We start from the raw sequence: 72089 nt of genomic DNA, 5'->3' as shown, positions 1-72089 counted from the left end.
CTTTTCCCACACCATTCCATCCTTTTAACTTTTTAAAGTTATCAAGCAACCCTTTAAAAACTATTTACATTTTACCTGTATTCTCAATAACAAAGCAATTCTGGAAACCGAGCCAGCACGTAAGAGCATTTCTCACTTTTCTTCCACTTCTCCAGAACCTGTAACTCTATATAAGAAGCCCAGAGCTCTGACTGGCAAAAGCAGAACTCTCCTCAAAGATGAAGTAGTGAAGAGAGCAAGCAGGTGAGAGCAACATGCTCTTTAGTAGAGGCATTATGGGTCGGGGGCAAAGGGGAACGTTGTGTAGCAAGAAGTCTAGGAAATTCTACCCAGTAGTATTTTGTCCCAAACATATTTCTAATTAACCATTTCTTTGCCAATATCATATAGGCTATGTATTATATTCAAAAGATACCATGTACTCTCTGAGGATGGAAATTATGAGAGTGTCTGTGGCAGCCTATGCCAATCTTGGACTGCTCTATGATAAATTTCCTCCTATTGCATCATGATCTTTTGCTCTGAAACTTTATTTACCCCCTTATATCTGCCCTCCAGCAACAATGAGTCTAATTTGATTCTCTGCTATAGCTTTGCAAATACACAAATACTGTCAGAGCTCCTAAATCTCATTTTTTCCCCTGGTTTCAAGCCTTTAGTTCCCTCAGTCAAAATTTATACGATATGATTTTCAGAGTCTTCTCTGTCTCAGTCGCCCTTTTGATGTTTGCTAGTTTTTAAATGTTGAGTTGCTTAAACTGGCTTAACATTCTAACCGAAGATTCCATGGCTTGTACCTACTCAAGTGGAATTGTTACCATTTTGTTCTATGATTTGTGCTTTTTAACATGACCACCATATTTGCATTTGCTTTTTAAACTATCACATTACAATGGTTTGCTTATATTGAGGTTACAAACTGCAATCTCCTGGTCATTTTCATTACAAGTATTGCCAAACAGATTCCTCCATCCTGTATTTATTTAATCTTTTAACCTAAGTGCATTACTTTTCCAGTTTCATTGTTAAATGTCATCTGGTCAATCTATTGTTCGGCCTTTTTATAATCCAGCTGCCTGAGAATAACATTAAAAACTCAAGGACTGAGGAACAGACAAGCTCTAATGTAAAAGGACTACTAGTGACTGTGAGTAACAAAACAACACAAACATATTTAAATTAAAATAAGTGGTGTTACATTCATACAAAGCTGAATACATACATATAATAAATAAATTCTTTGAAAATTACTGTAAAATTACTCTAAAAGTTATAAATAGAAAAGTAATAATTTAGTAGTAATGATGTAGATTGAAATTCCAGATGATATTGATGAAGACAAGAACTCAAATGCAGGAAAGGATAGGGGAGTAAAACACACCAAATTCTTAATCTTATATCATGAAAATCAAAGGTTTTGTTTCGTTCATGAATTTGATATTTTACAAAATATAGGGTCACATACAATTTGAAAAACTTAGCAGCAACCACCAACAAAATAAAATATTTTTAAAAATGTATATGTTCCAAATCACCATGGAAGATAAAAGCAATCAAAACACCAAACAGAGAAAAACAGGCACACACAAAATAGCAAGACATTACCCAAAAGCAAAAGGAAAAAAAACAAAATGCTGGTGGTAAGGTCAAATATCAGATATAAAAATTGAAGTAAATTTTGTAACCTTTCCAAGGAAAAGGCATATACTCCTTAGGATAAGTTTTTAATAAAAGATAAATAAGAGGGCAGACAGAATTAAAACAATGTAAATGTTTAATTTTTAAAAGCACAAAAATTGCCACAAATAAGGCAGAAATGGTTAATATCTTTGCTCTTATGATATAACAATGGATAAGGAATATGAATAAAAGGCAAGAACAGACAATTCACAGAAAAAACAAGCAATGTTCATGTAAAAATATTGAATATTAAATACATACTTAATGAAATTCAGACCAAATTAAAATTAGATTTTCTTTCGCCCTGCTAAATCAGCAAATAATTTGAGAAGAAAAGAACATTTTGAGTGTCGTTAAGATGGATCCTCTTTCAAACACGTGCTGGTGGCAATGTGAACTGGTAATGTACTTTCTGAGAAGTACTTTGGTACTTTGTATATCAAGAATCTTTAAACCATGGTATATTGTTTCATTCAATAATTCAACTTCTGGAAATGTACCCCAAGGAAATAATCAGAAATGCAGATAAATATTTCTAAAAATTAAATTGCAATTTTATAAGAAAAACAGTAAAAAAAACTTCAGAATAAAGTAGTAATTAAATTAATTACAATATGTAACTGATTCACTAGAAATTATGTTTACAGAATTTTTCATGACATGGGGATCAAGAACTACAATAAAATGCCAAGTGAATAAAATGTATGATATCAACTGGGTAAATGTGTTTGTGTATATGTATCTGTATTTTCTCAATTCTAAGATACACTTTTTATATTTCAGTGATTCTAAAATTAGGATAAATTACACACAATATAAATCTTTTTTGTAACTGAAAAATCTTTATTTAAATTAATGGATTATCTCACAATAAAATTTTTACATCTTAAAGTCAAGGAAATCCTGTGTCCTCGTACTTAAAAAATATTTACCTTACTAAAAAGATAATGTTTATCTTAGTAAAAGCCCATTTGGAATGGATTTTCATTATGAATACTCACTAGATCCTACTAATCAGCATTTTGTTTTGTGAGGGCCACAAGCCGCCTGTTTTATTGTCCTCTCTGGAATTTTACAAGATAATAACATCATGTGTACTTATTTATTTATCGTTTCTAGAATTTGCTTCCACACCCTCTATCTCCTACCTTCTGGAAATCCAAAGCAAATCTATTTTGTCTCTTGAGATAATTCTGTTTGTCCTCGATTCAATGGTTACGTCACGATTATGCCTAGGAATTCCTATAAAATTCTCTGAAGATTAGGGAGGATTCATTTAAGCAGCCCTCTATTTTCTAGAAATTTGTGTCCCCTTTTAACCCATGATTGACTTTTAAGTTTTGAAGATAATTTTCCTCGATGGAACTGTTTCTCTCATCTGTTAGCATTGTACTGTCATCTCCAGTGGTGTACATTTTACTTTCTTGTTCACATCAGTGATCTAAACAGAACTGAAATGATTGGTTTTATTGCTTTTGTCACTTTTGTAAGCTTTGGCTTATGAGCACATTAACGATTCTGACAATTTTCTTAGACATTTCACAATTTGCGTCCTTGGTTATATAACCTTCCTTGCTTTATATATGTATTCTTTCAAAATCTAAACTCATCAGATGATTTTTGGGCAATCTTACTGGTTTCCTTATTTCCACATTTATTTGTCATAACATGGTCAGAATTTCATTTTTAGAGCCCACCATCTCTCTTAGACAATGTTCTCTCTTTTATAAAGCTCTATTTTCGACTTCCTTTAAATTACTTTTCAAATCTTTTTAGTCTTAAGGCTTTGGATATGTGCTGGACTCTGACCAAAAGTCAACATCTTAAATATTAGTAATTCCTATGTGGCATGATCACTTTTTTCTATAGTCTCTGTTGTTTTTATGGTCTCAGAAAATGAAAGATTTAAATGAATAGTATACTTTGTCAAGATAATTAGGGTAAGTAATTGATATCAGAGAATAGCGGTGTGGCAGGGGTCTGCCTAGTCCGGATTGCTTGGTTTTATTCTGTAACACAAAGTGAAAGCTGTCAATTTTAGGTTTTGGCCTTAGGGAAATGCAACATGACTAATCCAGCTATAGCTTCATTTGAAAAGCTTTCAAGTCTACATACATGTTATATAGAAGCACACATAGTACACACATAGCACATTGAAATCAAGACTCCATAGTACCTCAACACACTTCTCCAGGGCCCTATAACTCATGACCACAATGAGCAGAGCAGCGGTGTTCCTTGTTTATTCCATCTGTGTAACCCAATAGTAGTAAAATTAAAGCTTCATAAACAAGAAGATATTGAACTCTTTAGCAAAGTCAAGTATGTTGTGAAAAAAAACCCAAATGGGTTTTTCAATGCAGACGTTTTGTCGAGACGCTTAATTTGTTTGTTGGACCCAAAATGTGGGGGTTGCAACAATCATTATTTCTTTTCCATGTGGGACATAACAGTATAACGACTTACATTGCTAGCATTTTGTTCTAGCCTTCTTTGTTAGGTTTTGGTTGAATTCTTAATTGAAATAATGATACATGTGATCACTGAAGAACATAAGTCAGGATATCCACCAACTGTTAGATCAACGTTTGCTTAAGAACATCAACTGGTGTGAAGGAAGAAAATATTCAAACTTGGACAGATTATTTCTTATCTCATCCATTTTAATTTTTGTGCATGTTTTATTATAGATATATAATGTTAATATAGTGGTACATTTTATAAGGCTTATTGACAGATAAGTGTAAATATATTGGGGAATTAAAATGTATTAATTGTGGTTCATGATCAAAAAAGTTGGAGGCCATGATGTTTTATATAAAAATGGCCCCCAACGTTCTTGACTATATGTAATATCTATGTATGTAATTATGATATGTAATCTCTATATAATATCTATTATATGTAATCTCCCAGAGCTTGGAACTTATATTTTGCTTCATTAAAAAGTGGAATTGCCAGGCATGGTGGCTTACGCCTGTAATCCAGAACCTTGGGAGGCTGAGGCAGGCGGATCACCTCAGGTCAGGAGTTCGAGACCAGCCTGACCAACATGGAGAAACCCCGTCTCTACTAAAAATACAAAATTAGCCAGGCATGGTGGCACATGACTGTAATCCTGGCTACTTGGGAGGCTGAGGAGGAGAAGCACTTGAACCCAGGAGGCGGAGGTTATGGTGAGCTGAGATCATGCCATTGCATTCCAACCTGGGGCAACAAGAGTGAAACTCCATCTCAAAAAAGTAAAAATAGATAAAAAGGTGGAATCTATTGATGTTTAATGAGAACTCAATAAGAACAAATATGCTAGAGTATGAAAAACCAATTTACATGAAAATGAAAATTGGCTGACCAGCAACGTTTGACAAACATTAGAATGGGCCCCAGAAAGGGAGACTTCTGGTTGTCTCTCAATATTTGTTCTCTCTTCCTCCTTAGTAACAGAACCCATGATTTTTAAACCATGCACATTCCTCAGTATCTATTACTATTGAATGCTATATGTGACTGAGTTATGGCTAAGGGGATATAATCAGATGTATGTAACTTCTGAGATGTGTCCTTAAAAAGAAAGGAAGCCACTTGTGGTGGCTTATGCCTGTAGTCCCAGCACTTTGGGATGCTAAGGCAGGAGGATCACTTGAGCTTATTAGCTGGAGACCAGCCTGGGCAACATGGTGACACCCCGTCTCTACAAAAAATTTAAAAATTAGCTGGGCTTTGTGGTGAGTGCCTGTAGACCCAGCTACTTGGGAGGCTAAGATGGGAGGATCCCTCAAGCCCAGGAAGTTGAGGCTGCAGTGAACTATGATCACTATACTCCAGCATGGACAATAAAGTGAGACCCTGTCTCAAAAAAGGAGATTGGGGGAGGGTATGCCATTTTTCCTATCCGTTTTCCTGCTGGCAGGAATAAGGCTAATGATCAAATATCTATCTTGAATCATGAAGAAGCCGCTCACTGAGGATGATAGAGCCATCATCAGAAGGACCAAGACAGAAGGACCATGGAGTCACTATACCAGCTTTGGACAGCTAAGCTCCAGATTGCCTTTATGAGAAAAAAAATCAGTTTCTATCTTGTTAAACCACTGTAATGTTGAGTTTTCAGTTATTCGCTACTGAATCTAATATGACTAATGTAGTTATCGTAATTAATTAAATGTATTAATTTTGTGAAAAATTTTAAAGTACAATATATTGAATATTGCATCATAAAATATCTTACATGCTGTGATTTAATTATGTACACTTATTATTCCAACCTTTATTGAACACTAGTGGATATACAGAGAGGAAAAGACGGTGATTACTTACAGTTAAAATAGGAGATACAGACACAAACTCCAAAAATTAAAAGCAGGAGTGGAACAATAAAGTAGCTGTAGTTTAGAAGAGAAGAAAACATTATCGGGAGGAGGGAACGAGGAAGGAACTGGTAGATAGGGATGATCACAGACACAAAGCACATTCTGACGACGTTGAGAAAGCACGAATGTCCATAAAAAGGGGTCACTAGATGAAGACTTGTTCCGAATTTGGTCTGGGATAAAACTTTTTGTGTGTGAGACAGTTCACAACCAACTTTCTTCTGCAATGAAATTAGCATTCCTGATACACACTTAAGCAATTTTCCGAGAAACTTTAATGCAATTAAAAGCTTTTCTGGGAAGTCAGCTCTTTACCTCCTCTACTGATGTTCTTTAACCAGATTATTTTCCTGAATTTTGTCTAAAATACTTATCTAAACAGTCTCCTTTCCATAATACATCCCTACTGCAAGTGAATCTTTGAATTAGCCTCACTGGAATTCTTCCCTGGCAGCATAAGAAATAAAAACTTAGACATGTCCTTATAAATAAATTTGTTGAAAAGGGTTTTTTATTGGTCTAATTACATTTTGGCAAAATAAAGTGTGCATGTGAGGACATAGTTGCTAAGACAGGCTAAATGATATTGGAAAGTGATGCATACTGGGCAAAGGAATTTAATCTCTGGTGAGGAGTATGGAGCCACTGAAAGAGGCCAAAAACACAGAAAATGCTCAAATACATAGCTGTTATATTGCATGGAAGAGTGATGCAATCCAGATAATATTGTAGAACTACTTATTTGGAAATAGTGTGCTGGGTAATCCAGGAGCTGCTTCACTATTATTCAACAGAAACTGCTATGTGAAGATCACCAATGACCACCTTGTGCTACCTGTGATTTCTGTAGCACTGATCTCAGCCTTCATTTTTCTTGATCTACATAGCTCATTCATGGGGTTGTCTCCTCTCTCCTTATGAAAAGTCTTCTCTCTTGTTGAGCTGTCATGGCATTGTACTGTCTTGATTCTTCTTTTCCTCTTTACTTACCCAATTCCCTGATGACCATTATTTTGTCTCTTCAGTGATGTTCTTCCTTCTTCCAGGCTCAGAATGCAGATTTCCCCCAGTGCTTCCCTGTCACCTCCTCCTCTGACAACTTCTCCTAATGGTACATTGGGACCTCCTGCAGCATAGTGAATATCTTTTGCCATATAAAATGTAAGACCTATTTCTATTAGCATTATCTTGAAAATAGCAGATAGATTTCCATAGATTTGGGCTAGGCTGAGAAACCTACCTGGATGCATGGGGGTGAACCAAATGACATCTCAATAATTTATTTCTAGACTGGGATCCTAAGCTTATTTTTTTGTGTTTTAACTTGGAAAATCTTTGTCTGACTTTAACCCTGAAGGACTATATTCAGGAATACTTTCCATATTAATATTAACAATATGGTTTATGGCATATTTAAAGTAGATATAACTGAAAGTCTCATTTTGCAAGTCTGAAAAAAGAATGACACTCTGACATGATTTTATCAGGTTGTTTTTCTTTCTCATATCTATTTCATCTCTATGTCTTGTTTATGCGTCTAATGTTGCAGTTGTCCCATGGAATTATAAATTCAACTGTGAATTTCCTGTGAATGAATGGACTGTATGAATTTGCTTCTGTATTCCTATTGTTTTAGTATATGCCTAGCATATAGTAAGTGTAAAAATGAAATTTGCCAATTAAATTAAAACAAAAATGATGCTATTGAGAAAAAATATAAAGTATTTAGCAAAAAGTAGAAACTACACAAGAGTAGAAATCATATTGAGAATATTTGGAAGGTCTGAATTTGATTCATGAAAAATTTTAAGGAAATGTCAATGGAAATTATGATTATCTTTTGTTCTTTGTGTCTTTCTTTTGCTGTTGTTGCTTCTGTTGTTGAGATGGAGTCTTGCTCTGTCAACCAAGCTGGAGTACAGTGGAGGGATCTCAGCTCACTGTAACCTCCACCTTCCAGATCTAAGTAATTCTCCTGCCTCAGGCTTTCAAGTAGCTGGGTTTACAGATACGTGCCACCATACCTAGCTAATTTTTGTATTTTTGTTAGAGGCGGAGTTTTACCATGTTGACCAGGCTAGTCTCCAACTCCTAAGCTCAAGTGATCCACCCACCTCGGCCTCCCAAAGTGTTGGGATTACAGGCGTGAGCTACTGTGCCCAGCCAATTTTGTGACTTTCATTTGCAGTTGATGCTCACCTCTTTCTTTCTCTGTGATTGTCTAAAAAGAATCTGCAAATCCTTCAATACTCCTGAAATAAAAGGTGGAATCTAATTACCCTTCCTTTGAACATGGGTCAGGCTTAGTGACTCAATTCTACCAAACGGAATAAAGGGAAGGCAACCTTGTAACACTTCTGAGGCTGGGTTAGGAGCAAAGATACAGCTTCTGGCTGACTATATCTCTTAGGAGATGTGCCTTTTGGGGTCCAGGCTGCTATGTTAGAAGTTCAGATATCCTAAAGCTGCCCTGATGTAGAGAACAAGAAGATCACTTAGAAAAGCCCCAGTTATTCCAGTTGCCAGCTGTCTGAGTCTTTCCAGAGGACCAGGTATCAGCTGTGTGAGTGAAGAAGACTTCAAGATGACCCCAATCCCAGCCACTGTCTTCCTGTAACCTCATTAGATCCCAAACCACCCAACTATCCCACTCTCAAATTCCTGAGCCACAGAAACCTGAAAGATAATAAATGATTTTTATTATTTTACACTACTAAGTTTGGGGTAATTTTCTATACAGCCATAGATACATACTCTCACTAAATTATCATCTCTAAAACCAGCCAAATTCATCTATTTAAGTGCATCATGATTTTCAAAACATGTTAAGACTTACATGTAGTAAATCTATTTATATGCTTCTAAATTTTATTCCCACTTTTTGTGTATATCCCTGATTAGCTAAAGCAAAGACCCTCTCATGTCAGTTTAAGAGTTATGAATATGGAACTTCAGAACTTGCAGCCTTTCAGAGCTACAAGAATGTAACTCATTCACACCTGGCTGGAAGGAAGAGGGATAGTGAAGGAGAGAGGGTACAAGGTAGTTATGGAAGTCAGTCAGCAGGTGATGGCAGCACACTGGTATCCCTGGTACAAACAGAGTGCAGTCTTTTAGAGCAAAAACATGTAACTTTTTTAGGAAGATAGCATATCAGCTTTTCTGTGACCCAGAACATGGGAGAGTCTGAATCTGGGCAATAGCATTGTAAATCCACCTGATGTTAAGATCTGAGGTTCTGAAGCAGGAACAATCATAAACAAATATGATAAAACTTAAAAAGAAGGAATTTCTTAGTTTCAGAGCTTTCAGGTTTGTTACAAGAACTGTGTTCTTTGACCTGACAGGAAGAGAATTCTATATTCCTCTTTACATGTATGTGGCGCTCAGGTCTTTGGGTACTCTGGGTGAGCCAGAGACAATCTCTGGCCAAAAGATTGTCAGGAAAGCCCACTGGCAGGACAGCTGGGCTAATATTGTCCCAGCTCAATCAATCTGGAAGAGGACATTGACCACTCAGCTAGAAGGGGACAGTACACATTTGAGAGTCAGTGCCTGATTTTAGGAGCTCCTAAAAGAATCTTCAGTTTTGAAAAGGACCTGGCATTTGTTCGTTGTCTGGAATTTTGAAAAACTTTCATATATAGTCAAACTTAAGGTTCTTACGACTTGACTCTTCCAGGATATGTAAGACAGTTTGGAAGTTTCTTTTCTTTTGAACTTTCTTTGGCTTGTTTGCAATTAGGGCTCTTGCCTACATATGGTTCCCCCTGCCTGGAATGCCCATCTCTCAACCCGCACTCACTAGGCTGCCCTCCTATTATAAGCATATACTTCTTGGGGTGCCTTCCAAGAACTTTCCCTCTTGCCACCAGAGTCGATCACCACCTCATTTGTGGTATCACTGATGGTGCTTAGACCTCTACAAGACCCTTTTCCATGTTGCATGGTCATTATTTATTTTCTGACTTCATTCACTAGGGTGTGAGCTCCTAGAAGTCTAGCTGATTTGGTTTTGTTTTTTGTCATGGATCTAATACAGATATTCTGCCTTTCCTGGTTTCCTCTTCCCACTTCCTGGGCAAGCAATAGTTACTCTTCTAATGGGTCTTGACACTTGCCATTTGTGGAAACAGATAGGGTTTTCCACTGACCCTCTCTAAGTTGCCTGGCAAGAGCCAGCTGGGGTTAATTATGACCTCAGCAGGAGGGGCAGTGGCTGATCTCAACTTGCTACAAAGTCTCCTGAGGATTTTGTTGCTGGACAGCTGGTTTGCCCAGCACTGGTGTGTACTTCTTCTGAGAAGCTGGTAGTAAAACTCAGGTTATTTTACCCTGTTTTCATAAGACTACGGTCATATCAGCCTTATAGAAGGATAGACGAAGAGGGGACTGGGCCCCTCTTCTGTACCATATCTGGCCGATCTAACCACACCTCTTAGTAGGAAAGGGGAGCTATGGGTCTGCTGACTATCTGCCTGGGCATCTCAGCCTGCTCTAGTGTCCCTCATGCCATGTTCAACTGGGCCCTTTGCCTGATACTAGGCCATTGCGTGGAGATAGAGTGATCAAGAGAAGATACACACACACACACACACACACACACACACACAGTCGGTGAGTTTGGGGAACACGCTTTTACTCCAAACTATTTGATTCCCAAAGCTCACAAACTTTGCTTTTATTTATTTTTCTTCTCTTTTGCTTTGATTTCCAGATTTCAGCTGAAGGCCTATCTAAAATATTCTGAATTGGCTCTTTCTTCAGAGAGAAAGACCTTATTACTTCGCCTGAAGGTGTTTTCTGCAACTTCCTTGTTATTTTGATTGAAAAGTCCCTTGATTTCTGCTATTGATCCTAGAGAAAGTTGATTCTTGAGTCCTATTTTCCTTTGTAAATAATCAGGGTTTCCACTTAAAAACCCAGAGATCAGAAAGTGACAGAAAGTAAATGCATCGACTGGAAAGCTGAAATAAATTAAAATTTAAACATCTCATTGTTGATGCCTGCTAAATTTGTTGCCACTTCCTCTACAGGTGGCTTCTAGTATTTGGCATTCCAAAAGTAAATAAGAATCTCTGCTTTTAAGCCAGAATCAGAAAGTTCTCTCTACCGCAAATATCTACCCATTATCTTTCTGCAAATTATTAAAAGGATTGGTGGCTCAAAAAGGAAGCCAGGAGGAAATATAGTACTTTTCCCATGTATAAATCCATGAAAGGATTATGCTTACAGGTAGAAACATTGCGTTTCATGTAATCACCATTTGAAATTTTAATTTTGAATTGTGGTACTTTCCCAGGAGAGTCACTATATCAACCTCAAAACTAGGAAAAAACTAATTCTTTTAACTTGAGAGCTATTTTGATACTGGTTTATAACATGCCTTTCTCTTAAGACTCTCCAAAATGATATTTTATTGATTTCCCCAAATGTTATATAAAATATTATGTAGATAACATCTGGAAAAGTGTCCCAGCATTGCATAAAAGCAAATCAAGAATGGAGGTAAGAATAGTTCATTCCTGGATTTGCTAATTCTGTTCTTTTGTTATAAATCATGTATTATTTTACTGGCTTTATGGTTTCACAAACAAAAGTTTCAGTAGAATCTTTGGACATCAAATGGCCTTTATGAAACAATGTCTTGATGAGTTAAATAAAAACGAATCAGAAACACATGGACTCAACTTCCCTTGAAACATAAGAGGGCACACAAATCAAGGCAAAGAGCACTTAACAAACACTGGGTTTGGGTTTCCTGAACCTGAAATGTTAAAATAATTAGCAAGGACTTATTGAGGCTGAAAAATGATCAGTTCCAGTATTTCCAACTGAAAACTAAAATGAGGAGAGGCGGGAGGGTCCTAGAAGAGAAGGGAGTGGTCATGGGGCAGATGGAAACCTTTGCAAATTAGCTTTCACTACAAACTATTTGTTTCCCAAAGCTCACAAACTTTGTTTTTATTTATTTATTTTTATTCTCTTTTGCTTTGATTTCCAGATTTCAGCTGAAGACCTATCTAAAGTATTCTGAATTGGTTCATCTCAAGTCTTTCTAGTCTCTTCTCAAAGGCAGAAAACCATGATATTTGGTAAAATAATGCCCTGTTCATTCTTGAATTGGAAAATAAATTCATATATTGGTTATCCAGGAAGTTTGGTTAAGGTGAATTTATTTCCTAGTGAGTTGGACTTCTCAGCGTTTCCCAAACCCACAAAATAAATTCTTTCAGAAAGTACTGTGAAGAAGTTGTAAGAAAGAATTATTACATACTAGAGTACAGATTTAAAATAGATTGTAAGCCTAGAGGAAAAAAAGAGAAAAGCCTGAATTATTACAATCCGAGATACAACAGTTTCCTTGCTTGATCTTACACCGTATCTGGGATTCCCAGAATTTCTTCTCTGGCCCAGATCTGATTCTTTCTCCTTTCTTCCTGAGTTCCCCTGGGAACTCAGCCTGCTTCCTTAATTCTTCCACAGTTGCTTCTCTCTGCTCTTTGCAATTTCATCTCTAAATCTAAGTCTGGCTGCAGTGTGAGGCAGTTACGCATGACTACTTCAGAAAGCATATTATTTTAAAATATTTTTAGATATTTTATTTGTAATAATAATAATAGGAAACTGACTGCGGCAACAAAAATAACAACCAAGGGGAGGTCTCAGGGTAGTGGCTGAGTAACCCTTGATCTCTTGGTTCTTTACTTCCTCTGTCAACTGAAAACTTGAATAAAGCAGTCCTGCATTGCCTCTTCTCTCTGAAGGTAGATCTCAGCTCCCAGAACCCCTCATCTGAAGGTCAAGTGGGTTCTTCATTGGCCAAGCCTGGAGATACTATGCAGATTGCATCATTAATGTCTCCTTGCATTAAGGGAGAAGTTTTATCTCTGAAGACCTCCTGATTGTAGGGCATTTGTTCACTACTACTATGTGCAGTGTAGAATCAGCCTCTTTGGGTATATTCTCAGGTACCCCCTTCTATTTATGAAAAAAAAAAACAAAACAATATTTAAGGTATTTCAGATGCATCAATATTTAAGCTTTATTTTACAGTTAAAAATAAGATTTTTATCACTTAAATATGAGATTTTTCATTTAGTCATCAATATAACATATATTTATTTTCATTAGGTCCAAAATGTCCAGCACTGTGAATACAGTGTGGTAAAGTGTATAATGTAATTTAAATCCACAACTATGAAAGTATTCAGTAAAGCCCAAGGGTTCTAAGGGGAGCTCTTCATTAATGCTCTCAGCAAGCACCATCACATTGCTTCCTCTGGATCACTACTAACAGTATTTTAGCACATGAGGTTAAAAAAATAATATTTTGGGTTGGGGAGCATTATTTTTGTGCAAGTTGTCTTTCTCTTGTGATACGAGACCTTTTCAGATGTTTGAGTTCATTGTTTCCTTTCTTGCCACTCTCACAGCTCCCTTCTACAGAGCACTCACTATGAGGCTTATGTTTTCTCATTTAATCCTTGAGAAACCCTATGAAGAAGGTAAAATCATCATATTTCATGACAACAAATATGGACTCAGATACATTACTTTTCTCAATATCAAGTCACTAATAAAGTGAAAGAGCCCAAATCTGAACCCAGATCCAACTCTGTTTTCTTTGATTCAGTTATTTATTTTTATTTTGTTTTGTTTTCTTGAGACAGGGTCTTACTCTGTCACTCAGGCTGGAGTGCAGTGGTGCAATACAGCTTACTGAAGCCTTGACCTCCCAGGCTCAAGCAATCCTCCCATCTTAGCCTCTCAAGTAGCTGGAACTACAGGTGCATGCCACCACACTTAGCTAACATTTGTTGCTGTTGGTAGAAACAAGTTCTCACTACGGTGCACAGGCTAGTCTCCAATTCCTGCTCTCTAGCAAGCCTCGCGTCTCGGCCTCCCAAAGTGCTGGGATTACAGGCATGAGCCACCATGCCGAACCCCAGATCCAACTCTAAAGTATATTTTATCTCAACATTCCTCACCATTTTCTTGTCTGTACACAGTGCCTACAACTTTCAAAGAAAGGTGCTATATAAAAATCAGTTCTGAAGTTAGAGTAATAATGGATGGGAAAACCAACTCACTATTTTATAACTGTATCCATATAAGTCCATAAAATGTTAGAGTGGTAGGGCATTTATGATCACCAAATTTGACCTCATTTTTACACAGAAAAAGCCTGCTAGAAATAGAATGTCATCTTCAGAGTGGCATTTAGGTTGCAATCACAGTCTCCACTCCTCAAGCCAGAGTGCTTTCCAATGCATTTATATCTGGTGTGACCAATCATCGCACAGACAAAAGAGAAAAACTCTGCCAAGGAAAAGCAACTCCACTTCACTAGATCCCCAGTGGTATCACATCTTTAAGGTTATTGCCAAAGCTACCATTCCTACAACCAAGAGTTCTAAGGAGACTTGTGAGTGTTTTGCATTGGATTCCAATGGCTGTCCAATCTTTGAATATACGAAGTTCTTTTTGACAGTTGGATGTCAAGATAGAAAAGGGTAGTGTGACCATTTTCAAATGCCACATGTGTGAGTAACATGGGTATGTGCTATAGTACCATTAATTGAGTCCTTGTTTTTCATTTAGAGTATACAGTTGGGTTTAGAATCACAGTTAAGCAAATCTATAATAGCTTTTTGATTGTTTAGATTCAGGGGTCCTTATCAATCCTAAATTATCTTCCTGTGTGTGTTTCTTTGCCACAAGTCCTGGAAATTCAGCTTGTTTTCCTATTTTCATTTAAAAAGATGATGGAGCAACCACAATAATCTTTATTGAACACTTGTTATACACAAACACTATCTTTAATGTTTTACGTGCATTATTTTGCTCATCCTTATGAAGTAGATCCTATATTCTTCCACATTTATAGTTGAGGAAACTGAGACACAGGTTAAGTAATTTTCAAAGATTAAATCACAAAGAAGTGATTGAGCTGCTCTGCAGTATGCCATTTTGGTTTCTCCCAGTTTTTTTCTTTGTTACTCCCAAGAGGCAAGCACATGTTACATATCACATTCAAAAAAATAGGATTTTGCTGGTAATTACTGCTACAAAACAGAGTAACACAATCTAAACATTAGTTAGTTACAAGGTAACAGGACCTTACAAAGTTCTTTTGAATGTGATTTGTGGTCTGTAGTTTATGGCTGCCTCCTGACCTGACAAAAGGAAGCCATAATCCTCTCTGTTTCCTTCCTCCCTTCCTCCGTCCCTCCCTCCCTTTCTTCCCTTCTTCCCTCTTTACCTCCCTTCCTTCCTTCATTTCTTTTCTAAATTTCACTCTTGTCGCCCAGGCTGAAGTACAATGGCACACTCTCAGCTCACTGCAACCTCCGTCTCCCAGATTCCAGTGATTCTTGTGCCTCAGCCTCCTGAGTAGCTGTGATTACAAGCATGCACCACCAGCCCTGGCTAATTTTTTTGCATTTTTAGTAGAGACAGGATTGCACCAAGTTGGCCAGGCTGGTCTTGAACTCCTGACCTCAGGTAATCCATCTGCCTTGGCCTGCCAATGTGCTGGGATTACAGGCAGGAGCTACCATACCTGGCCTTTTCTCTTCTTTCATTTCCCTGGGGATATTAGTCTATTATTCCTGTAGGCCTTTTCCCCTACCTGAAGAAACTAGGGTGTCTAACAATACTGGTGACAGAGACTGAAACAAAGGAGTATCTTGACCCCATCCCGTAGGCACATGTGATTACTGAGCCCCTCCAGACTTCATGGCATGCCCAGCCCCAGGTTTCTGTGTATCCCAGAATGATCCCCTCTGGAAATAGAAAAAGAAGGAAGGAGAGGAGAAGAAAGGGAAGAAGACATATTTGTATCAGTTCATGCATAATCAGCTTGCTTTCCTGTAGCATCTTGCTGGTAAGGGTTAAGAGTGTACTTGGACTTAATTTTTCTTTTAAGCATTGCTTCCCTTTGTGGGCATAGTAAAGATAGATATGATTAAGATTACATGGTGAATTGGGCCATTGATTCCTAGCCACTGGTTGTCCAGGCAGTTGTAAGCAGGCAAGTAAATTTCATGCAGAAATGAGCTCCACTGTTTTTTTATAATCTAGGATTATGCTAACACTTTTATATGTTATAGAATAAAATCATAATTAAAATAAAAAAACCCCAAAGAAGTGACTCCAATGGGAAGACACATGCCTTGGCTCTGCCGTTAATGAGTGTTGTCATTTTTGGCATATTCTTGAACTTTTTGGGGACTCAGTTTCCTAGTTTTTAAAGTGAGAGAAAAAAAAGTTGTCATTTCTAAAATATCTTTAAGTTCTAATATTCTGTGATTTATAGGAACCATGCAAATAATGGAGGCTCTCAAAGCTTAAAAGTATAGTATTACAATGAATTTTATGTGCTTTTCTGTTATTTTGAATTTTATTAGACTTTGGTTCTGGATATTAAAGCAGAGTTGAATATTTTTCAATTAGCTCTGTAGGTAGTACTGAACACATTCAATTCAGGAAGAGAAAAGCTAAAATCTTGTAATGGGGGGAAAAAGAAGTGTTCTTCAGTTTTCTTAGACATTAAATGGCTCATTCAAAGCAACATTTTGATAAATTGTGTAAATGAGAGAAGAACATATGGATTAAATTTTCCTTGAAATACATACGCATTTAAAAATTAAGAAGAAAAAGTGCTTGGCAAAGCCCATTTGGGGTTCTGCCAAATGGAAAACATTTTAAAAATAGTTGGAAATGTAGTTTTATCTTGAAATGCTACCATATTCACCGATCTTTATTGATTATATATTTTTAAATTTCTTACTCTCCTTATATTTATTTTTATAGTTTGTTTTTAATGCTCTGGGGGCTTGTTCAATTATAGTACCTTTTTTTTTAAACAGAAAGTACAGTCCATCAGTCACTGAAGAGCACATCAGTGTATCTGTCTCTCCCTGTGAGAGTCCTGTTACTTGGACTTCTGTAGAGGTTGCAGTTTGATCTTTTGTGTAGTAATGACCGGCATGAATTCATATCAATACAATGAAAAATTCTAAAGAACATTTTGTACTACAGAAATAAAGAGATCTTGTCTTTGAAGATGTGGAATGTGGCAAATAACTTTCCAGTAAATCATTCTATTTTAGCAGAGAGGTTTTGAAGGAAGATAAGCCCTGAGTTTCCTGATTATATATAATTCAAACACAGATATTCAAAAGTCTTAGAGATAACATTCTTCCGGATGTATAGAAGAGTTTACTTTGTCTATAGATTTCATTGTACAACTTAAAGAAGAGAAGAATTATTTTCTCAAAATCTCAAAAATCATATTTCTGCAATTTTCTCGAAATCTCAGAACCGCATCTAATATCTGATCAAATTGGCAACACTTTCTAGTTCTAAGTGTCCAGTTCATCTGGAAAGAACTTGGTGCAATTTGTATAATTACTTTAAAGCTATCTGCAAAACAAACTGTGGAAGTGACGTCTCTTCTGATGAATGTACAGATTCAGGTCACTAGAACATAATCCTGAAACTGACATTCTAGGTGAGTAGGTGAGATTTGTCTCCCCTATTGCTTCTTCTTCCTTTTTTTTTTTTTTTTTTTTTTGAGACAGGGTTTCACTCTGTCACCCAGGCTGGAGTGTAGTTGCGCAATCACGGCTCACTGCTGTCTTGACCTCCTGGGCTCAGGTGATCCTCCCACCTCAGCCACCCAAGTCACTGGGAATACAGTTATGTGCCACTATAGCCAGCTAATTTTTGTAGAGATGGGTTTTCACCATATTTCCCAGCCTGTCTCCCTCCCTTTTTGTAATTGAATCCTTTTGAACAGAATGCTGTTTTGTTATGACAATTATGAATGAAGAGTTTTTTTTGGTGTTAAAATCTCGAACCCTACTAGATGGTACCTTAAGGGTTAGTATTCTACTAAGGATATGTCCAAGGAAAAATAAGACTGGTTTGCACAAGATGGTAACAATATCTTATCTTTTGAGGCTAATCTTTAAAACCCAAGAATATGTTTTAATTGTTAGATTGTCCTTTTTCTTCCATAGCATGAAAATATTATATGTTATATTGTTAATAATTTTTCATTGAATTCTTTATGATTTAAATAAAAATCATTCTCATTGGGCTTATATGTTTTACCCACACAAAATTGTGAATAGAATTTGTATAGTTTCATGAACTCTAAATTTAAAAATATAGGGAATTTTCTATAACAACTCAGTAGCAGAAAGAGAAGTGAAAACGTAGATGACACTTTGGAACTTTTCATATGCTGGGTTTTGTGTTTAAAGGCCATTCTATTAAATTACTTTCTTTATATTTTAAATATATTAAATATAAAGGAAGTAATTTTATCTATTTTAAATATAAATATAAATATTTAAAATAGATAAAATTAAATATTTAAAGTAATTTTTAAATGCTTTATTTACTTGGGGAATGTTATAAATACTGTAAAATGTTTACTCTCCAGACACTTTAAATATACATTTTTTCTGTTCCTTACTGTATTTGAAAGTAGTAGCATTTATTGCATAAGTCTGAAAGAGAAATGAATGTAATTATTTTATTGATGGTATTATGGGAAGTTATTTCAGTTCATTAATAAAGGAAGCTCGGTACTTAAATGCCTTCCTCAAGTGTAAGGGGTTAATTTATCATTGGCAAGTTAGATTTGAGTATGTCACAGTGGTTTGGAGAATTAGATTATTGTCATAGTTTCTCAGTTACCATTAGAAGTTACTTTTTAAAAAAACAACTTTATCAAGGTATAATTTACATGAAAAATGCACCAATTTAAGTATATATTTAGATGAGTTTGACAAATGCGTACATCTGGGGAACTACCATCACCACAATCAGTATATAAAACATACGCATCACCCAGAAAGTTACCTCATGTTCCTTTGCAGTCAATCCCCTCCCCTAGACCCAAGTAAAACACTACTCTACTTTATGCCACAATAGATTAGTTTTGCCTGTCGTAGAATTTGATATAAATTCAATTACAAAGTATGTACTCTTTTGTTTCTGACTTCTTTCACACAGCATCATGTTTTGAGATTCATTTGTGTTGCATGTATCAGTAGGTTATATTTAGGCTGTTCACAACTTTTGGTTATTATTAATAAAGCTCCTATGAACATTTATGTACTGGTCTTCGTAAGAACATAGGTTTCATTTTTGGTAAGTACCTAAAAGTGAAATTGATGGTTCTATGATAAGTGTATATTCAACTTTATAATAAACTGTCAAATTGTTTGTCTAAAGTGATTGCATCATTTTTTATTCTCACTGACACTTGCTGACACTTGATATTATTATTCTTGTCAAAGTAAGCAAAGCAAGTAAAAAGCTGAAGAATCTAAAAAACCAACAACTCTTCTTGTATCTGTAAGAGGAGTGAGGACATTGGGAAAACTTCAAAATTGGAAAGACCAACAAAGAATCACAATTTACTAGAATAGACACCCACAAACAGAAACCTCCACAGTCTATTCTTAGTAACAAGGCCTGCCCTCAGGAGAAACTATTTCATCAGATCCTAATCTGCTGGGGTTTAACCGGACTCTTCCCCACCAAGGGGAAGAGAAATGCACAACTCGTTTGCCACTTTTTCTACCCACCCTGTCTCACAGGGAGAGGGGAGAAAACTGAGAAGCATTAGTAAAGCTCATAGTTCAGGGGCACAGGCTCCCTAAAAGACAGAACTAATCACAGGAATATAGAAAACCCCTTCACCTTACTACCACATCATTAAAGGCCTGTTTACCCTGTACATCATTTTACCCCATGTATCGTGTCTACCTTTTAAAAGAAAAATTACAAGGCATCCAAAAAGGCAATAAGTATGATTTGAAAAGACTGACAACCATCAGAACCAGAGTTACATACGTCAGAAATGTTGACATGTAACCAGGAATTAAAACAAATAATTACTAGTATCCTAAGAGCTTTAATGGATAAAGGAGACAACATGCAAGAACAAATGGATAATGTAAGCAGAGAGATGGAGATTCTAAGAAAGAATAAAAAGATGTACTAGAGATAGAAAAGATACTATAACCAAAATGATAAATGCCTTTCATGGGTTTATTAGTAGACTGGATATTCCTGAGAAAAGAATCTGTGAGTTTGAAGATATATGACAACAGAAACTCCCCAAATAGAAAAGCAAAAGAGAAAAGAGACTGAAAAAGCAGAACAGAATATCCAAGAACTGTAGACAACTAAAAAAGGTATACCGTTTGTGTAACGCAAATACCAGATGGAGAAGAAAGAGAAAAGGAACAGAAAAAATATTTGAAGTAATAATGACTGAGAATTTTCTTAAATTAATGTCAGATGCCAAACCATAGATCCAGGAATCTCAGAGAACACTAAGCAGGATAATTGCCAAATGAAATCTGCGCATTTTATATTCGAATTTCAGAGCATCAAAGAGTTTTAAAATTTTTTGAAAGAAGCCAAGTAGTAAAAACACCTTACCTAGAGAGGAGCAAAGGTAAGAATTGTATCCATCTCCTCAAAAAGTATACAAGCAAGAAGAGAGTGGAGTGAAACATCTAAAGAGTTAAAGAAAAAAACCATCAATGCTGAATTTTGCACCCTATAAAATTATTCCCAAAACCGAAAGAAAAATCAATAATTTCTCAGCAAAACAAAAATAAGGACATATGTTACAAGTATACCTGCCTTGCAAGAAATGTTAAGAAAAGTTCTTTAGAGAGAAGAAAAATTATATAGGTCAGAAACTCCAATTGACATAAAGGAAGGAACAGGGTGGGGCAATGCAAAGTGAAAGTAAACTAAAAACTTTTATTTCACTTATTTTTAATTAATGTAACACAACAATGTGTTCAAAATAGTATCAACAATGTATTCAGTTTTATAGATATAAATATAGATGTGTTTATGTATAAGTGAAATGAATGACAACAATGAGGCAAGGGAGAAAGGGAAATTGAAAATATCCTGTTATTACAAAGAACTTGTGACAGAGCAAGACTCTGTTTCAAAAAACAAAAAGAAAAAAAAAAGCTGCACTCTGGTGACGCTGTATAGTGTTTTTTTAACGTGGGCTTAGATTCGTTGTGGATATATATTGCACCCTTTAAGGCAACCACTAAAAGAGAAAAGAAGAAGCATCACAAAGCATGACTAACGTGCTAAGAAAGGAGAGAAGATGGAATTATATAAAATAATAAATAAAAACAAAAAGCAGAAAAACTATGGAAACAAAAATAACAAACAAAAATGGCAACAGATAGAAAATAGTAAAAATACAGTAAATATTAATCCAACTATATTAATAATCACTTTGTGTCAATAATCTAAATAAATCAATTAAATGGCAGAGATTGGCAGAGTAGATTAAAAAAGACCCAACTATACATTGCCTGCAAGAATTCTGCTTTAAATACAAAGACATATAAGATTAAAAGTAAAAAAAGGAAGATAGATATACCATGTTAATACTAATTTAAAAAGTAAAAGTAGCTATATTAATTTCAGACAGAGCAGACTTCAGAGCAAGGAAAGTCATCGGGGATAAGAGGAGCATTATATAATAATAAAGAGGTCAGTTCTCCAAGGAGATACAAAAACTTTAACATATATGACAACAGATTGTCAAAATATGTGAGATAAAAACTGATAGAACTGCAAGGAAAAATAGACAAATTCACTCTATACTTACAGACTTTAACACTCTGTCAGAAATGAACAGATCCAGCAGGCAGAAAAATCAATAAGGACATAGTTTAACTCAACAGCACCATTAGTCAACTGTATATAATTGACATCTATATACTACTACATCCAACAGCAGTTTACACATTTTTCTTAAATTCACATGGAACATTTATGAAGATAGACTAAATTCCGAGCTACTGAAAACACACCTTAAGAAACTTAAAATTATAGAAATTACAAAATGTCTGCCCTCAGACCACAGTGGAATTAAACTAGAAATTGATAACTAAAAGGTAGCTGGGAAATCCCAAAATATTTGGAAATTAAACAACATGTTTCTAAATAACACATCTTCAAAGAAAAAATGTCAACAGAAGTTCAAAAATATTTTAAACTAAACGAAAATGAAAATACAACTTATCAAAATTTGGGGAATGAAGTGAAAGCAATGCTTAGAGGGAAATTTATAAATTGAAAGCATATATTAGAAAAAGAAAAGATCCAATAATCTAAGTCTCCACCTTAGGAAACAGGAAAAAAAGATAAAATTAAATCCAAAGTAAGCAGAAATAGTAAACAATTAGTGCAGAAATCAATGAAATTTAAAACCAGGAAATCATCAGAGAAAACCAGCAAAGCCAGAAGAAAAGTACTGGAAGCTGGTTTTTTGCTGTTGTTGTTTTTAAAGATCAATACAATTGATAAGTCTCTATCCAGGCTAAGAGAAAAAGAAGGAAGACACAAATGTTTATATCAAAAATGAAAGAGGAAACATCATTACAGACCCCATAGATGTTAAAATAATAACTAAATGATAATAAATAAATATCATTTATTTATTAAACTCTGTACCCACAAAATTGATAACCTAGATGAAATAGACCCATTTTTTTTTGAAAGACACAAGTTTCCAAAACCCAAACACGAAGACATAGACAATCTAAATAGGTCTATAGCTATTAAAGAAATTAAATCAATAATTAATAATATTCCAAAAAAGAAATGACCCATCTGTCATGAACCTACCATGACAGATGGGTTCACTGGTGAATTCTACCAAATATTTAAGAAATAAATTACAGCAATTTTCTGCAATCTCTTTGTAAGGATAGAAATGGAGGGAATACTCATTCTAGAGGCCAGCATTACCCTATGATAAAAATGACACAGACATTACAAGAAAGGAAAACTGCAGACCAATACCTCTCATAAATTTATAAATGCAAAACTGTTCAATAAAATATTAGGAAATTGAATCCAATAATTAAAAAAAATATATATATATACAACATGACTAAGTGGAATGTATCACATGTATGCAAGGCTGATTTAACATTTGAAAACCAATTAATCTATCACATCAACAAGTAAAAGAAAAAAATCATATCATCATATTAACAGGTGCAGAAAAAGCATTTAATAAAAATCTTATCCCACCCATTGTAAAAATTCTCAACCAACTAGGAATAAAGTGGGAATTTCCCCAACTTGGTAAAGAATAGCTACACAAACCTATATGTAACATGATACTTAATGGTGACTAAGATTGGGAATAAGGCAAGCATGTCCTCTTCCATCAATTCTTTTTGATGTTGTACTGGTAGTTCTTGCTAATGCAATTAAACAAGAAAACGAAATAAATGTTATAGAGATTGGGATTAAAGAAGTATAATTTTCTTTGTTTGAAGATAACATGATTTCTTACATAAAAAATCTGAGAGTCAGCAACAACATAAAACTCCTGGAAATAATAAACAATTAGAGCAAGCTTGCAAAATACGAAGTTAATATACAAAAGTCAATTGCTTTCTTATATACCAGCAATGAACAAGAGGAATCTGAAATTAAAAACACATTGCCATTTATATCAGCACTCCACAAAATGAAATAGGTATAAATCTAACAAAATATGTATAAGATTTATATGAAAACTTTAAACTCTGATAAAAGATACTAAAAAAAAAACCTTTAAAAATGAAGAGATATTTTCAATATTATCAATATATCAGTTCTTTTCAACTTGGTCTATAGGTTTAATGCAATCCCAGTCAAAATCTCAGCAAGTCATTTTGTGAATATCAGCAAACTGATTCTAAAGTTGATATGGAGATGCAAAAGACCCAAACAGTCAACTCAATATTGAAGGAGAAGAACAAAGTTTAAGGACTGACACTACCCGATTTCAAGACTTACTATACAGCTCTAGTGTTCCAGATAGTGTGGGGTTGAAAAAAACAGACAAATAGACAAATGGACAAAAACTGAGAGTCTAGAAATGGCTGAAAATTCCTTAAATTTAGGGAGAGAAATGGACATCTAGATTTATATGGTGCAAAAATCCCCAAAGAGTTTGAACCAGAAAAGGAATACACTGAGACGTGGTATAATTAAGTTGTTAAAAAGGCAAAGATAGAGAAAATTTTGAAATCAGGAAGAAAAAATTGATTCATGAGGTACAAGAAATTTTGAAGTCAGGAAGAAAAAATTGATCGCCAGATACCATAAGACCATCAGACAATTTCTGAGCTGAAACTTTGCAGGCCAGGACAGAGTGGAATGATACGTTCTAAGTGCTGAAATGGGGGCAAAAAAATTCAACCAGAATGCTTTATCTGGCAAAGTTGTTCTTCAGAAATGAAAGAGAGATAAAGACTTTACCAAAAAAACAAACAAACAAACAAACAAACAAACAAAAAACTGGAGGCATTCAATACCACTAGACTTGACTTACAAAAAATAATAAAGATGCCAGGTACAGTGGCTCATGCCTGTAGCCCCAGCACATTGGGAGTCTGAGGTGGGAGGATTACTTGAGCTGGGAAGTTTGAGGCTACAATGAGTTGTGATCATGCCACTGCACTTCACATTGGAAACAGAGTGAGACTCTGTCTCAAAAATAATAGGAAAAAAATTGACCAGGTGTGGTGGCTCATGCCTTTAATCCCAGCACTTTGGGAGGTCGGTGCGGGCGAATCACTTAAGGTCAGGAATTTGAGACTAACCTAGCCAATATAGTGAAACCCTATCTCTACTGAAAAAAAAAAAAAAAAAAAAAGCCAGGCAGATGCCTGTAATCCCCAGCTACTCAGAGACTGAGGCAGGAGAATCACTTGATCCTGGGAGGTGGAGGTTGCAGTGAGCTGAGATTGTGCCACTGCACTCCAGCCTGGGTAACAGAGTGAGACTGTCTCTCAAAAAAAAAAAAAAAAAAAAAGGAAAAAATAATAAAGGAAGTGCTTCAAACTGAAAAGAAAAGGATGCTAATTAAAAATGTAAAAACATGAATATACAAAACTCATAAGCAAAAAAAGTATAGTTCAGAATTCTGTAATATTATAATTGTGGTGCATAAATTTCTAGTAAAAGAGTTAAAAGACAAATGTATTTTTGAAACTATGCAATAATTTGTTCATGGATGCACAATATTTAAAAATTTACGTTGTAACATCAATAGTTGAAATGTGTGTGAAAGGGAAGTAAATTTATATATGCAATTGAAGTTGTTATCACCCTAAAATGGGTTGTTATAAGTATAATGTTTTCTGTAGCCTCATGGTAGCCACAATGGAAAAACCTGTAGTAGATACACAAAAGAGTCAGAGAAAGAAATCAAAGCCTGTCACCACAAAAATTAATCAACTTATAAGGGAAAACAGCAAGAGAGAATGAAAGGAACAAAGGAATTACAAAACAGTCAGAGAACAGTTAACAAAATGGCAATAGCAAATTCTTACCAATCAATAATTACTTTATATATAAATAAAATTCTTCAATGAAAAGACAAAGAGTAGCTAAATGGATGAAAAAAAAACCAAGATCAAATATCTGTTGGAGAGAGACTCACTCTAGCTTGAAGAACATGCATAGGCTGAAAGGTGAAAAAAAAAAATATTCCATGCAAATGGTAACCAAAAGAAAGCAGAGGTGGTTATACTTACATTAGAAAAAATAACCGTTACATCAAAGACTGTCACAAGAGATAATAGATCATCATATAATGTTAAATGTGTCAACTCATCAAGAGTATATAACAATTATAACTTTCTGCACTAAACGTAAGAGCACTTAACTATATAAAACAAATATTTATAGAACTGAAGGGAGAAATCAACAGCAATATAGTAATAGTAGAATACTTTAATATGCCGCTCTCAACAATGGATAGATCAACCACATAGGAAAATCTATAAGCAAGCAGTGGATTTGGACATGATTGTAAATAAATGGACCTAGCAGACAGATATAGGACATTTTATCCAACAGCAACAGAGTATACCTTTTTTCTCAAGTGCTTATGGGACATTATTTAGGATAAATGATATGTTTCAAGAAGACTGAAATCATATCAAGCCTATTTTCTGACTACAAGGATGGGAAACTGGAAATCAGTAAAAAGAGAAAAATTAGAAAATTCACAAATTCATGAAAATTAAGCAACATGATCCTGAACAACCAATAGATCAAAAAGAAATCAAAAGGGAAATTAAAACTATTATGAGATAAACAAAATTGAAAACACAAGCTAAAGTATATGGCTACAGCAAAAGCAGCTATAAAAGGAAAGTTTATGGCTATAAATGCCTGCATTAAAAAAGAAAGATATCAAATAAATAACTACACCTTAAGGGACTAGAAAAACAAGAAGAAACAAAGCCCAATGTTAGCAGAAAAAAGAAAATAATAGAGATTAGTGCTAAAATAAATAAAAACAGAAAAGCAATGAAAAAGATTAGTGAAACTAAGAGTTAGTTTTAACAAAAATAAACAAAATTGATACACATTTAGCTGGACTAATCACAAAAGGGATGATTCAAATAAATAAAAAGAACAAATGAAAAAGGAGACATTACAAATGATACCACAGAAATACAAAAAAGACCACTATGAACAACTGTATACCAATGAATTGTATAACCTAGAAGAAATAGATAAATTCTTAGAAACATATGATCTATGGAATAGAATCATAAGAATCATGAAAAAAATAGCCTGAACAGACCAATAACAAATAAGAAGATTGAACTGGTAATCAAAAACTTCCCAACAGAGAAAAGTTCAGGAGCATATGGCTTCACTGGTGAATTCTACCAAAATTTAAGGAATACTTAATGCCAGTTGTTCTTAAAGTATCATAAATAAAACTGAAGAGGAGGAAACACTTCAAACCTCATTTTATGAGGCCAGCATTACACCCATACCAAAGGTAGATAAAGACATTATGAGAAAAGCAAAGTACAGGTCAATATCCTTGGTGAACAAAGATGCAAAAATTTTTGAAAAAATACTAGCAAACCAAATTCAACAGTACATTAGAAGAATCATGCACCACGATTAAGTGAGATTTATCCCTATAATGCAAGGATGCTTCAACATACACAAATCTATAAATGTGATACACCATATTAAAAAAGTGATGGATAAAAAGCGTGATTATCTCAATACATGAGAAACAACATTGATAATATTCAACACCTTTTTATGATAACAACTCTCAATAAATTGGTATAAAAACAATGCACCTTAACATAAAAAGGCCCTACATGTCAAACCGATAGATAATATTACATATGCAACTATGAACAACTGAAAGTGTTTCCTTTAAGATCAAGAATAGTACAAGAGTGCTCACTCTCATCAATTCTATTTGACATGGTACTGGAAGTTCTGGCCAGAGAAATTAGGCAAGGAAAAGAAATAAAAGGCATCCAAATTAGAAAAGAAGTGAAATTATTCTGTTTACAGATAACATGACTTTATATAGGAAATCGTAAAGACTATACCAAACAACTTCAATATCTAAAACTAAAATTAATAAATTCAGTAAAGCCTCCGGATACAAAATCAATATACAAAAATCAATTGCATTTATATATATTAATGACAAAAATATCTGAAAAAGATACAAGGAAAAGAATTCCATTTATAACAGCGTCAAAATATAACATATTTAGGAATAAATTTAATTAAGGAAGTGAGAGATATCTACACACTAAAAACTATAATATATTAATGAAAGAAATTGAAGAAGGCACAATTAAATGGAAAGATATTCCATGTTCACAGGTTGGAATAATTAGTATTGTTTAAATGCCCATACTACCCAAAGTTATCTATAGATTTAATAGAATCCCTATCAAAATTTCAATGGCTTTTTTTTTTTTTTGCAGAAAAAAGCAATTTTAGAGTTCATATTAAAGTTCATATGGAATCATGAAAGACCCTAAATAAACAGAGCTATTTCAAGAAGGAAGAACAAGACTAGAGCATCATTACACTTCTTGGTTTCAAACTGTATTACAAAGCTATAATAATAAAAGCAATATCTTACTGGCATAAAATCAGACACTAAAAACAATCAAAATAAATTTATTCCATATTTATCCTGGAATAAATCCTATCCATAGGCCAATGGAATAATAGCCCAGAAATAAACCTATGCATATATGGTCAACTAATACTTGATACAGGTATCGAGAATAAGGGGAAAGGATGGTCTTTTCAACAAATGGTGGTGTGTTGAGAAAGCTGGAATGCCTACATATAAAAAAATGAAATTGGACCCCTATCTAATAACACTCACAAAAATTAACTCAAAATAGATTAAAAACTTAAACATAAGACCTGCAGCTATAAAATTCATAGACAAAAACATAGGAGAAAAGCTTCTTGACATTGGTCTTAGCAATGATTTTTTGGATATGATACCAAAAGCATACATAGGCAACAAAAGTAAAAATAAGTGAAAATACATCAAACTAAAAGTTTCTGCACAGCAAAGAAACAATTAAAAAGGACAACTATAAAATCAAAGAAAATATCTGCACACCATGTATCTGGTAAGGGGTTAATATCCAAAATACATAAAGAACTTATACAACTCAGTAGCAAAAAAAGCAAAACAAAACAACAACAATACAAATTGCCAATAGGTATATGAAAAGGTGCTCAATATCACAAACCAAAACCGCAATGAGGTATTACTTCACATCTACTAATATGGCTACTATAAAAAAGACAAGCGAGGCCGGGCGCGGTGGCTCAAGCCTGTAATCCCAGCACTTTGGGAAGCCGAGGCGGGTGGATCACAAGGTCAAGAGATCGAGACCATCTCGATCAACATGGTGAAACCCCGTCTCTACTAAAAATACAAAAAAATTAGCTGGGCATGGTGGCGTGTGCCTGTAATCCCAGCTACTTGGGGCAGGAGCATTGCCTGAATCCAGGAGGCGGAGGTTGCGGTGGGTCACGCCATTGCACTCCAGCGTGGGTAACAAGAGCGAAACTCCGTCTCAAAAAAAAAAGACAAGCGATACAAGTGCTGATGAAGATATAGAGAAAAGAGAACCTTGTGCAGTGTTGATGGGAATGTGACTTGGTATAGCCATTATGAAAACAGTCTAGAGGTTTCTCAAAAAATAAGAGAACTACCATATGAACAAGCAATCCCACTCATGGAAATATATCCAAAGAAAATGAAATTAGTATGTCAGGCATAGATATCTGCACTCCCATGTTCACTGCAGAACTCTTCACAACACTCAAGACATGGAAACAACCAAGTGTCTGTTGAGAGATGAATTAATTTTATACATACATGATGAAATATTACTTAGTTATAAAAAGGAATAAAATCCTATCATTTGGGGGAAATGAGAAGATGTTGGTCAAAGGGTACAAACGTTCAGTTATAAGATGAATAAATTTTGGAGATCTGATGTGCTGCAGGTGACTATAGTTAACAATAGTGTATTGTATACTTGAAAATTTCTGAGTGCTGTAGATTTCAAGTGTTGTCACTACACAAACAAATCATAATTCTGTGAAGTAATAGATGTGTTAAATAACCTGATTATGGTAATTATCTTACATCATATGTGTATGTCAAATCATCACATTATATAATTTAAATATATACAATTTTATTAGTAAATTACATCTCAATAAAGCTAAGTTAAAAAAAAAAATAGAACAAAACTGGCTACTCCCAAACTAGCACACACCACAACCTATGCTAGAGCAAATTAGGTACCTCTGCAGCCAGGTGATGCTATCTTGCAATAGAGACCTTTGGCTTTTTCTGGATACCATAGTTTACCAGTAGATGTGATGATGGGTTGTCCTTTCCAGCCAGGTCACAAACAGCCACACTTAATATTCCTCAAATACAGCAAGTGCATTTTTTAGCTTCAAGTCTTGTTCATGCCATTTCCTCCCTATCAAGGATAGCTTTATATCAGTCAGAATCCTGGCAGCAGGATCACTACATAATTTTCAGGGCCCACTGAAAGAAGAAAATGTAGGGCCTCTTGTTCAAATATATTAAGAATTCCAAGACTGTTACAGCAGAGCATTAAACCAAGCATGGGGCCTTTCTGAGCATGGAGTTCCATGTGACTGCACAGGAAACAGCACATTCATCTGGATTTTTGAAGTGACTTTTAAGTTAAAGGACAATTTACAGAGATATGTACAGAGCTGAGGAATCGGTAATGCATATTGAAGCACCAAGACAGTAGGTAGCAACAGCAGCAAACTTTTGCCACCCCAGGCCTGAAGGGACATTGGAAAATAAGGAGTGGCCAGAACCTCATTAAGAGCTAAGGCAATAAATAGCCACCCCAAAAAAGATGTAGCTATGTAGAAGCAAAACTGCCAGAATTATGGCAACACGCAGAGGAAATGGGAAAAATAATAACCTGTTATCTCTTCCTTTCCACCTTCAATGTCCAGGTGGTACCTATTATTTGCTGAATGCAACCAGGAGCCAGAGGCCAAGAAAACCCCTGGGTAGTATGGTTTCTGGACAGCCTCATGGGTACTGGAAGAGAATAAAGAAAAGTGGAGAATGAATCTGGTAGCAAACATTTTAACCAGCACAATTTTTAGCTGTTTTGCCTGTTTATACATTTTCTATTCTTCAGCTTCAGCTACTTGTTAGAATTATCTGGGGAGCTTTAAAAACTTTTATCACCTAGGTTCCATCCTAGAGATTATGGTTTAAATGACCAGAATGGGTACAGCTTGGACATCAGGATGTTTCAAGTCTTCCCAGGTGTTTCCCAGGAAAAGCCCTAGGAGCCCTGTGGGTCTGCTAGCAAGCCATTTTTGCCTGGCTTTACAGGGGTCCTTTGGGAGAGTGGCAAGAGGTGATGGGAAAAGGCCACAGGGAGAAGGAAATCTCCAGCAGGACTTTGTAACACTTTGAACAGATTGAGAAGCCTCCTGGCCAGAACTTGGTGAGGGCATGAATCCAGTGTGCAGACTCTATAGGCAGAGGAAGAAGGAAAGCCATATTTGCTTTTACAGCTGGGAGGTGGGTAGCCTGGGGCTAGTTCTCAGCCCTGCTCACCCACTGCCTGGAAATAGATTTGGTGCTGTTAGGGGAAGTATGGTGGGAGTGAGACTGGCCTTTCAGATTGTGTGGGAGCTGGGTGAGGCCTGTGACTGCTTTCCCCCACTTTCCTAATAACATCCATGACACAGTAAAGACAGTCGCACTCCTCCTGGGATCATAACTCCATTGACCTGGGAACCTCACCCCCATCCCCAACAGTAACCACAGCAACATCTGCCCAAGGAAAGTCTGAGCTCAGAAATGTCTATCCCTATCCCTACCCAGTGGCCCTTCCCTACCCACCAAAGACAAAGGACGTATACTCAGGAGTTCTAAGGCCCTGCCCACCACCTGTTCCTCCTTATACTAATACAGCCGATGTTCTCTGGAAAGTGCCATCTCCTGGCAGGAGCCCAGGTGGAACAAAAATAGTGTATTAAACCACTAAAGCTAAGAACACTCACAGAGTCCATTTCACCCCACTGCCACTTCCATCAGAACAGGTGCTGTTATCCACGACTGAGAGACCCACAGACAGTTTACATCACAGGACTCTGTGCAGACAACCCCCAGTACTGGCCTGGAGCCTGGTAAACTTGTTGGGTGGCTAGATCTAAAAGTGAGAAAACAATCACTACAGCTCAGCTCTCAGAAAGACATATCCATAGGGAAAGGGGGAGAGTAACTACATTAAGGGAACCCCCGTGGGACAAAATAATCTGAACAACAGCCTTCAGCCTTAGACCTTCCCTCTGATAGAACCTACCCAAATGAGAAAAAAACCAGAAAGCCAACTCTGGTAATATGACAAAACAAGGTTCTTTAACACCCCTAAAAATCACACTCTCACCAGTAATGGACCCAAACCAAGAAGAAATCCCTGATTTACCTGAAAAAAAATTCAGGAGGTTAGTTTCTAAGCTAATCAGGGAGGGACCAGAGAAAGGTGAAGACCAATGCAAGGAAATCCAGAAAATGATACAAGAAGTGAAGGGAGACATTCAAGGAAATAGAATAAATAAAAAACATTCAAAATTTCAGAAAATATGGACATACTTATAAAAATGCAAAATGCTCTGGAAAGTCCTAGCAATAGAATTCAACAAGCAGAAAAAAGAAATTCAGAGCTTGAAGACAAGGTCTTCAAATTAGCCCAATCTAACAAAGACAAAGAGAAAAGAACAAGAAAATATGAACAAAGCTTCCAAGAAGTATGGGATGATGTTAAACAAACAAACCTAAGAATAATTCATGTTCCTGAGGAGGAAGAGAAATCTAAAGGTTTGGAAAACAGATTTGGGGGAATAATTGAGGAAAACTTCCCCAGTCTTGCTACAGACCTAGACAGCCAAATATAAGAAGCACAAAAACACCTGGGAAATTCATTGCAAAAAGATCACCACCTAGGCACATTGTCCTTAGGTTATATAAAGTTAAGACAAAGGAAAGAATCTTAAGAACTGCGAGGAAAAAGCATGAGGTGACCCATAAAGGAAAGCCTATAAGATTAACAGCAGATGTATCAGCAGACATCCTATAAGCTAGAAGGGATTGGGGCTCTATCTTCAGCCTCCTCAAACAAAACAATTATCAGCCAAGAATTTTGTATCCAGTGAAACTAAGCTTCATATATGAAGGAAAGATACAGTCTTTTTCAGACAAACCAATGCTTAGAGAATTCACCACTACCAAACCACCACTATAAGAACTACTAAAAGGGGCTCTAAACCTTGAAACAAATTCTGGAAACCCATCAAAACAGAACCTCTTTAAAGCATAAATCTCACAGGGCCTTAAAACAAAAATACAATTTAGAAAACAAAAACAAATAACAAAAAAACTAAGGTGTACAAGCAATGAATAGCTCAGTGAATGAAATGGTACCTCTCATCTCAATACTGACATTGAATGTAAATGGCCTAAATGCTCCACTTAAAAAACACAGAATTGCAGAATGAATAAGAATTCACTAACCATCTGCTACCTTCAGGAGACTCAACTAACACAGAAGGACTCACACAAACTTAACGTAAAGGCATGGAAAAAGACATTTCATGCAAATGGACACCTAAAGTGAGCAGGAGTAGCTATTCTTACATCAGACAAAACAAACTTTAAAGCAATAGCAGTTAAAATAGACAAAGAGGGATATTACATAATGATAAAAGGCCTTGTCCAAATGGAAAATATCACAATTCTAAACATATATGCACACAACACTGAAACTCCCAAATTTATAAAACAATTACTAACAGACCTAGGAAATGAGACAGACAGCAACACAATAATAGTGGGGGACTTCAATACTCTACTGACAGCACTAGACGGGTCATCAAGACAGAAGGTCAACAAAAGAAACAATGAATTTAAACTGTACCTTGAAACAAATGCAATTAACAGATATATACAGAATATTCCATCCAACAATCACAGAATATACATTCAGCACATGGAACTTTCTCCAAGATAGACCATATGATAAGCCACAATGCAAGCTTCAATAAATTTAAGAAAATTGAAATTATATCAAACACTCTCTCAGACCACAGAGGAATAAAACTGGAAATAAACCCCAAAAGGACTTCTAAAACCATGCAAATACATGGAGGTTAAATAACCTGCTCCTGAATGATCACTGGGTCAAAAATGAAATCAAGATGGAAATTTAAAAATTCTTTGAATGTTAATAGTGACACCACCTATCAAAATCTCTGGGACGCAGGAAAGGCGGTGCCAAGAGAAACGTTCATAGCCCTAAATGTCTACATCAAAAAGTTTGAAAGAACACAAACAGACAATCTAAGGTTATGCCTCAAAGAACTACCGAAACAAGAACAAACCAAATCCAAAGCCAGCAGAATAAAGGAAACAACCAAGATCAGAGAAGAGCTAAATGACATTGAAACAAACAAACAAACAAACAAAAAATACATAAAATGAATAGGTGGTTCTTCGAAAAGATAAATAAAATTGATAGACCGTTAGCAATATTAACCAAGAAAAAAAGAGAGAAAATCCAAATAAGCTCAATGAGAAATGAAATGGGAGCTACTACAACTGACACCACAGACATAGAAAAGATTATTCAAGGCTCCTATGAACACCTTTATGTGCATAAACTAGAAAACCTAAAAGAGATGGATAAATTATTGGAAAGATACAACTCTCCGAGCTTAAATCAGGAAGAATTAGATACCCCAAACATACCAATAACAAGCAGTGAGATTGAAATGATAATTTTAAAGTTACCACCACCAACAACAAAAAAGTCCAGGACCAGACAGATTCACAGTAGTATTCTACCAAACATTTAAAGAATTGATACCATTCCTATTGACACTATTCCACAAGATAGAGAAAGTAGGAACCCTTCGTAAATCATTCTATGAAGCCAGTATCATCCTAATACCAAAACCAGGAAAGGACATAACTGAAAAAGAAAACTATAGGCCAATATTCCTTATAAACATAGATGCTAAAATTCTTAACAAAATACTAGCTAACTGAATCCAACAACATATAAAAAAGATAATTTACCATGTTCAAGTGGGTTTTATACCAGGGTTGCAGGGATGGCTTAACGTACACAAGTCAATAAATGTGATACACCACATAAACAGAATTAAGAACAAAAATCACATGCTCATCTCAATAGATGCAGATAAAGCATTCAAAGAAATCCAGCATTTCTTTATGATTAAAACTCTCAGCAAATCAGCATACAAGGCACATACCTTAAAGCCATCTATGACAAACCCCCAGCCAACATAATACTGAATGAGGAAAACTTGAAAGCATTCCCTCTGAGAACTGGAACAAGATGAGGATGCCCATTCTTACCTCTCCTCTTAACAAAGTACTGGAAGTCCTTGCCAGATCAATCAGACAAGAGAAAGAAATAAAGGGCATCCAAATTGGTAAAAAGGAAGTCAAACTGTTGCTGTTTGCTAATGATATAATTATTTACCTAGAAAACCCTAAAGACTCCTTCAGAAAGCTGCTAGAACTGATAAAGGAATTCAGCAATTTCCAAATGCAAAATTAATTTAGACAAATCAGTAGCTCTTCTATACACCAACAGGAAGCAAGCTGAGAATCAAATCAAGAACTCAACCTCTTATACAGTAGCTGCAAAGTAAAAAAATAAATAAATAAATAAATTTCTTAAAAATATACCTAACCAAGGAGGTGAAAGACCTCTACAAAAAAACTACAAAATGCCTCTGAAATAAATTATAGATGACACAAACAAATGGAAACACATCCCATAATCATGGATAAGTAAAATCAATATTGTGAAAATGATCATACTGCCAAAAGCAATGTACAAATTCAATGCAATTCCCATCAAAATACCACCATCATTCTTCACAGAATTAGAAAAAAAGATTCTAAAATTCTTATGGAACCCACATAGCCAAAGCAAAACTAAACAAAAAGAACAAATCCAGAAGCATCACATTACCTAATTTCACACTATACTGTAAGGCCATAGTCACCAAAACAGCATGGTATTGGTATAAAAATAGGCACATAAGACCAATGGAACAGAATAGAGATCCCCAAAATAAATCCAAATATTTACAGCCTAGTAATCTTCAACAAAGCAAACAAAAATATAAAGTGAGGAAAGGACACCCTTTTTAACAAATGGTGGTAGTATAATTGGCAAGCCACATTTAGGAGAATGAAACTGGATCCTCAGCTCTCATTTTATACCAACATCAACTCAAGGTCTATTGAGGATTTAAATCTAAGACTTGAAACTGTAGAAATTCTAGGAGATAATGTTGGAAAAACCCTTCTAGACATTGGCCTAGGCAAGGATTTCATGACCAATAACCCAAAAGAAAATCCAGTAAAAAAAAAGATAAATTGCTGGGAGTTCATTAAAGAACTTTTGCATGTCAATAGGAACAGTCAGCAGAGTAGACAGACAGCCCACAAAGTAGGAAAAAAAACTTCACAATCTATGTATCAGACAAAGGACTAATATCCAGAATCTACAATGAATTCAAACAAATCAACAAGAAAAAAAAAAAACAACAATTCCATCAGAAAGTGGGCTAAGGACATGAATAGACAATTCTCAAAAAAGATATACAAATGGCCAACAAACATATGAAAAAATGCTCAACATCAGTAACGATCAGGGAAATTAAAATCCAAACCACAATGGGATACCACATTACTCCCGCAAGAATGGCCATAATCACAAAATCAAAAAACAGTAGATGTTGGTGGGGATGCAGTGAATAGGGAACACTTCTACACTGCTTGTGGGAATGTAAACTAGTACAATCACTATGGAAAACAGTGGGGAAGTTTTTTTAAATAAAAATAGAACTACCATTTAATCCAGCAATCCCACTACTGGGTATTTACCTAGAGGAAAAGAAATCGTTAAACAAAAAATAATAATTGCACATCCATATTTATAGCAGCACAATTCACAATTGCAAAAATGTGGAACCAACCCAAATGCTCATCAATCAACGAGTGGATAAAGGAACTGTGGTATGATGGAATACTACTCAGCCATAAAAAGGAATGGATTAATGGCATTTGCAGTAACCTGGATGAAACTCGAGATTATTATTCTAAGTGAAGTAACTCAGGAATGGAAAACCAAAAATCGTATGTTCTTAGTCATAAGTGGAGCTAAGCTATGAGAATGCAAAGGCATAAGAATGGCACAATGGACTTCGGGGACTCAAGGGGAAAAGGTGGGAAGGGAATGAAGGATAAAAGACTACAAATAGGGTGCAGTGTATACTGCTGGTGTGATGGTGCACTAAAATCTCACAAATTACCACTAATGAACTTAACTTATGAAAGCAAACACCACCTGTTCCCCAATAATCTATGGAAATAAAACAAATTAAAAACAAAAAAGTAAAGTAACTACATTAAATGAAAAAAAAAATAAGGCTGGGCACAGTGGCTCACACCTGTAATCCCAGCACTTTGGGAGGTTGAGGTGGGCAGATCACTTGAGGTCAGGAATTTGAGATCAGCCTGGCCAACATGGGAAATCCCATTTTTACTAAAAATACAAAAATAGCTTGGTGTAGTGGCAGGTGCCTATAATCTCAGCTACTTGGGAGGCTGACGGGGGTAAAATAACTTGAACCTGGGAGGTAGAGCAGTGAGTTGGGATCACTCCATTACACTCCAACCTGGGCAACAGAGCAAGACTCTGTCTCAGTAATAATAATAATAATAATAATGAAAGAAAGAAAAAAATAGGCGAGGTGAATAAATGAATGAGTGAATGAATGAAGTCTTTCTTTATTGACCTTTTGGGTTTTATACCTCCAGATAAACCCAGTTAATGTAGTCCCTAACCAAATTGTGGACACTTGTATAAACTGAACTACCATTTCATTCATTACACCTCCATCCCGCAAATCCAGTCAAAGCAGGTACACATGCAAACCCCCACGCAAGCAAACTGGGGCTATTAACACCAGCAAGTTAACTCCACAACCTTACTTCTAATTTGTAACATCTTCATGACATTTCCAAGGTACAAAGACAGGACTAGGTTTCCCTGCCTTGTAAAAATTTGAAAAATCTCTATCATTGAAATACTGACAGATGTTATGACTAAACCATCCCTTCCAATTTTTTTTTTAATTGGAGAACTAGTTTATATTCTTTTCTTTGGTATCTCTTTGCCAAAGCTTAAAACCCTAACATTCAGAAAGTTATTTTTGTATTTTTACCTAATGCTTTTTTTCCTGCATTTAAAGTCCATTTCTACTTATTATGGCTTTCATGGCTATGTGGAAAATTTGACCTGCACATAAGTACTTTATGTGTTTGAAACCTTACTGTATTAGAACAATCTGAAATTTTATTTGGCTGAAATAAATAAACCTTACAAAAATTAGTTTTTCGTTTCTTCCCTTTTCCTTATTGACAATTCCATCAAAATAATAAGGGGGGAAAATTGTACCTCAAGAGATAATTGAACAGAGAACAATAAACTGCCTAGGGTTTAGAAATAACAAGGGCATGTGTTAGGCTGCCCTATCAAGTATTGCTGGGAAAACATTATCTGGGAAGACTTTATGGGAAGAAGACAACTTCCAAATAAGGCTCAAGCTTATAATGGAAAAGTTAAATATGATGTTTTTAATAGTTGGCAGAGTACCCCAACACAATACATTACCATTTCAGACTTCTCGTGAGTTTTGTCTTATTACAACGATAATGGAAGAGATGCATGCTTACAGCTTTATTAACAACCTCATGATCTGGGTCTATTGTGCCAAAGACTTACCACAATTTAATCTCTCAGAGAACCGTAATGCCGCAGAGACAGAGTCTAATGTAGGCTCCTATCTTCAGATAGAGCTGCAACTAAGTCATTCTTCCCATTTTCTTTCTCTAAAAATTGGAGGACTGTTTTCTGTACCTTCCTTGGGTATTCCATTACCAATGTTAAAAACCTTAATATTCAGAAAGCCTTTTTTTTATATTTCACCTAATGTTCTTTTTATTCAGTTAAAGCCAGCTTCTACTTATTTTGGCCTTAATAGAGATACAGAAAATTTGATCTGCACATGAACACTTTATGCATATAAAACCTTACTATATTAGGAGAATCTGAAATTTTATTTGGCTAAGATAAATAGTCCTAATTCTGTTTACTTCTCCTCAAATACCCTATTACTTAAGCCTCCAATCATCTTTATTATATCCTTTTAGGCCTCTCTAACATTTCTATGTCCTTCTAAGTTGTGCTTCTAAAACTTAAGTACAATTGTTTATTAAGGGCTCATGCAATGTCCAGGAGAAGGAGATGGTTTATATTCTTAAGGTTCTTATATATTTCCCTGTTACTTAGACAACTCAGAAGCAACCTGATTTTTGTCTTCCCATTAGGAACTCTTGCTTGAAATAACCCTTGTTTAAAATTGGGCATTAACTTCCAGTTAAAAATGTCAGACTGAGTACAGACATCTACCTCCTCATTCCTTAAAAGATGCATTTGAAATAACAGCAAATATTTTCTTGTAATAAAAGCAGAACAATGGTGAAAAACATGTGTTTGTCAAAAATGTTAAAGAATTCCTAGAATACAGAAAACATATGTGACCCAATAGACAAGAGACAGAGCAGAAGAAACCATAGCCCAAGATAACAAGAATACTTATGGGATGTTCTCATGAGCCCCAGGAAAGCTCCATGTTCAAAATCACTAAAGGCAAAGGGTAAGAGTGGCTAGTTCCAGGTTATTCCTTTAAAAGAGCATCCCTACCCAATCCCACCATAAAGTAGCCAGCAGTGGGAACTTTTGTTCTTGGGCTAAAGCCAGAAAATCACTCTTTAAAGGAAATGGGTGATTTTTGCCCAAAGCTTTGTAGTTAGGGTTTTGGGAACTGAGAAGGACTCAGAACAGAGGCTATTTCCAGAATATACAACAGATAATGGAAAGGCTCTGCTTCTATGTCATCACCATCCCCACTCTGGCTGCTGGAGGAGCCAATACATGGAACGTTGTCATTTGACCTGGCAGATGAAAAAGGGAGAGTTACGGAGGTCTCAGAATGAAAAATTTCACATGTGGAAACTTAAAAAGTTGATCTCATAGCAGTAGAGAGTAGAATATTTATTACTAGAGATTGGAAGTGTTGAGGGGAAACAGTCAGAGGCTGGTTAACAGATATAAAAGTATAGCTAGATGGAAGAATAAGTTCTAGTTTCCTGTAGCACTATAAGGTGACTAAAATCAACAATTTAGTGTATATTTTCAAATAGCTAGAAGAGTAGATTTTGAATGTTCCCAGTACAAAGACATGATAAATGTCTGAGGTGATGGAAATGCTGATTAACCTGATTTCAGCATTACACATTGTATGCGTATATCAAAATATCACATTGTATCTCATAAAGGTACAGTTATGTGTCAATTAAAAATAATTTTTAAAAACTGAGTTATGAATACTTTCTTAAAGAAACAGAAAAAAAACCAACATATATGTACACACAATTTTGCAAACCACTCCAAGAGATTTGCCTCTAAAACTCATCCACAGAGCCCTGGCATCACAGGCCCAGGTTAGGAACCTTAGAATGGTCTTCCTTGGAATCTGTTCAGACTTCACAATGCTTACACTTGCAGCCTAAGAGCTGGAGTGGGCACATGGATGGAGAAGACAGTCCATGCTTTTGCTTTTGGGAGCAGGAATGTAGTCTCTTGTTCTATTTCTAACATTACAGGGGTTCTCTAGAACCTCCTCATGTGAATGAGGAAATGCAAAGAACCAATGGCAGCCTGAAAGATGTGTGTGGCAGGGTGTGGTTCCACAGGAAGCAAGTATCCTCTCATCCAGAGGACACTGTGCCATGAATTCCTTACTTCTGTATAGCACATGGCAATTGACAGAGCACTTTTATAAACACTGTCTTATTGGACTCAGGAACATCCCTGGAATCATGAGGTCAGGAGCAGCAGTCTCATTTTACGAGGTAAGGAAGTGAAGCTTCAGAAAGGTTCAATGATTTGTTGGGGGTTGTCCAACTAGTTAGTGACAGGGTTGAAACAAGGTTTTCTGACCATAATCAAACAATTTTTCCATTTTACCCCTCCCACTAGGCTAAACTTCTGTGCAGGTAAAATGTGAAATATGATTTTGAACTCTTGAAAAAGTCTCCTTTCTCTAATAGCACACAAAGACTTTCTATTCACAAGCAGAGGGAAGGCTTAAAATGCGAAGTAAATGTACTATCACCAGGAATACTTGATATCAGGTATTCGAGAACAGGGGCTGGAAGCAATAGGGACTATCCTGTGTGGTGGGTGGTCTGTAGGGGGCCTGTGTGGGGCACTGGAAGCCCCAGAAAAAATATGGAGATGAAGCAGATTCCCCAACACAGCTGTTGGACCTCCACTTCCCAATGTGGCCTAGAGCTGGCCCTAAGAATATTAAAGAACAGTGGGAAGTTTGTGAGAAAAGAAAAAGTACAAATAACTTGTTTCATAGAGGCCTAGCCATTTAGGAACTGGATCTACCTTTGCTGCATATCTCCTAGCCCAGTCCCAGGACTGGCAGAGAGTAGGCGCTCAGGAACTGTGTGTACTAAGTGGGGGAGCAAGATGGATAACTAGCTATGAGACAGTCTGAGACTGTTTATCATGCTACCTATGACCCTCTTCACAGAACTGGAAAAAAAACACCTTAAACTTCATATGAAACCAAACGAGAGCCTGCATAGCCAAGACAATTCTAAGCAAAAAGAACAAAGCTGGAGACATCACGCTACCTGACTTCAGACTATAATACAAGGCTACAGTAATCAAAACAGCATGGTACTGGTACCAAAACAGAGATATAGACCAGTGGAACAGAACAGAGGCCTCAGAGGCAACACCACACATCTACAACCATCTGATCTTTGACAAACCTGACAAAAACAAGCAATGGTGAAGGGATTCCTTGTTTAATAAATCGTGTTAGGAAAACTGGCTAGCCATGTGCAGAAACTAGACCCCTTCCTGACACCTTACACTAAAATTAACTTCAGATAGATTAAAGACTTAAACATAAGGCCTAATACCATAACAAACCTAGAAGAAAACCTAGGTAAAACAATTCAGGACATAGGCATGGGCAAGGACTTCATGACTAAAACACCAAAAGCATTGGCAACAAAAGCCAGAATAGACAAATGGGATCTAATTAGACTCCAGATCTTCAGTACAGCAAAAGACACTATCATTAGAGTGTACCAGAAACCAACAGAATGGGAAAAAATTTTTGCAATCTACCCATCTGACAAAGGGCTAATTTCCAGAATCTACAAAGAACTAAAACAAATTTACAAGAAAAAAACAAACAAGCCCATTCAAAAGTGGGCAGAGGACATGAACAGACATTTTTCAAAAGAAGACATTTATGAGGTCAACGAACATATGAAAAAATGCTCATCATCACTGGTCGTTAGAGAAATGCAAATCAAAATCACATTGAGATACCATCTCACACCAGTTAGAATGGCGATCATTAAAAAATCTGGAGACAACAGATGCTGGAGAGGATATGGAGGAATAGGAACACTTTTACACTGTTGGTGGGAGTGTAAATTAGTTCAACCATTGTGGGAGACAGTGTGGTGATTCCTCCAGGACCCAGAAATAGAAATTCCATTTGATCCAGCAATCCTATTACTGAGTATATGTACAGAGGATTAGAAATCATTCTATTATAAAGACACATGCACACGTATGTTCATTGTGGCACTGTTTACAATAGCAAAGACCTGGAACCAACCCAAATGCCTATTGATGATAGATTGGACAAGGAAAATGTGGCACATATACACCATGGAATACTATGCAGCCATAAAAAACCTATGAGTTTGTGTCCTTTGTAGGGACATGGATGAATCTGGAAACCACCATTCTCAGCAAACTGACACAAGAACAGAAAAACAAACACCACATGTTCTCACTCATAGGCAGGTGTTGAACAGTGAGAACACATGGACACAGGGAGGAGATAATCACATACTGGGGTCTGTAGCAGGGGAATCAGGGAGGGACAGTAGAGGGGTAGGGAGGCTGGGAAGGGATAATATGGAGAGAAATGCCAGATACAGGTGATGGGGGAATGGAGACAGTAAATCACATTGCTATGTATGTACCTATGCAACAATCCTGCATAGTTTGCATGTGTACCCCAGAACCTAAAGTGCAATTATATATATATATATATATATATATATATATATATATATATATATTAAAAAAGAGAGAGGAAGAAAGCAGTAGTAAGCATATCTGCAGCTTTTCAAAGATTATATTAGATTAGACAATGTATGTGAAAAACATCAATGAATATGATGAAAGTGCAACCAGTGGAAAAACAATAGTATTATGTGTTATAATTCAAATGTCTCAAGTCATCTCATTAAGATCATGAGCTCTTTTAAGATCCATATTCTATAATTATTTTATTAAAATTATTTCAAATAAATTATAATATAATTTTGCTGGCATATAAAAAAATTATATTAGAATAAAATAAAGTTTCTATGGTTTATAGTGTAGTAGGTATAATCTGATTCCTCTTGTGCAAGAAAAGTATCATTTTTAACTTTTCGGTAACTCAGTTGATTCCTGTTTCAAAAAACCTGTTTATTAGGATGCTACGATATCTTTTATGCTGCTTATAGTTCTTACAATTTCCTCAGGATTTTCTAATTTCCAAGATGCTTATAATCTTTGTTCCTACCATCTTAACTATGAATGGTGCATATTGTAAGTAATGTCATTTGTCTACTGAGGAACGTTTATCAGTGTCCAAAATACTTTGAACATAATGATTTAAATATATTATACAATTCAAATTTTAAAAAATGACTTTTCTACTGGTGACATTGTGAACTGGTATAGCATTGGTTAGAAGGCAGTATTGGAACTCAGAAAACTGGAGTGGGCAAAGAACTAAACATAATTCTTCGGTTATTTGGGAGTGGAAGGGTCACATTCTGGAGAGTGGTGAACTCAGTGATCCAAGAGACCTCCTTTGTTTGTGATTCTCCTATGGTTAAATAATAAACTGCTTTTCACGAGGGTAATTTGGTGGTTCCTTTCCATAACAGGAAAAAAATGAAAGTAACTAACCATCAACTAAGACCTTGAATTCCCTCAGCTGATAGAAAAGACTATTGCATATAGGTCATAAAAAATTACAGTTCTCCTGCTGCAGCAAAGAGGAAAAAACAAGGCTGGGCTAATGATCTGTTTCATGCTTTCTTGTATGAAGAAGGCCATGATGACAGCTAACTTTCAAGACCTCCAGTATGAATCAATGGTATGACCACTGTGTTTCCCCAGGTAGACCCTAGAAGAAGCAGAGAGAGGAGAGTCTGGTGGGGAAATCCTACCTCCAGGATTTAATCCTCTCCATTTCTCATAGCACAGTTGAGTAACCCCAGCAACATCCTCGAGCCCAGGGTTTCCCAAACTATAGTCATTTCTTTGTAATGGTCATAATTTTGTCTTATCCAAGGCCAGCTTTGTTTGTATGCATTTCTTTGATATTTTCCTGTAAATTCATCTATATTTTTAAACCTAATGCAAGAGTTTAACACCAACTTCTTGTTCAGTATATAAGCAATTATTTTTCTAGAAACAACAAAATAGTTTCAGTTTTATGCTGCTGTGTTTTGTGGCCTAAAAGTACATTTTTTTATTATGATTTTTCTTTGAATATTAGGTTCTTGGGGAATGACATCACTTAAAACAGAAACTGGGGAAACACTTTGTACAAGCTTTTAAAATGTGGTTAAAAGTTGGTAAAAAAAACAGATTCTTCCAATCAATGATAGTTTGGGAAGAAAGTGTGTACCCAGAAATCTTCTCTCTCTCAGACCTGGTTGTACAAGTAGGGAAGGAGGTGACTTTCATTCAGAAAATGAAATACAATTAAGAATGATGTAAATTTGCTCAAAATAATGACGAGGAAATAAAAATATTTCTTAAAGGCAAAATCACACTGCAAGACAATTTGTATTCACTACAGAAAGCTTGCCCAAAGTAAAACTTTGGCTATTTCAGAATTCTTGGTGAAGATTAAATCTCTCTAATTTATTCCTACCCAGGGGTATCATAGGCTGTAGAATTTACTGGTTTCTAACCTAAATGGTCTTTTGTAACTGGAAGGACATCCCTAAAGAATAAGAAAAAGATTGGCCTCACTGGCCTCCTAGGAAATGGCCTGGTTTTGGAGTATTTATTACTTTTATTTGTCAAAGCAAATGTATTGCTTTCTTACCAAGTTCAGAGTCTGCACTTTGTTAACCTGGGAGTACAAAGATAAAAGCACAGAAGTCCTACTTTCTGAGTTGTAATTGAGTGAAAGGAAAACAAGCAAACAAAAATTTGCAATACATTACAAGTAATCAAGGCAGTAAAAACTAGCATTTATTTAGTGATCATCATATGATACACATTAACCTACCGAATCCTCACAAAGATCCACTTCACATATGGAGAAACTGAGGCACAAAACAATCAAGTCATTCATCAAGGTGGCAAAGTTTATTAAGTGGCAGAACCAGAAATCAAACTGAGACTGTTTGGTTCCAGAGTGTTGGGCATCAGGTTGGGGAAACTTCAAAGAAAGTGATTTTAAGATGAAGAGGATCTTACCAGGCATATGGGGATCAAGGGGCAAAAAGCTGAGATATGACACTTTAGTCCTGGAAAACAGAGTGTATGAAACATCTCTGAAATGACTATTTAAATATGATGAGTTGATAGATGTGCTTCAAAGTGAATTATACACAGTTTCCACCTTCATTACACATTTATTAAGCATCTGTTATGTGCCAGGAATTATATTCCATACTAGGAATATAACCATAAAGAGGACACCATCCCTTTCCTAGGCCAGGAAATTCATTATATGTGATTTGAAAACTCATTGAGTTTGGATAAATTGTTTGGGGAATAAACTCTTAACCTCATAAAACTAAATTAGAACTGGGAAATCTGTCAAATTTGGGGTTTTTGTTTTACACCTTGATAAAAACAAGCAACAATAACCAAGGTTTCTCATCTTTTTCCCACCGGCAAAACACTTTTATTTTCCGTAAATGCTTTAATCAGTTTGGAGTGTTGGTTTAAACGTTTAGAGTGTACTTGAGAGCTTTGAGTATCAAACAGACTTTTAAAGTGGCCTTTCTTGTTAACACAATGTTTCTTGTAACCAGTGAGTTGTGCCAAAACTCACTGTATATAAGTAATACTGTCAGGTGGGGTTGTATTTTGGCAGTAATGCATCAACCTTTTGGATGGCACTACATTTTTTTAAGTGTTCAGTTCATATTTTGTCTTTGTGCACAACTTCCAGAACATCACTTTGTCATCTTGTAAATCAGTTTGCATTATTCGTGATAATACTTACCCTTTATTATAATTACCACAAGTCATGGGAAGGTTCAACTGTTTCATTAGTTGACTGAGAACAACAAAGTCTAAAGTTTCATTGAAATCAGATGTAATGCTTGTGTTCCAAGGTCAGCTGGAAACTAATAGGAATAATTTAAGCCATGATATCCCAACCGAGGCTGAGGCATGCTAATCATTCTGCAGATCATACTAGAGTGATTCTGAAAGGAAAAAAAATCACATCCCATTTCTCCCTCATTAAGTATACTGAGGACCAACTTTGGAATAGGAAAGGATTAATCTATAGCAGGGTGGTCACAGTTCATGCCTGGAGAACCACTCACAGGCAACCCTTGGCAGCCAGGAGCCACAACCTGGTGGGAATTAGGGGACTAAAGAGCTGATTCCCCTTTATCCTTCCCTTTTTTACCTTTTAGTTTTCTCTTCCCTCTCCCATAACCTAGAAAGTGTAGACCCAGGGGATTCTAGAATGTCTAGAGTCCCTTGGAAAATTCTTTGACCCATCACCTTCAGGAAGCTTTGAGAATGAGGAAGGAAAGTCTTTCCCTTCTGGCAAGATGGCCAACTGAAAAGCTCCCTGTGATACCCACTGGCCTTTTATCTAAAAATTTCTAGCCCTGTAGTTATTATTTTTACTTGATAAAGTCATAAGGAAATTACCTTCATCACCATAAGTGAAGCAACCTGTCTCAGTCTGCTTTGTGCAGCTATAACAGAATGCACCAAACTAGGAAATTTATTTCTCATAATTATGGAGGCTGGGAAGATCAAGGGGCGATATCTGGTGAGGATCTTCCTGTAGCATCATAACATGGCAAAGGGCATCCTATGGGAGAGAGAGATAAAAGGGGGCTGAACTTTTACTTTTATAACAAATCCACTCCTGCAATAATAGCATTAATCCATTCATGAAGATAGGGTCCTCGAGACTTAAAGGTCCCACCTCCCAGTACTGCTGCATTGGGGATTAAGTTTCCAACACATGAATTTTGGGGGATGCATTCAAACCACAGCAGAGCCTCTTCTCTCTTCAGGGTTTTGTCAGGTACTTCCCAGGGGTGCCTTTTTTTCTGTGAATAAAATGAAGCTGGGAAGACTGTGCTTCTCTTCTCTGAACTGCAAACTTAAATGATGAAGAAAAAGAAAGTGTGTCCAGGCAAAATACAAATTGTCATCATCTGCCTAAATTGTGGCATTTTAAACGAAGATGGAAGAGAAAATAATTTTACAGGCTGTTGGAAATCCTGAATCTGTTAGTCCACAAATTAAACGCAAGCTTGTAAAACTGGAAATTTCTGGGAGAGCACATTACTGCCCCCACCATACAAACCCCATTTTCTCCATGTGCTTTGAAGGAAAGAGGATGGGAGTGGGGAAAACAAGGGTTCTAAGTAATATGTTTTTCTGCTTTTGGAATACATAAAGGTTCTACACAGACCTCTAAGTAACAACAGTTTTCGGGAATGTTGAAGAGGGAACATAATTGTTGACACAGAGGATGCCAGACCAGGAATCAAAGAGTTGCCTCTGGCTATAAGAAACTTAGAAGCTACTGGGCTGTGCTTCCTTAACCGTTACTGCTATTCACACCAAACTTGGACACTTACCAGAATCTCGTCTCTCCATCTCTTTTCTTTCCTTTCTAATTCCCTTTGAGTCTTAATCCCTATGGTTATTTATGCTTTGCAAAATGCTTTCTTAAATTATGATGAAAATTAAATTTCATCTGAAATTGCTGATAGTAGCCTGCTTTGCCCTACAAATGAGTAGTTAGTGCAATTTTATATACTGCCTCATTTTATCGCCTCAACACCCCTTTTTTTGCAGACAGAGCCTGTTAACTGTGGAGAGACTCAGCCCCAGAGGTTATATAACAAAAGAAGGGGCCGACCTAGAACTTGAGCCTGGGTGTCTAACTCTAAATCCAGCACTCTTTTCTCCCTGCACTGCTGCCTCCTGCCCCTTGGGCTGATCCTGCAAGAAAAGAACAAGAAACGAAGATGTGTCTAGGTTCTGGGTCCTTCTCTGCAGATTTGAACCACCTTTGCAGGCCCCAGGCAATCTTCTCTATGCAATTTTTCCTCCAGTGCTCAAGATATCAAATATATTAAAATGTATCCACATTTTATATTACTTATAATTGTTATACATTTTAAAAATTGAGGCCAGGCCCAGTGGCTCACGCCTGTAATCCTAGTACTTTGGGAGGCTGAGGTGGGTCAATCACAAAGTCAGCAGTTCCAGACCAGCCTGGCCAAGATGGTGAAACCCCGTCTGTACTAAAAATACAAAAAAATTAGCCAGACACGGTGGCGTGTGCCTGTAATCCCAGCTACTCAGGAGGCTGAGGCAGAGAATTGCTTGAACCCAGGAGGCAGAGGTTGCAGTGAGCCAAGATTGTGCCATTGCACTCCATCCTGGGTGACAAAGCAACACTGTGTCTGGAAAAAAATGTTTATTATTATAATTTTGTATTTAAAACTATTTGGTTATGAATACTACCTAACTTAAAAATCACTATGATTTCTTGATCACTTACAAAATGATGAAATCTAGCCTACAAATTGCTTTCAAATATAATGAAAATTTTATGAATTCTAAATTTAACACTCAATGAGTTGGCATGGAATTACATTTTGGAGATATTTAATAAAACATTTATTAATTTTAGTTTTGCCCTTTTTGCATTCAGAATAAATGCTTTTTTTTTTTTGGTAATTTCACCTTTTAAACTGTTTTCAGGTCCTCAGAAATTGCATAGGCCCCAGATATTATGCATTTTATGCCCAATGTGTAAAACAGCCTGGAAAAGTCTACTGGCTCCAGCGAGCATGGACATTCATTGCCCATTTTGCGTGAACCACATATGGAGGAAGACATGGTCTTTCCCATCAGACCTAAGGCAAATGCTTTTAAAAGTTATTGTCACTAAGAAGCCTCCCTGACACTACTAACAAATATACTATTAGAGTCTGCTGATCCTGCACCAATTTAAGCCAGTGAAACCTTGAGAAATTGGAATTTTTGGGTCTTCTATAAAGGAATTTGGGTTGTCTCAAAGTTAACCAGAAAGCATGTTTCCTTTAGGCCTTCTTGTTTTAGCTTACTCTCTAGGCCTAGTGAATAGTGTATGTGGAACAAAATGAGATCCTTCATGATGATTATCACGAATGGGATCTGAAGGTGCATCCATTTGGAATGACCCAGAAATAGTTTCTGGGTATTGATTTTCTTCTTTAAAACAAAATTTCTGCTTAAGACTATTTTTATGGCCTTGCATCTTTTGTGGCACAAGTGGAGTGCAGCAAAAATTGCAAGTTATCTCTGCTAGTCAGTGTTTTTGCGATGTCACAATACAAAAAGCCAAATGTACATTTAATCAATGTACTAGATTATTAGCTGTCTGCTCGGAAATGTTATCTTACTCAAAAGATTTGAGAAAAAAATCCTTTAACTTCATGGGCAACATTTTATGCTGCACCTAATATTATGGACTCTTGTCTTTCCCTATATCACTACCTTTAACATCTTCAATAGGAGAGATATTTTTCTATTAGGGAAAAAGACATTTCCTCAAACATTTATCATGATGCTAATAGACTTAGCAACTACTCTAAGCTCCACACTTCATTAAAAAAAGAAGTCTCAGTATTTCCAGTCTGTAAAGAAGAATGATGATGACACTCTCCTTGCTCTGATTCACTCGTTGACTCATTCTGCAGGCACATTTATTCATTTAGCAAATGTTTATTGAGCATCTACTCTGTTAGCTACTAGCAAGGCACAGTATTAAAAACTGAATATATCCCCACTTAGAAATTAGTATTTTATCACTAACATCTCAAAACACACACACACACACACACACACACACACACACCACCCCAACAATATCAAACGGGAGGATGTAAAAGTCCCAATACCACCAAGTTTTGTTTCTGAGAGTTTAGTTCAATAAATGCTGTTTATGTGCAAGGCCCTACACTGGGTGTTATGTGTGAACATTTCTTTCTTTCATTCTTTTTTTGAGACGGAGTTTTGCTCTTGTTACCCAGGCTGGAGTGCAATGGCGCGATCTCAGCTCACCACAACCTCTGCCTCCTGGGTTCAGGAAATTCTCCTGCCTCAGCCTCCCGAGTAGCTGGGATTACAGGCATGCAACACCATGCCCAGCTAATTTTTTTTGTATTTTTAATAGAGACGGGGTTTCACCATGTTGACCAGGATGGTCTCGATCTCTCGACCTCACATGATCCACCCACCTCGGCCTCCCAAAGTGCTGGGACTACAGGCATGAGCCACTGCACCTGGCTGAACATTTCTTGATTCATTTCTTCAACAATAAATCACAGAATGTCAACCATTTGCCAATACTTTGCTGGTTGCTGGAGCTACAGAGGTTAACAAGAGGCAATCCCTTTTCTCAAAGTGTCTTCCCTTTCTTATGGGGACAGCAGACATATGCATGAACAGATACAAACCATATAATAGGTGTTACTATGAAACCGGCATTCCAAACAGAATGGGAACGCACCCAGGGAAGGCTTCTCAAATGAACTTTGTAAGACATTTTGTTATCCGAAACCACCAAGGATGTGTGTGCAGCCTTGGTGCTGTTCAACTAAGGGGAATTGTTTATATCGAAGACATTATTAATCAGTATATTTTAAACAGGAGTTTTCAAAGTTAACAAGATTAGTATAGTTCAACAATTCTCCAACAGAGGAAAATTCAGTGTCTTGAGTGAGGAGTGTCTTTTTCTAGTGTGCATGGAGATGCCTCTTGAACTAGAAGACCATGGAAGAAGGGTATTCCAAGTATGGAGGATGTGCATGGCATAGATCAGCATGGTGCATTGGAGGAATTTCAACTATTATATAATTTTATATGATTGAATTATGTGGTGCCAAGCTCAGGCTGTGTAGTGGAAAGGAGGCTGAAGACCTAGACCCTACCCTACCCTCCCCTCCCCTCCCCTCCCCTCCCCTCCCCTCCCCTCCCCTTCCCTTCCCTTCCCTTCCCTTCCTCTCTTTCTTTCTCTCTCTCTTTCTTTTCTTGAGACACAGTCTTGCTCTATTGCCCCGGCTAGAGTGCAGTAGCACAATCTCGGTTCACTGCAACCTCTGCCACCTCCTGGGTTCAGGCAATTCTCCTGCCTCAGCCTCCCAAGTAACTGGGACTACAGGAAAATGCTACCACACCTGACTGGTTTTTGTATTTTTAGTAGAGAGATTTTGCCATTTTGGCCAGGCTGATCTCAAACTCCTGGCCTCAAGTATTCCACCCACCTCAGTCTCCCAAAGTGCTGGGATTATAGGCCCCCGCACTGGACCTCGATCACATTCTGTTAATACCTACATTTCTACCCAGGCCTGTTGTTAGCTTTCAGCATCATATCTTAATGTGATACAGTTTTGCCTTCTTTACAGAAAACCAGATGTTGATCATTCACAAGATCCCATTATTTAAGTGGGGATGTTGTGACTTCATTCTAATTTCCTGGGACATGTATAAAAGTCAATGAGGGATTTATCAGTATGATTTAACTCATACTGATAAATAGAGGAAACCTTCCTCCAATCCTGTATTCTTAGTGCTTTTTTCCATCATAGGACAATCTTTCTCAAGTCATGGATCGTGTATCTTTGGGCATCACCAAAGAACCTCTAGGATTCTATGGATCTTAAAACTACCTATAATGTAAACCTCATCATGCAGCTTTTTCACTCATGTTATTCAATATTATCTCCTGTGTCTTACTAGTCCTTTTACCCAAACTTGGTTGGATAGAATCTCTTTCATCGGCTCTCATTAACATCATCATTTTTATTTGTAGCATATGGTTATGGGTACAGCTTAGTGGGTGAAAAATATCATTATTCATAAAATAAGCAGAACAGTGGGATCTAATATCTTCAGTAAAAGCTCTTTGTTTGCAAATAGCCCACTGGCAAGCACCCTGGCCAGCATACATTCTTCTGGGAGAGGGGGATGTTTCAACTGATAACTGCTTTCCCCCACAGATGACCCAATTGGTAAAAATTTTGATTGACACCTCTAATTGTAAACAATAATGAACTTTGAACTTTGGCTAGGTTAAGAAAAGAGAAATTAATGGGAAAGATGTGGAAGAGATAAAGAAGCAAAAGTAAGACTGAAGAATCATATTGGGAAAAGTTCAGGATTCAGGACAGTCAGATTCTGGGTAGTAGGAACTAATAGCATTAGCAAGTCACTGCCTCTAGACAGCGTAAGCACCCACCTGTCCTTGCTATGCTGTGCTCAAGACTCAGAGGCTCAGGAATGCAGTCTGTCTGATCTACCTTGGGTCAGGCACTTATTCACTGGCTGGGGGAACAGGGACATCTTAATTGCCAGATCTCTCTTAAAGGAGTCAGGTGATTTCCTAAAAAAGAAACTGGAGTTCTGTTACCAAAGAAGTAAATAAATCAATCTCTCTCTCTCTCTCTCTCTCTCTCTCTCTCTCTCTCTCTCTCTTTGTGTGTGTGTGTGTGTGTGTGTGTGTGTGTGTGTGTGTTTGCATGTAGGCTCTCATGGTCAAAAAACTCACAATTGGCTGGGTGCAGTGGCTTACACCTGTAATCCCAGGATTTTGGGAGGTCGAGTGGGAGGATAGTTTGTGGCCAGGAGTTTGAGACCAGCCTAGGCAACATAGAGAGACCTGTCTCTACAAAAATTAAAAATATTAGTCAAGCGTAGTGGTGTGCACCTGTAGGCCCAGCTATTCGGGTGGTTGAACTGGGAGGCTTGCCAAAGCCCAAGAGATCGAGGCTGCAGTGAGTTATAATCTGGCTACTGCACTCTAGCCTGGGTGACAGAGTTCTCACCTTGTCTCAAAAAAATAAAACAAAAACTCAAACCTGCAATTGTTCATTATGGTATAGTGTATCACACTATACAGTATGTTTTCTCTTTTCCAAACGATGAAAATCTTGCCTTACTTTTCTCAGGGAAGGGAGGTGTTGGTAGAGGAGTTTTAAGAGCCTCCTGGGTTTTTGGAGCTAGAAAATGGTGAGGAACACACAGTGGAGAGACAAGACTCAGGAGTTTATGTCACCATTTCAGATTTCTACAGTCAGATTTTTAAAATTCCATTTTATAATTATCAATCATATGCACTTGAAAATGTGAAAATAGAAGAAGGAAAATCATTGGGGAGAGGAGGATTTTTTAAAGGAAATATTTTTTGAACCTTGACTTAGAATAATGGGATTTCTTCAATTTGCTGTATGCAAAGTAACAGAGAGCTCAGTGTATCCCAGAGATGGATTAGACAGATGTAGCACTTAAGTATTAACATTTGTGAGGTTCATTCCCACCAGTGAGATTTGTGAGCAGCTTCCATGAGATGCTATGCAAAATCAGTTTAGTACTTTCCTTATTTGTCACTGTGCCATGAAACTGGTAAAATATAGAGGAAACAGAAAATTGGGCACATCTGTGAATTTGGTTGTGCCCTGATTACAGCAATGCAATTCCACAGATGTGCATGTTTTCACAGGAGAACAGGTTTCTATTTGACTCCTAGCTCCATCAATGCTCAGCTGATGTTTTATAGCCCCCTGTGGGTTTAGCATGCCCTCCCTTTATACAGCCAAAACAGTAGCTTAGCTATAAGATTCACTGGCACCACTTTGGTATCTATTTTCTTAAATTATGGTAAATGGGGATTTGTGGCATACCTATGTCAACTCCACCTACATATTTTCCCATAATAATGCTTGGCACATTCATATTACCTCTCAGCCGACAGCCCCAAACATTTAGTAGACATTTATTCTTTCTTACATCAAAAAGAGTTTGGTAACTTTCATAACTCCTATTTTATAGGAATATAAAATGAAAGACCCTTAGCCATTAAGGAAGGAATACATAATTATAAGTATTAATAATCAGTTTCCTTATAAAAACAAAGTGAGAAGTGCTTGAAATGGATATAACACCAGAGATGAAGTTGATATATTCAATTGTATTCTGTGTCAGTTGGGTATGCGTGAGGATCATCTAGAAATCTGGTTAAGACAGAGACTGCCCATTGCCATCCCCAGAGATTCTGATCCTAGAAGTCTGGGGTGGGGCTCTGACATCTGCATTTTTTAACAAACACTTTTCCTCAAAGTGATTCAGAAAACCACACATTGAGAAACACTGGTCTAGATGAAATAATCAAATTTTAAATCCATAAATAGAGAAACAAAAGCATAGCTCTCAGGAGACTACAAATTCTCTTCTCCAACCACACCCTACCTCTCAAAATTATTTCATTTTTGAAAAACATTTTTTGAAAGCAGCTGTCATTGTCACCATAACTGAGGAGTCCTCAGAAGGACAACTAATCGCAAAAGAAAGAGTAATAAAGGAAAGATTATAGCTTGAATCTAGTTTTGGATTCATTAATGTAGCTAATCAAGGGAACATGGCCATCTATGGCTCAGGGTCTCAACTTGTCCTACCAGGACTTGTAATCTAGAACCATATGGGTGATTCAGAAGAAGCAGAAGCTGTTTCCAGGGGCAACCACATCTTTAGAAATTTTTCTAACATCCATCAAATGGTTTATCTTGTGGCAAGTGAGCCTCCTAGAACACATTTGGCCTGTCACCATAATTCCACTAAAGACTTTTATGACCATGGTAATAATGACCACTAACATTTATTATTTATCAGTTGGTACTCAGTTTTGCATTTTATCCTCCTGAGAATCTTAGGAGGCAGATAATGTGTATAACAATTTCACAAATGAGGAAATTGAGATAGATTAGTTTCTAACTTACTAGCCTTACACAGACTAGTAAGGGCACAAAGTGAGTAAGTCTTAATTTGAAACACATTTTGTATATTGCTGAGTCCCTGCACATAAACACTATCACATTGTCTTGGTAGAAGGGCGGTGAGTTCCAAGGGCAAAGTTGTTCAGCTGAAATGTCTTTGGGATAGGAAAGGAGAATATGATAGAATTAAGCCCACTGCTTATAGGCAGAGGAAAGTAGGATTTTCATTTCTCAGAAATCAGACTACAGAAGAGGATTGCACTAACGTACATACCATGTATTATTCTCCATGTAATTATACTGAGTAAAATACCTTTAGAGTAATTGTATACATAATCAAATATTGCACAAATCTAAAAGCTTGAAAGTGCCTGCCAACCTCCTCCCACTCTGGATCAAATGAAATCCTGTGTACTAAACCGTAGTTATAATTTTCCCCCTGGTTTCACTTGGATTTCCTTTAATAATGTTTGATTGTAATTAAAAATCAGTGTATACATAGAATAGAGAAAGAAACCAAAATTACTCTCTTTTGTCTTTTAGAAAAGTGACAGTTACAAAAATACTCAATATAATCAATTCGCTCCCTTCCCCCGACTATTGAACTAGTGTTTTATCAACCACAAATACGCTTCTCCACATAAGACAGTAACTACAGTTCTGCGGTAAATGCAACAGGACTGAAGTCACTGCCAAAGAAGCATCAAAGCTTTCAGAGTGCTATTGATGTGCACAGTTCATAGCTCAAAGAAAGTAGCAAAGAGAAGAAAGCCAACGGCAGGAATGGCTTCGGGCTATGCTGTCAAAGTAGGTTTAATATAAAGGCTAAAATGGCAGTAGGATACTCATCTATAAAACAGATATCTGCTGCTTAGCAAGCTGAATGGAATGAGGTTCCAGAAACTCTCAATGTTCAGGCACTGCTGATCCTAGCAACAATAGGCTTGAAAGAGATAAGAGATTCTAATAGTTAATTCCAACCTAATGATGTCTGCGTGGGGAAATCTAGAGATCTTAGTGATGAGGCTTTAGGATTCATTCACTACCTTTGTCAATCCTGTTGTTATTAGGTTCAGGAACCAGAATATTCAGATTCTGGGATCTAATCCTACTGTTCAGGATGAAGTGACTGACCACCATCCAGAGGCACATCCTGTTCTTGAGTAAACCCACTTACTAGGTTAAAAATCAGTCACAGCCCAAGGTTTTGGAGGCCTTGGCAACAGCAATATTATTTGAGAAATTCTACTCTCTGCACAGCTATTCAGAGCCATCTGACTTCACGTGTTTATAACACTCTCTTCTCCCTTTCTACCAACCTTGATGTTGCCACTATTAGAGTTCTGCAGGGACTGAGGCTGAAATGAACACTTGCCACCTCGTCACAGACTTTGATGATAGCGTGTCTTTGATGGAGAAGAATCCCCTTTTCCTTTCAGGAGACAACGTGTTGTAGTGGGAAGAGGGCAGTACTGGAGGACATGCAGAACCTCATCTAATCTGAGAGTTGTCGTTTATTATTTTCGAGGCATTGAGCAAGTTACTTAATCTTTCTGAGTCTCGGGTTTCATCAGAAAGTTGCGCTAAAACTTATAGAGTCATCCTAAGGAATAGAAATATTGGAGAGAGCTAAACCAAAGGTGACTAGCATGGTTGTTGAGGTGATAAAAGCAAAGTAGAACAGTTAGTGATAAAAAGTCTGGCTCTCATTTTTTAAAGGATAGGATTCATTTTGGCTATTTTCAAAAGAGGGTGGAAGAAGGGAAACAAGACCACCTGCTTTTTGTGGTTGAGGGAAGATACCTGGTGGTAAGAAAATGAGGGAAGATATCTAATTTTCTATAAAGCGAATGAGTTGGTACCAAGTGGGGGCAGACATTGGTGGAGTGATATGGGGTTGCGGTCCCATTGGGAGATGCCAAAAGAGGAATTCACCAAAGATGACCTCAACTCCTTCACAACTCTTAAAGCCCTTTTTGACTCTACTTGAAAGCAGATGCTGAGTATAGCACTGGGTAGTTAGCTGTAAATGAGAATCATGGCATCCAAAGATAAGATGACTGGGAAGTCAGTGGCAGTCTTTATACATGAGTCTCTTGGACCCCAAATTCTTCGTGGTAGAAATAGACAGATACTCTCCAGAAGGGCCTGTGGCTTCTCATTAGAATACCCTTTCCCAGCTGGGTGCATTGGCTCATGTCTGTAATCCCAGCACTTTGGGAAGTTGAGACAGGTGGATCACCTGAGGTAAGGAGTTCAAGACCAGCCTGGCAAACATGGGGAAACACTGTCTCTACTAAAAATACAAAAAGCAGCCGGGTGTGGTGGTGTGAGCCTGTAATCTCAGTTGCTCTGGAGGCTGAGGCAGGAGAATTGCTTGGACCTGGGAGGCAAATGTTGCAGTGAGCCAAGGTCATGCCATTGCACTCTAGCCTGGGCGACAAGAGCAAATCTCCATCACACGCATGCACACACACACACACACACACACACACACACACACACAGAGAGAAAGAAAAAGAATAATACCATTTCCCTTGAGGTCTTAGGCACCAAGGCTAGAAACCAACATAAACCTGAAAGGAGAGGCCATATGCCCCCATGCCATCCATGATGCATCAGAGAAGATTCCTCATCCTTTCCAGTCTCACAACTCTCCTCTGTTCACTTGAGATTCCTGTGGCAGATATATCTCTTCTGAAATAGCCCTTTTAATTTTCAGAATGATATAGACAGGCATACTGGTGTATTTTCTCAAACTTGTCCAGCAGTTAGTGTTTCAAGAACACAAGATTAATTATACATTTGAAAAAGAAATCTGGTTGTTTGGCAGAAGACAAAAAGTAGTAATTTTGTAGATCACATATTTTTACATTTCTCCATTTAAAAATATAGATTTTGTTTCTTTTTTTTATGGAAAATGTACTTTTGAGTCAAAATGACATAACAAAAAGAAATGGTGATGATGAGTGAAACTTACACACCTATTTCCTCACGACCTTTTTCTTAATTGGCAAGAGCTTTTTTTTTTTTTTTTTTTGGAGTCAGAGTCTTGCTTTGTTGCCCATGATGGAGTGCAGTGGTGTGATATTGGCTCGCTGCAACCTCTGCCTCTGGGTTTAAGTGATTCTCCTGCCTCGGCCTCTCAGGTAGCTGGGACTACAGATGCACGCTGCCACAATCAGCTAATTTTTTGTATTTCGTAGATATGGGGTTTCACTGTGTTGCCCAGGTTGTTCTGAAGCTCCAGAGCTCAGGCAGTCTGGCTGCCTGGGATTACATGTGTGAGCCACTGTGCCTGGCCGCATTTCTGTTAAATGCATAAAAATTACAACATTTTAAAAGAGGTCCAACTGTATATAAAAAATAATAAAAATCTATAAGGAGATGATTTTATGACATCATGGCTTGTTGCTATGGAAACTATGATGAAGCAGATTGAATAATATTATGCCAACAGAAAACATAGGCATAACAAGGGTGAGAGTTGAAAAAGAGTGAAGTCCTATATTACTACACAAATACCTTACATAATTAGAAAATGTAGCAGAAAAAAGTGTGTAATATGGAAGTAAAAGGTAAATAGATTTCTGTTTGATTGGCTTGAAAATTATCCTCATCACCAAAAAAGCATCTTCAAACTTCAAATATAAAGATGATTACTTTTTACTTTAGTGTACATTTTTATACAACACACAGCCACTTTGAACTCCTTAGTCTTCACCATCTGTATAACTCAATTTCCGTTTTGTAAGAAAAAAATTGCTGACATCTGTTTAAACCCTAATATCTCCACAACCATGTAGAATGTTAACTCAAGCTTGGTGTCATGTTAAATCACTTGAGCCTTAAAATAATATTAAACTTATGGTTCTGTTTCAACTTTGTAATGATACTACATTTAACCCTTCAGATGTTCCAAACTATTCACCAAGTGAAATCTTGGAAAAAACACGAAAATCAATTGTAGACCCTTCATTTTCACATGACGCTCCATTAGGGATTTTCTAAAAGGACAGTTAAAAAAAAAATCAGTGACTTAGTTAACACATGGGACAGTCTGATGTCATTAAGACACCTCTTACTGACTATAGCAGCCATTCTGTGCCTGGGCCAACCCAAGTCAAAATTGTGAGGTAATGAGAATAACCTGCAAAAAAGTACAAAAATTAGCCAGGTGTGGTAGTACACACTTGTAGACCCAGCTACTCAGGAGGCTGAGGTGGGAGGATCACTCAAGCTCAGGAGGTTGAGGCTTCAGTGAGCAGTAAGTGTGCCACTGCACTCCAGCCTGGGCAACAGAGGGGGACTCTGTCTCAAAAAAACCAAAAGAACAACTTGAATTTATGAAGTGTTGAAAAAAAAAAACTAAAGTCCTTCCACATTCGTGTTCTGATTAGATTTTTAGAACAGCATTGGTAAATGCACTGGTGAGGTACATCCAGATTTATCTCTCCACCTCCACCCTCAGGACTGAGGTTCCTGTTGTCCCAGCTGCCAGGATTCTTGCTTGCTGATGGCCCACAGTGAATTCTTCAGGAATTGCCCTGAGCCTGAAGGGTGCTGCCTCATATCCAATGAGGTCTTGGTCAATAAGAAGGCGACAAAGATGAGGCCTCCTCACTTCAACTTAAAACACCTAACAACGGCTGTCCCAGCTCTAAGTATTCCCCCAGATGAAGGACTGAGGACTCCGTTGCTGTTCAACTTTTCCTGCTGCTCAATCTTTTTCCTTATCCACCCTCCCCCATACATATTGTTCCTGCAAGTATCTTTAGTGAAGTCTCTAATTTGTGGAAGTAGGTCATCTACTGCTAGCTGGCTGGCAATGAGGTTCTTATCCTTGGTAAATAGATAGAATGCGGACAGTCTCTAACATTTTGTAGGAGGGAAATTGTTAAAACTTTATTTGACAGAGAACTGGGATGAAGTACAAGGGAAAGGAAAGCACTGGCAGGTGCCACATCTCAGATGTTTGAGAAATTCAGAAAGTAGTTATAAAGACAAGGGAAATAGGTTGCTCTTGTGGAGTGTGATCAATGCATTAGAAATAGACAATGAAAAGGTGAGGGTAATTCATCACCATTGTAAGGGAGAGTGTGAAATTCAGAAGCACATGAAAGAACAATCATCTTCTGCAGCCACAGAGCAGAAATAGTTGAAGATCAGGCCCAGGACTTAATTACAAGAGAAGCTGAGCACCAGAAAGAAATTTAAATTGTAATCCTCTCCCCAGTTAGAGCCCTAGTTAAGAAGGAATAGGACCCTATGACTTGCATGGGGATATCTGGGTCAGTGCACTAAAGAACCTTGAATTCCCAGGTCCTCCTAAACCCTTGGTATATGCAAAAGTAACCCACTCTTCCCTATTAAAGAATAGCACTCTTCCTCGTTTGAAGACAGCACAAAGTCCTCTGCTTTGCAGGACAACATACCCCCTCCCCTTTGCCCTTCCTTCAGAATTTACTCCCGATTCCACTCTTGGCTGCTGACACACTATAACATGACCTGATGGAGGATATACTGGGTGGAGGATATACTGCGAAGGGTGGAAAGGGACTAGGTACTGAAAGAGCTGTATGACCTAGGAAACCAGGAACCAACAGAAGGCAGGATAAGATAATACATATTGGACTTTTTGATGGCTCTGGATCAAGGCTTATGGAATACAGAGCTGGCTAAGGGAAAATTTATCAATATGGGAGCACCTTCCCATCATATGGGTGACCTTGGGCAAATACACAGAAGGCAGTACTAATATACTGTGGGTTCATAGTAAGTGGAAGAGAAAGGGCAGAACTGCCATGCAAAAAGCTCAAAGAGGACATCCTGGAATAAATATACTTTGTAAAGCCAAAAACCCACAAGCCAACTGTGTTCTCTAAGTTAGACTAAAAAACTCTCTGTTCACTAAAGTAATAAGGAATATGCTGAAGGGAGCTTCAGCTCCTTAAAGACTCAATGACAGCTTTCTTCTGTAGACCAGGGCTAATGGAGGAGATGCTGTTATAGAATGCAGTCCCCTAGCAGACATGGAGATGATAGGATTACAAAACAATGAAGGCCAAGTAGTGGTACTTAACTGTCAGCATCAAGGTTATTGTGATTGCCACAGTAAGAAGCAAGGTCAGAGCATGGCAAGAAGAATGGCACCTGACCTGCAGAGAGAGCAATAAAGATGTCTAGAACCGGGCTGGGTGCGGTGGCTCACGCCTGTAATCCCAGCACTTTGGGAGACCGAGGCGGGTGGATCACGAGGTCAAGAGATCGAGACTATCCTGGTCAACATGGTGAAACCCCTTCTCTACTAAAAATACAAAAAATTAGCTGGGCACAGTGGCGCGTGCCTGTAATCCCAGCTACTCAGGAGGTTGAGGCAGGAGTATTGCCTGAACCCAGGAGGCGGAGGTTGCGGTGAGCTGAGATCGTGCCATTGCACTCCAGCCTGGGTAACAAGAGCAAAACTCCATCTCAAAAAAAAAAAAAAAAAAATGCCTAGAACCATCTCTAGGGATAAGCTGGGCAGTCAACCACAGTATCGTTCAATTTATATAGTCAGCAGAAATTAAAGGTTGATGAGGGCACAGGGCAGAATAGATGCCCAGTTTCTGAACCTGAGCCAATTTTCAGATCCAGAACTTTTTGAATGAAGGAGAGTCTGAGCTGTAAATGGGAAGCCTCCAATATTATGGTAAGATTATTTAGTAATAATTTGCTTGTGCTTTGTCAAAATTATCTATGGCCATTTAATCCAGTAGCTAATTACAGGGGACAGTGAATACCTAAATATTTCAAGGACTATTGGACACAAAGTTTGAATTAAAATTAATATTTGTTATTTATCATCATGGCCTCTATCTGAGAACAGGAACATTGGGAGTTTTGGGAATAACTGAAGTTCTGGCTCAGGTTTGGGTATGGTGTGTTCCCTGAGTCCGTGAATGCCCCAGTGGGTCATTTTTTCAGTACCTGAATGTACACTTGGATTGGACACACTTGAGAGTTGGCAGAACTCAACACTGATTCCTTGGCCAATAGGATAGGAGCCATCATACTGGAGAAGGCAAGTGAAATTCTCTGAAACAGCCCTTAACTGTCCCCACCCTTTCTCATCCAAGATGGTAGATGAAAACCAATAATGTAACCCAGTGTCAAAGACAGATAATAAATGTTACTCCAACATTCTTAAAAGACTCAGAAGTAGTAATTAATTCCTATTTTATCTTTATTTAGTTCACCAGTGTGTCTTTTACAAAAAAAATTAAGTCAATCCTAAAGGATGATAGTAGACTACACAAACTAAACTATATAGTAACCCTATTTATCGCTACGATACTAATTATGATATGTTTGCTATAGCAGATTAGCGTGGTGCATGCTCAAGGACACAGAATCCATTCACTAATCTGGTGAATGTAATGTTTTTTTTTGAGACAGAGTTTTGCTCTTGTTGCCCAGGCTGGAGTGCAATGGCATGATCTTAGCTCACAGCAACCTTCACCTCCAGAGTTGCAGTGATTCTCCTGCCTCAGCCTCTTGAGTAGCTGAGATTACAGACATGTGCCACCATGCCCAGCTAATTTTGTACTTTTAGTAGAGAAAGGGTTTCTTCATGTTGGTCAGGCTGGTTTCAAACTCCCGACCTCAGGTGATCCACCCACCTCAGCTTTCCAAAGTTTTGCGATTAACAAGCATAAGCCACCACACCTGGCCTTGGTGAATGTAACCTTTCTCATTCCTCTCGGAAGGAAAGACTAGAAACAATTTGAGTTCACACGAGAAAGCAACAATATACTTTCATGATCTTGTGCCAGAGCTATGTTCAATCTCTTAGGCTCCATTATCCTATAGGACTGGACAGTCTATACATTGTACAGAACATCACCTTGATTCACCATTGATGACATCCTATTAATTGAACCAGATAAGGAAGTAGAGGCAAGTGTGCTGGAGGCCTTGGTAAGATGCACTCCAGAGGGTGGGTGATAAACCCAACAAAGACTTAGGGGCGCATAAAGTTTTCAAGGGTCCCATGATCTTGTCTCATGATCTGGGGTCTTTGACAACATCCCCATTCAAGGCAAAGGACAAATTATTTTGTCTTGCATCTCCTATTATGAAGAAAGGAACATAATTCCTGGTAGGGTTCTTTGGATTTTGAAGGAAGCATATTTTGCATTTGAGAATATTGCTGTAACTCATTTACTGAGTGATGGGGAAGGCTTCTAGCTATGAAAAAGAAATGGCTTTGCAGAAGGCTCATGATAGTACAAGCAGCCCTGCTTCTTGAAACATATAATCTACTGGACCATGTAGTATTAGAGGCAAGTATGCGGGAAATGATATTATATACAGGTTGTGACATACTCCAAAAGGAGAATTACAACACTGACAGCTGACCAGAGTCACACTATCTGTAGTGGAGAACCATACACTTTTCACAAGACAGCTACCAATGTAATATTAGGCTAAAAAATCTGCCCACCATACAGCCAGAACCAACTATCAAGGAGCTGGATTCTTTCAGAGTCACCAAATTATATTAATTAAGTTAGCCCTGCAGCAATCCATTGTAAAGATGGAAGTGGCATGTCTGGGATTGGGCACAAGTATGTAGTATAGACCCCTTTGTCATGCTTCATGTCACAATTCTGCCTCTTGTGCAGACCATACTTATAGCTGAATCATCTAATTTATGTGGAAAGAGAAGGGGTCTGAAATGAAAACAACATAAATATAGATTTATGAGTAGAAGAAAATGGCTGGTTGGTCAGGGTGTTGGAAGGAGAAATACTGGAAAGTCAGACACCAGACAGCCTGAGGAAGAAGCATGTAAGGGGTCTTGGAAGTGACCATGAAGTATGAACATTTTTGTATAGCACCAGAAGTACCTATCAGGAACATGGCCCTTCCTTATGGAATGAATGATAGATGGAGATGATCTTGTTGAGCACAAAGGCTTCTCTACATTAAAGCAACAGTGCTCCATCTACAAATATTTATCAAGCAGCTAGCAGGGATCAGGCACTGTTCTTGCATTTGGAATAGGTACATCAAGGGGGAAAAAAAAAAAAAACAGGCAAAAATCCCTGGCTGGTGGAGTTCTAATTGCTGTACTTCACAGCTTACTTCAATTTGACATTTGTGAACAAACCAGGTGTCTTTCTTACCTTGATCACAGTCAGGGGTGTTTTATAGGCAGCCAAAGTTTGCTTACCATGAGTGTCAGTCCCGTGTTTTTACTAACTTCTGTGGTTTGAACGTGTTCCCCAAAAGTATATGTGTTGGAAGCTTAGTCCTCAAGGCAGCAGTGTTGAGAGGTGGAACTTTTGGGAGGTGATTGGGTCATGAGAGCTCTATCCTTAAGAATAGATTAATTGATTATAATAAGAGAGGGTTAGTGATCATGAGAGTGGGTCTGTTATAAAAGACATTTTGGCTCTCAGTGTGCTCCCTTGTTTTATGATGCCCTGCTCTACCACAGCATTCTGCATAGAGTCCCCAATGCAATAAGGTCCTCACCAGATACAGCCCCTCATCTTCGGACTTCCTAACCTCCAGAACTGTAAAAAAATACATTTCTTCTGTTTATAAATTACCCAGTCTCAGGTATTCAGTTATAGCAAAAGAAAACAAACTAAGGCACTATGCCTCCATGTCAGGAGTTGGCAAATTATGGCCACTGAATGTTTTTATAAGTAAAGTTTTATTGGAACCCAGTCACAACCATTACGTCTGTGATTGTTTTTATGCCAGCACAGTAGAATTGAGTAGTCGTGATAGATTACATGGCCCACAAAGTGTAAAATATTTACCATCTGAGCCTTTATAGTAAATGTTTGCTGGCTCTTATTCTGTGCAAGTGCTCTTTTGGGAAGCTTTTAAGTTTGAAGAACTTTGTAGCAATAGGAACCTACCGAAGTGAGGAGAAAGACTGGTTCAGCTCTTTATGAGAGCCTGATCGCAGCCTTATCATAGCTTGTCTTCACTCTGTGATGGACATTTTATAGATGAAAGCTATTGTTTTGCAATTCAGATTTGTGTCCTAGACACAGGAGGACAAATTTCAGGACAAATTTTAAAATAGAAACATTATTTGGCTGAGCACGGTAGCTCATGCTCTAATCCTAATAATTTGGGAGGCTGAGGTGGGAGAATTGCTTGAGCCCAGGAGTTGAAGACAAGCCTAGGCAACATAGTGAGACCCAATCTCTCCAAAAAATTTAAAAATTATCTGGGCATGGTGGCATATGCCTGTGGTCACAGTTACTGAGAAGGCAGAGGTGGGAGGATCACTTGGCCTGGAGGTCAAGTCTGCAGTGAGCTGTTAATGCACCAGTGTCCTCCACCCCGGATGACAGAGCAAGATTCTGTCTCTAAAAAAAAAGGAAGAAAGAAACTTATAATTCAACAGTCATTATTGGCTACATACCAACAGATGAAATAGATTTATTTCTTTCCCTTATGAATCTTACAGTCTAATGGGGGAGACAGATAACAAGAAATTACAACATAAATGAGTGTTTAATTATAAACTGTGATCAATGATAACTAGGAAAACAGTAGCCTTGTTGTAGCATCTCTTTCCATCGTACTGGCATATGATAAGCGGGAATAACAGGCTGGGGGTGAGAGCCTTCTTGTTGGTGGGGATTCTCCACAGAATCCTGAGGTGGCACAGGGCATCACAACCACCATAACACCTAGGTCAGGGAAAGACCTTGGGATCTGCAGGACCAATAGGAGGTAACCAAGTAGAGTGGAAGGGAGAACATTCCAGACAAAGAAACATCATAGAGGAAGTCACGAAGCCAGGAAGAGAAACAGAAATATAGGAATATGCAGCAGAAGTGCAGTTAACAAGGGCGAAAGGGGCTCCAAGATGAGACCAGAGTTGCAAGCAGCAGCTTTGTAAGCCATGGGAAGGAGTGGACTTTCAGCATGGGTAATATGGCCTGCCTGGTGCTTTGAGAAGATTATTCCAGCTACTTTTGGGAGGCTTTCTACACAGCTACTGTGTAGAAATGGATTACAAGGTACAAATGCGAATGTCTGGAGAAGGGCTCTAAAGCAAGAGGTGACGATGACACGCTGAGCAGTAAAAATGAAAAGAAGTGCATGGAGTTGAGACATGTTTTGGAGGTCAAAAGGACAGAAATGGGTGACTTTTAAAGTAAATGTGGATGTGGACATGTGGGGCGTGGGTACTGATGGAGAGAAGAGGACTCAAGAATGACTTGGGTGGAGTGGGGGTAAGACTGAACAGGAGGAGACAATTCAGGAAAAACAGTGGGTTGCAAAAATGGAATTCTTGCAATACAGCCACAAATGATCCTGTCATTAAAAAAAAAAAGAGTCATTTTGGAAACCTACCTGATTGCACAAATAAGTGTTCGATGGGCTCAGATTTAAAATAGAAGTATTTTTAAAAGATAAAAATAGAATATTTGCCATATTTGACATATTGTCATTTATATGAACACATTATATGACAGTATATGAACACTGGCAGTATTTAACATCCTATTGAAACAAATCCTCCAGATTCCTTTTTCAGTTTCTGTATATGCCTTTGCTTCCACCAGCTAGCACCCACAAAATTCTTCAGTAGACTTGCAGTTGAACTACTGCAGCTGTGCCCACACACACACACACATACACACACCCACACACACATACACACACCCACACACACCCAGAGCCAGAGGGACCTAGCAGTTTAAGCTCTTACAGACACATCTTCCACTCCCTTTCCCTGCCCCATCCCCTGAGCCAATGATCCACTGGTGCAGAGTGTCAAAGCCCAGTTTCCTCCTTCAACTAAAAACAAACCTGAGGTATAATTTAACCCTAGAGTTTTCCTACAGAGTTGGGCTGAGACTGACCTTTGCTTGAATCCCATTCTCACTTGATTTCTTTCTTTTTGCTGTCTTATTTTCTTCATTCTCTTACTGGATTTTCCTGGGTTCACTTCCTTAATAAATCTCATGCATACACATCCTTGTCTCAGGATCTGATTCTGAGAAACCTATCCTAAGACATTTCCCAAGACTATCTACTATCAAATAGTGTGAATTCAAATAATGGATCTAGAAAAGCTAAAATCTTTAAAGAAGTGAAGCTTGTAAACAAACACTATTCCAGCTATATTTCCAAAAGGAAAAGAACAACAAAAAGCTAGGAAAATTTATGGTATAAAAAGTGACGCCAGGCTCAGTGGCTCATGCCTGTAATCTCAGCACTTTGGGAGGCCGAGGTGGTAGATCAACTGAGGTCAGGAGTTCGAGACAGCCTGACCAACATGGTGAAATCCTGTCTCTACTAAAAATAAAAAATAACCAGTCATGGTGGCATGTGCTTGTAGTCCCAGCTACTTGGTAGGCTGAGGCAGGAGAATCGCTTGAACTCAGGAGGCAGAAGTTGTAGTGAGCTGAGATCACGCAATTGCACTCCAGCCTGGGTGACAGAGTGAGACTCTGTCTCAAATACAAACAAACAAAACTGATAAACTGTGATGTCCCTCATCTGGCGCACTGGCTCACCCCTGTAATCACAGCACTTTGGGAGGCTGAGGTGGGTGGATCACAAGGTCAAAAAATCGAGACCATCCTGACCAACATGATGAAACCCCATCTCTACTAAAAATAAATAAATAAATAAATAAAAATTAGCTGGGAATGGTGGCATGTGCCTAAAGTCCCAGCTACTCAGGAGGCTGAAGCAGTAGAATCACTTGAACCGGGAAGTGGAGGTTGCAGTGAGCTGAAATTGCGCCACTGAACTCCAGCCTGCCAAGAAAGTGAGACTCTATCTCAAAAAAAAAAGTGACATATAGGAAGCTTAACTTCCCAACTCCTGCGTTGACTATATCTAGTCCAGCAAGGAAAATAATCTCTTCCAACAAGAAAGAATAGAGCAACCTTGGTTAAGAAAATAGGAAGAAGCAGCAAATTCACTACTTTCAATATATTCACATCTCTGGTTTCAGGCAAGTCATTACCCAGAACTTTAAGTAACATTTTATGGTGAAACCTCACAAACACTTGGAGATCTTTGAGAAACTATAAAGAATTGGGAAATTGCTAGAATAATGGAGCTGAAAAAATGTTTTCCTGATTTTCAGAAAAGGAAAACATAGAATGGCAAATTTGATTGTTAATTGCTTCCTACCTTCAAGAATGGATAATCAAAGAGACAAATACTAGAAAAAAAATGCAGTGAGGCCAGGCACAATGGCTCCTGCCTGTAATTCCAGCACTTTGGGAGGGCAGATCACTTGAGTCCAGGAAATCAAGACCAGCCTGGCCAGCATGGTGAAATCCCGTCTCTACTAAACCAACAAAAAAATTAGCTGGGTATGGTGGTGCGCCTGTAGTCCCAGCTGCTTGGGAGGCTGAGGCAGGAGAATCACTTGAACCCGAAAGGTGGAGGTTGCAGTGATCCCAGACCACCCCACTGTCTCAAAATAAAAAATAAAAAAAAAAAAAGAAAGAAAGAATGCAATAATTACTAGATACTAACATGGAACTACAAAGAACCTTTCACTTTTAAATTGGGTTCCTGGAGATGGAGGCAGGGACAGGGAGAGCATCAGGATAAATACCTAATGCATGTAGAGCCTAATATATAGGTGATGGGTTGATAGGTGCAGCAAACCACCATGGCACATGTTTACCTATGTAACAAGCCTGCACATCCTGCACATGTATCCTGGAAGTTCAAATAAAATAAGATTAAATAAAATGTTTAAAAAATAAAATAATAAATTGGGTTATTGAGTGGAGTATTCTTGACATAATGAGTAGTTATCAGTAAGGTATTTAATAAAGGCTCACATGACTGATTATCTAGTGGACAAGATGAGGAAATGTTACCTTGAAAATTGTGAAGTGAAATCAGAGCTGGTATCAATTAATGAATTGAGGTTAACCTGGAAAAGATGTTCTTAGAATGTGCTGTTGGGAGCATCAATTCAACATTTTCTTCATTGATGTAGGTGGCTAGCACAGTCTTCTATGCTCTGGTCTTTTCTATTCTTGAATTCCCACCAAACCTGCTTTCCTATTTCCAATGCTTCAGCCCTTCCTTGCTCCCACAATATGCCAGCCTCCTCAGCTGCACCTAGTGACTGGAGTGGGATTCACACACACTCCAGTATACGCCTCAGTTTTTCTGTTACTCTCAACCTAGAAATAGTCCCCCTTTGGAATAATTCAACCTTCCATTTTATTATGATTCTGTCTACTGAGAAATATTAGAGAAAATTGCAAACTGTTAGCTTTCAGTTCCAGATGTCCTTTCTTAGAATAATTTCTTTTCTTTCAAGTTTTCTACCCTCTGTGACTAACACCATTTATTGAAGCTGAAATCCCCAGAGTACTTTTGACCCTGTTCTTTTTCTTGCTCTTTATATAATTTTTGTTTTTTTTCACTCCTCTCAGCTCATACCTATTTACTCTGTACATTTAATCAGTTATATAGTCTTACTTATTTCACCTCTGAAAAATTCTGAATTCTGTCTCCTCCTCTTCTCTCCCATTGTCTTTGCTGTACTTCAGTCCTTAATACTTACCTGAAATATTACAGTAGCCTCCTAACTGGCCTCTCTGATTCCAGTGTTCTTCTTTGCCAAGGGAAGATGTTTCATCATCCCAGCTGCTGCTGGAGATGTTCTGCTAACATAAGCACCTGATCAGGTTATTCCCCTTGCTTGAAAGTTCCCTAGTTTAATCTCCTTAATGGGGTAAATGATGGCAATCACTAGCTGACCCCACCTACCTCTCCAGTTTCATCTTTTGGGCTCCCCATCTCTGTGTCTCTCTAGATGGTGAATGCTTTGAAGACAAGAATCTTATTCATTTTTGTATTCCTCTTTCCTAGAAAAACACTAGATACATAGAGAATCTTTTGTAAATTAGTGAACAATTGAAAACATGGGAAAAAGCTTTTCAAATTCTTCAGGATTCAAATATGTAGAGGGTATCATGACAAAATAAAATTAATACAAAGTAAAAATTTAGAAAGACTTCAATATGCTGGATCTGAAACTAATAAAACCATTTTAATGGGGACCAATTATTCAAAACTCAACTCTGCAAGAAAAAAATGGAGGCCTGTTGTCTTAGTCTGTTTTTTATTGCTTATAACATAATAGCTGAAACTGAGCAATTTATAAGAAACAAAATTTATTTCTTACAGTTCTGGAGGCTGGGAAATCCAAGGTTGAGGGGGCCCATTTAGTGAAAAACCTTCTTGCTAGTGGAAACTCTCTGCAGAGTCCTGAGGTGGAACAGGGTATCACACGGCAAGGGGACTGAGTGTGCTAACATGCTTGCTCAGGTCTCTCTTTCCTTCTTAGAAAGCCATCAACTCTACTTCTATGACCCCATTAATTCATCAGTTCATAAAGGCATTAATCCATTCATGAGCACAGAGCCCTCATGATCCAGTCACTTAAAGGTCCCATTTCTCAGTATTGTCACATTGGGGATTAAGTTTCAACACGAGTTTTGGATGGGAATATTCAAACCATAGCACCTACCTTACTGTCAGTTAAGATGAAAAATACCCAGGGGTTTAGTTGTATTACAGCTGAATAGGGGCCAGAAGTGTGTTATGGTACCAAAATTTTATGAAACACTAAGTTGCATTTCTAGACACACCAAGGATGAGATAAGAGAATATAGTTCCACAGTCACCTGTGCTGATCAGAACAAAATGAGGTTTCAGGGGCACTGACTGCTGAAACTCAATCAGAGAATGGCACGTAGGAGGATGAAGGTTCTGGAAAATATTTATGTGAAACACCATTAAAAACTGGGAGTATTTAGCTTCGAAAAGAGAAAACTTAAACTGAATATTAATTTCCTTAAATGTTTGCTGAGCGATTGTGTGGAAATGTTTGCTATTAGCTGAGTTTTTCTGAGGGCAGAACTAGCACAAATGAGATGGCATTATAAGGCAGATGCCCTCAATTTTATATATTGAAGACTTTTCTATCAATGAGTTATTAAACAAATAATGGGCTATTGTTTGGATTCTTGAAAACTGGAAATGTTCAGGCAACAGCTGAATGATGGTATGTCAGCAGTATTGGAGAAGGAATTCTAGAAGGCCTCCAAGTTTTTTCTAACGCCAAGATTTTACAATCCAATATTTTATTTTTAGTTAAATTTTAAAGGAGACCACCGAGAAAATCCATTTGGAAACTTTCAGTAACCGTGTAAGGTAAAAAAAAAATCCCAAGCCACCAACTAAATTTGTCTAAAAGGCAACCCCTAACCTCCTTGGTGAAGGCCTTTTGTTTCATTGTTTTGGTACCCTAAGTACTCACAAGGGGGTGCTTATAGGGAAAGGATCATGGATGTGATTAAAATCCTTACTGCTAGGCTCAGGATTATAATTAGTAGTTAAATAACTGTGCTAAGATGTTTGCAAATCCTGAGGAGGAAGCATAGGTAGAGAGAAAAATGTCCAAAATAGAACCGTCATCCAACCCAAGAATTCTCCTTTAAGTCCAGAGGAGGCTAAGTAGAAGCAAACACAGAGGAAGTATTTTGTTGTCAACTCCAAGGCCCAAGAGCTGAACCATGTCCCTCTCTATGTCTTTGGCTGCTCACTCAGTTCCTTGTTTTCTCCAACTATAAAGCATAGAGACTAAGAGGCACCACCGATCCCACTCACCAGAAGCCTGGGAGTCAGGAGTTAATGTCTGCAAAGCATTTTGAGCTTGTTGGAAGAAAGGCGCTAGATAAATACAAAGTGTTGTTGTTATTATAGGGAAGAAAAAGCAACTGTTAGCTCAGGGTCTATAATTAGGAAGCAAATATAGTGTCTGGTGGCTTTGATAATAGGATTTCTATGAAGATGTGGCATGCAGTAAGACCGTTGACTGAAATGTTATAAATGACATGATTTTTGCCATCCGAGTCAAAATCCTTTACATTTTAGTTTTTGGTTTTGTCTTCCTGCCCCTCTTCCTGACCCTCCCCCATGCTCTATTTTTAGGTAAACTCTAAGAAGGCAAGTGTCAAATTAACAGCTCCGAAACTAATAAACTTAGTGTGTTTTGGGAGAAAGTATGATCCTGAAGGCATCTGGACTTGCTTCTTTCTTGCTGTGACCAAATCCCGAAGACTTTAAGTTGAGCGTCAAGATGTTCCACTGAGCGCCTTCAGACCCTGGATTCCTGTGCTCTCTGTTGAGTCTTCAATTTGTAATCCCAGGGCCCTCCCTGTTGGAGGCCTAGTCCTACTGACTGGAAAAGAAAACTTGGGAATTCTTTCAAGGGAAGCACGGATCTGAGT

At 37.4% G+C, this 72089-nt stretch overlaps 1 protein-coding gene across 1 annotated transcript; it reads right to left on the bottom strand.

Moving 5' to 3' along the window:
- Window positions 1-18443: 18443 nt before the first annotated feature.
- Window positions 18444-69621, bottom strand: LOC144576761 (uncharacterized). Its single transcript, XM_078329027.1, has 7 exons — window positions 69562-69621; window positions 52949-53013; window positions 47883-47965; window positions 46935-47114; window positions 45230-46817; window positions 29758-29941; window positions 18444-18574 (listed from the first exon to the last, which is right to left on the bottom strand). The coding sequence occupies exons 1-5, from the start codon at window positions 69589-69591 to the stop codon at window positions 46759-46761; spliced, it is 417 nt and encodes a 138-aa protein (XP_078185153.1). The 5' UTR covers window positions 69592-69621; the 3' UTR covers window positions 18444-18574; window positions 29758-29941; window positions 45230-46758.
- Window positions 69622-72089: the final 2468 nt, after the last annotated feature.

The sequence above is a fragment of the Callithrix jacchus genome, chromosome 6, assembly GCF_049354715.1.
Source record: "Callithrix jacchus isolate 240 chromosome 6, calJac240_pri, whole genome shotgun sequence".
In the NCBI taxonomy this organism is placed as follows: Eukaryota; Metazoa; Chordata; class Mammalia; order Primates; family Cebidae; genus Callithrix; species Callithrix jacchus.
The sequence above is the reverse complement of the archived record's forward strand: the minus strand, read 5'-3'. Positions and strand labels throughout refer to the sequence as shown.

Coding starts and splice junctions, on each gene's coding strand:
- LOC144576761 (XM_078329027.1), bottom strand. CDS start 69,591: ATGGGGAGCCCAAAAGATGAAACTGGAGAG. Junction 53,014..69,561: donor CAAAAGATGAAACTGGAGAG/GTAGGTGGGGTC, acceptor ACCATTTTCTAG/CTCCAAAAACCCAGGAGGCT. Junction 46,818..46,934: donor CAATGCAGCAGTACTGGGAG/GTGGGACCTTTA, acceptor TCTCTCCCATAG/GATGCCCTTTGCCATGTTAT.